Source organism: Pseudophryne corroboree, chromosome 3, assembly GCF_028390025.1.
Source record: "Pseudophryne corroboree isolate aPseCor3 chromosome 3, aPseCor3.hap2, whole genome shotgun sequence".
NCBI lineage: Eukaryota > Metazoa > Chordata > Amphibia > Anura > Myobatrachidae > Pseudophryne > Pseudophryne corroboree.
The window spans coordinates 347,492,918-347,565,006 of record NC_086446.1 but is presented as its reverse complement, the minus strand read 5'-3'; the positions used below and the strand labels follow the sequence as shown (position 1 = coordinate 347,565,006).

General features: G+C 46.7%; 1 long non-coding RNA gene across 1 annotated transcript; it reads left to right on the top strand.

Annotated features, from left to right (window-relative positions):
- The first annotated feature begins 30,705 nt into the window (after positions 1-30,705).
- On the top strand, positions 30,706-44,098 carry LOC135057773 (uncharacterized). The gene is made up of 3 exons (XR_010244358.1): positions 30,706-30,751; positions 40,177-40,300; positions 43,973-44,098. It is a non-coding gene; the product is annotated as an uncharacterized LOC135057773 (long non-coding RNA).
- Positions 44,099-72,089: the final 27,991 nt, after the last annotated feature.

Sequence of the window (72,089 nt, the reverse complement as noted above, 5' to 3'; positions counted from 1 at the left end):
CTCACCCCTCTGTGGAATAACCCTAGCTTCCCGCCAAGCGAGAACCACTCAGCGTTTGATTCTTGGACTAACAACAACATACTGTTCCTATTGGACGTTGCTCCCCTTCATTCGTTCCCAACATTTGGTGATCTACAATCACGCTTATCCCTCCCACACTCAGCTTTTTATCAATTCTTACAGATACGCCATTTTTTCATCTCTATTCCCAGATCACCCTCCATGGGAGATAAATTGAGCTTTGAATCTTTGTGCTACATTTGCCGATCAACCAAGGGATTGCTTTCAGCTATCTACCAGATTTTGCTTGCTCATAACTTACCCCAAAAAGAACCACATGAGCTGGCTTGGGAAAGGGAGGTGGGTGAGACTCTGACTACTGAGGACTGGTCTGTTATCAAGAGGGAGATCTCTACGAGCTCAATCTCAGTTCGAATTAAAGAAAACTCTTACAAACTATACTATCGCTGGTACCTGATACCTACGCGTCTTCATTCAATCTACCCCTCCTGCTCGGATAGGTGTTGGCGGCTATGTGGCCAACGTGGAACCCTGCTGCACATTTGGTGGAGTTGCCCGCGGATCAGGGGATATTGGACTAAAATCCATAAATTAATTTTTAACATTCTTGGTTTATCAGTCCCGGCGTCGCCTTTCTACAACCTGCTTTCTCGTCCACTGCCCCACACTCCCCGCCAACAACAGAAATTAGTTAAACATATTCTGAATACGGCTAAATGTCTAATTGCAGCTAACTGGAAATCTATATCGCCCCCTACTATTCCTGCCAACATGAACGCTCTCTGGCAAACCTATAGGCTAGAACCTATCACAGCGGTGCTTCATGACACTCCTGCCCACTTTATTACGACGTGGACGACGTTTGTTGGTGCTGAACCACCGTTAGCTACCATATAATATACTATGTCCTGTGTTCATGCGTATGGGATCTGTTACCCCGTACTCGTGATCAATCAGTATTACCCCGATGCATAGCTACGGCGCTTTGGACCAACCGGCTATCCCTCCCCCCTCTGTCTCTCCTTCTCTCCTTCTCTATTTTTCTCTCTTTTACCTTGACTCTCTTTTCTATCTTGTATCTTATGTCGTTGTTTCAATGAGAGGTATTCCTCTGCCCTTCGATGGTCTACTTTTTTACCCATGGCCACTTTATCGTGGTTCCACCCGCTCAGGCATACCTCCTTGATTGATCTGTTTCACCATCTCTATCATCTTCGTGCAGATACACTGTTGTTGCTGTATTGTAATTAAGCACGGTCTATGCCGTTATTTGTCGAATGTATCTACTGTCTCTTGCAAATATCTTGTTACATGCTAAAAATGAATAAAAATTTTTTTCTCAAAAACCATCTAATTTTTCAGAACTAGAAATGTGTGCCCAAATCTCGGGTTTCGGGTTCTTGTTTTGGATCTGTATTTGTTTTGCCAAAACCTCCATTGCGAGTTTTGGATCTGTATTTGTTTTGGATCTGTATTTTTTTTTTAAATCATAAAAACAGCTAAAATCAATTTGGGGTGTTTTTGTTCTTACAGTATTATTCAGGGGCGGATCCAGAAGAAAATGATAGGGGGGGCACCATGGAAGGGGCAAGTACATTTGCGTGCGGCTTCAGTGCATGTGAGGTGGCGCTTCTTATACAATGCCCACAGTTGTAGCCCTCATTATGCAATGTCCACTGTACTGGTAGTGCCCCTTATATAGACCCCATAGTAGTGGTGCCCCTTATGCAGTGCCCGTATTGCCCCCAGTAGTAATGTTGCCTGTAGTAATGCCCCCAGTCATTATGCCCCCAGTGGTAATTCCCCTGCAGTCATGACCCCAGTAGTTTACCCCCCCCCCTTTAGTTTAGCCCCCAAGTAGTAATGCCCCTGTAGTTAAGCCGCCAGTAGTAATGCCCCTGTAGTTACACCGCCAGTAGTTAGCACCTTTGTAGTTGGCCCCCAGTAATAGTCCCCCAGTAGTTTGCCCCCAGTAGATGCCCCCCCAGTAATAATGTCCCCCAGCAGTTTGCCCCCAGTAGATGCCCCCTAGTAATAATGTCCTCCAGTAGTTTGCCCCCAGTAGTAATGCCCCTTAGGAGTTTGCCCCCAATAGACGACCCGCCAGTAGTAATGCCCCCAGTAGATGCCCCCCAGTAATAATGCCCCCAGTAGCTGCCCCCAATAGATGACCCCCCCAGTAGTAATGCCCCCAGTAGATACCCCCCAGTAATAATGCCCCAGTAGCTGCCCCTAATAGATGACCCCCCCAGTAGTAATGCCCCCAGTAGATGCCCCCCAGTAATAATGCCCCAGTAGCTGCCCCCAATAGATGACCCCCCAGTAATAATGCCCCCCTACGAGTTTGCCCCAATAGATGACCCCCCTGTAGTAATGCCCCCAGTAGATGGCCCCCAGTAAATATGGCCCCCAGTAGCTGCCCCCCAATAGATGACCCCTCAGTAGTGATGCCCCAGTTATAATGCCCCCAGTAGTTTGACCCCCCCAGTAGTAATGCCCCTTGTTGATGCCCCCCAGTAGTAATGTCCCCCATAGTTAGCCCCCAGTAGATGCATTAAGGAAGAAAAATACATACTTACCGAGCCCCGTTCCCGCGCCGCTGCAGTCCTCCTCCTCCTGGCGTCCGCTCCTCAGTCACTCAGCACTATGAGAGAGACGTCATGACTGACGTCTCTCCCATAGCGCACAGTGACAGCGCCGGAAGCCGGAGCTCAGTACTGAGCTCCTGCCTCCGGCTGCCGCTGTGCAGGGAGACGGGCGCCCGCTGGTAACACAATACCAGCGGGCGCCCGTCATCTCCCTATGCGGCGGCGGCACCACCGGGGGGGGGGGGGGTGTCACAAATGACAGGGGGGGCACGGGCCCGAGTGCCCCCCCCCCCTAAATCCGCCACTGGTATTATTAACCTCAATAACATTCATTTCCACTCATCTCCAGTCAGTTTTGACCACCTCACAATATTGTTTTCATCCAGTTTAGGCCAAAAGCTGGATGACTGAGCTAAGCGACAGCAGCTGGCAGCAAACAAGTGGCAGTTATCAATATATTTTTAAATGCGGTTACATCTGTTAAAACTATTTTCTTATTAGGATCATCTGCTCCTCAAAGATAATAATAATAATAATAATAATAATAATAATAATAATAATAATAATAATTTTATTTATATAGCGCTCTTTCTCCAATAGGACTCGAGGCTTTTAACAGATACATAGCATAATATAGTACAGAAAATAATGAAGTACAGAAGAGCTTTTCATTAAATACAGAAGCATGGAGATACTAAAGGGACAATTATGGGAGTGCTTAAGTAAAAAGGAAAGTCTTGAGTCTACTTTTGAAGGATTCTATAGTTGGGGCCTCTCGCACTGTGCAGGGAAGTGAGTTCCATAGAGTCGGAGCCGCATGACTAAAAGCTTGACCCCCAGATGAATTAGGGGAGATTCAAGGTACTGCTAAAAGTCCTTCATCTACAGATCGCAGTAATCTAGTGGGGCAGTATGGGGTCAGTAGCTGCTTCAGGTACCTTGGGACCTGGTCATGTAGTGCTTTGAAGCTCAGTAAGCCAATCTTGAAGATGATTCGCCATCTTACAGGCAGCCAGTGAAGGGAGTAAAGTATGGGTGTTATGTGGCTAGAACGGGGCTGGTCGGTTAACAGCCTGGCAGCTGTGTTTTGCACCAGCTGTAAGCGGTGCAATTCTTTTGCTGGGAGACCAAGGTAGAGGGCATTACAGTAGTCTAATCGAGATGATACAAATGCATGGATGACTTTTGGCAGATCATCTGAGGGAATTAAGTGCTTGATTCTGGCTATGTTCCTCAGGTGAAAGAATGAGGATTTGATTGTGGCTGATATATGATGTTTAAGTGTCAAGCCACCATCCAGGACAACGCCAAGATTCTGACTCAGATCCAGACTTGGATTGCAAAATTCAGGTGGGTCCGGTTCTCAGAGAACCGGACCCGCTCATCTCTAGTCAGAACCACACCTTGTTTTTCTTTTTTTCACTAATAAGCAGTAGTTTGAAATGTGATTGGACAAACCACAGCCTAAGACCTTGCCCAATCTGTTTGCTTCCTATTTGAAGAAATCGCAGTTTCTGGACTGGTTGCAGGGCTGGATTAAAGTAGGGGTGACAGGGGGCGGTCTTTCTGGGGGCCCCATACATTAGGGACACCCCACACTCTGTCCCCCCGAATTGAACCCCGGCGGCGACCTTATTAAAATCGGAGTACAGCATTTAGCTGTGTTTCCATTACCCCCTATTCAGGTGCCAAAGAGTCACAGTGGTGCTGCACAGTGAGTCTTGCGGAACTCAAATCCCGTGAGACACTCACTTTCACAGAGCTGCCTGAGGCCCGCTTGGATAACTGACGGAGCAGCTTCCATGGTAAGGGGTGGCGGCTTGGACAAGTTCCCCCCTGCACATACAGCCACCCTGCTACTCCTCCCAGGGATGTGCGGTGAGCTAAATGGCTCATAAGGCACTGGCTAGTACCAGAGCCAAATTTACCCACAATATATGAGCCAAAGGGTACATGTGGCCCGGGAATTATGCAAAGGTGCAGCAGTATAAACTCCTGGAAATTTGGTGAGTTTTGATCAGAGATGTGCAGAAAAGATAGGCAGGTGAGGCACTGCCTCGCCTGTCATAGGCTTTTTACTCCACAGTTTTGTCTATAAAAATGATTAGAATAATAGAAAGAAAATATTTCCAGCATATTCTTTGTATTTTTCAGATACTTTATAAAGTCAAAACTCTGGTCCAAAAGTTAGTTACCTGCCTCATCCCACCACATGTTAATGACTCCCCCACTGCTCACATGCTTGGGGTTTAGATAGGTGCCCCCACAGGTTTATTGCCCAGGGGCTCCCGCAGACCTTAATCTGGCCCTGACTAGTGGTTTATACAGTATATGTGCTTTAATTAGAGATGAGCGGGTTCGGTTCTCAGAGAACCGTACCGTACCGAACTTCACCATTCGAGTCCGGATCTGAGCCAGGCTCGGTTTTCCCACCTGACTCGGAAACCAGAACGAGGCAAAACGTCATCATACCGTTGTCGGATTCTTGCAGGGTTTAGATTCCATATAAGGAGCCACGCGTCCCTGCCATTTTCACTCCGGCATTGGAGAGTGTAGAGAGAGGACGTGTCTCCATTCTCTCAGTGTCCGTGTCTTGTGCTGAATCTGTCCAGTCACAGTGCTTGTGTCCTCTGCTGCCATATGTCCAGTGCTGTCCAGTGGTGCTGTGTTGTGCTGCATCAGTTCAGTGGTGGTATGTTGTGCTGCATCAGTCACAGTGGTGGTGTCCTCTGCTGCCATATGTCCAGTGCTGCTGTATAATAAGTCCCTTACAGTGTTGCTGTGTTGTCCTGCATCAGACCAGTGGTAGTGTCCTGGGCATCAGTTAGTCCAGTGACCAGTCACAATGGTGGTGTCATCTGCTGTCATATGCCCAGTGCTGCTATATAATTATCTGTGTTGTCCTGCATCGGACCAGTGCTAGTGTTTTGTGCATCAGTCAGTCCAGTGACCATTCACAGTGGTGGAGTTATCTGCTGCCATATGCCCAGTGCTGCTGTATAATTAGCTGTGTTGTCCTGCATCAGACCAGTGCTAGTGTCCTGGGCATCAGTCAGTCCAGTGATCAGTCACAGTTGTGGTGTCCTCTGCTGCCATATGTCCAGTGATGCTGTATAATAAGTCCCTGACAGTGTTGCTGTGTTGTCCTGCATCAGACCAGTGGTAGTGTCCTGGGCATCAGTCAGTCCAGTGACCATTCACAGTGGTGGTGTCATCTGCTGCCATATGCCCAGTGCTGCTGTATAATTAATTATCTGTGTTGTCCTGCATCAGTCCAGTGATAGTGTCCTGTGGATCAGTCAGTCCAGTGACCATTCACAGTGGCGGTGGCATCTGCTGCCATATGCCCAGTGCTGCTATATAATTAGCTGTGTTGTCCTGCATCAGACCAGTGCTAGTGTCCTGGGCATCAGTCAGTCCAGTGACCATTCACAGTGGTGGTGTCATCTGCTGCCATATGCCCAGTGCTGCTGTATAATTAATTATCTGTGTTGTCCTGCATCAGTCCAGTGCTAGTGTCCTGTGGATCAGTCAGTCCAGTGACCATTCACAGTGGTGGTGGCATCTGCTGCCATATGCCCAGTGCTGCTATATAATTAGCTGTGTTGTCCTGCATCAGACCAGTGCTAGTGTCCTGGGCATCAGTCAGTCCAGTGACCATTCACAGTGGTGGTGTCATCTGCTGCCATATGCCCAGTGCTGCTGTATAATTAATTATCTGTGTTGTCCTGCATCAGTCCAGTGCTAGTGTCCTGTGGATCAGTCAGTCCAGTGACCATTCACAGTGGTGGTGGCATCTGCTGCCATATGCCCAGTGCTGCTATATAATTAGCTGTGTTGTCCTGCATCAGACCAGTGCTAGTGTCCTGTGGATCAGTCAGTCCAGTGACCATTCACAGTGGTGGTGTCCTCTGCTGCCATATGTCCAGTGCTGCTGTATAATAAGCCCCTTACAGTGTTGCTGTGTTGTCCTGCATTAGACCAGTGCTAGTGTCCTGGACATCAGTCAGTCCAGTGATCATTCACAGTGGTGTCATCTGCTGCCTTATGCCCAGTGCTGCTGTATAATTAATTATTGTCCTGCATCAGACCAGTGCTAGTGTCCTGTGCAGCTGTCAGTCCAGTGACCATTCACAGTGGTGGTGGCATCTGCTGCCATATGTCCAGTGCTGCTGTATAATAAGTCCCTTACAGTGTTGCTGTGTTGTCCTGCATCAGACCAGTGCTAGTGTCCTGTGCATCAGTCAGTCCAGTGACCATTCACAGTGGTGGTGTCCGCTGCTGCCATATGTCCAGTGCTGCTTTATAATAAGTCCCTTACAGTGTTGCTGTGTTGTCCTGCATCAGACCAGTGCTAGTGTCCTGGACATCAGCCATCAGTCATTCCTGTGCCGCATATTGGGGGTAATTCCGAGTTGATCGCAGCAGCAAATTTGTTAGCAGTTGGGCAAAACCATGTGCACTGCAGGGGGTGGGGGGGGGGGAGGGGGGATCCAGATATAACATTTGCAGAGAGAATTAGATTTGGGTGGGTTATTGTGTTTCTGTGCAGGGTAAATACTGGCTGCTTTATTTTTACACTGCAATTTAGATTTCAGTTTGAACACACCCCACCCAAATCTAACTCTCTCTGCACATGTTATATCTGCCACACCTGCAGTGCAAATGGTTTTGCCCAACTGCTAACAAATTTGCTGCTGCGATCAACTCGGAATTACCCCCATTGTGTTATATACCTCCAGAATAATGGAGAACAAAAATTTGGAGGATAAAATAGGGAAAGATCAAGAACCACTTCCTCCTAGTGCTGAAGCTGCTGCCACTAGCCATGACATAGATGATGAAATGCCATCGTCGTCTGCCAAGGCCGATGCCCAATGTGATAGTAGAGGGCATGTAAAATCCAAAAAGCCAAAGTTCAGTCAAAAGACCCAAAAAAAGAAATTGAAATGGTCTGAGGAGAAACGTAAACTTGCCAATATGCCATTTACGACACTGAGTGGCAAGGAACGACTGAGGCCCTGGCCTATGTTTATGACTAGTGGTTCAGCTTCACATGACGATGGAAGCCCTCATCCTCCCGCTAGAAAAACTAAAAGAGTTAAGCTGGAAAAAGCACAGACAAGAACTGTGCGTTCTGAGATGGTATCACAGATCCCCAAGGAGAGTCCAAGTGTGTCAGCGGTTGCGATGCCTGACCTTCCCAACACTGGATGGGAAGAGGTGGCTCCTTCCACCATTTGCACGCCCCCCCTGCAAGTGCTGGAAGGAGCACCCACAGTCCAGTTCCTGATATTGAAATTGAAGATGTCACTGTTGAAGTACACCAGGATGAGGATATGGGTGTTGCTGGTGCTGAGGAGGAAGTTGATGATGAGGATTCTTATGGTGATGTGGTTTGTTTAAGTCAGGCACTGGGGGAGACACCTGTTGTCCATGGGATGAAGAAGCCCATTGTGATTTCTTCGGTGTGGAATTATTTCTCCACAAATCCAGACAACAGGTGTTAAGCCGTGTGTTGCCTCTGTCAATCTGTAATAAATAGGGGTAAGGATGTTAACCATCTAGGAACATCCTCCCTTATACGTCACCTGCAGCACATTCATCATAAGTCAGTGTCAAGTTGTGAAACTTTGGGTAAGAGCGTAAGCAGTCCACTGACACCTAAATCCCTTTTTCCTCCTGTACCCAAGCTCCTGCAAGCCACACCACCAACTCCCTCAACGTCAACTTCCTCCTCAGCCAGGAACATCAGTAGTCCTGCAGACCATGTCACTGTCAAGACTGAGGAGTCCTCTCCTAACCGGGATTCCTCCGGAGGATCCTTGAGTGGTACGCCTACTGTTGCTGCTGCTGTTGTTGCTGCTGGGAGTCAATCGTCATCCCAGAGGGGAAGTCGGAAGACCACTTGTACTATTTCCAGTAAGCAATTGCCTGTCCAACAGTGCTTTGTGAGGAAGATGAAATATGACAGCAGTCATCCTGTTGCAAAGCGGATAACTGAGGCCTTGACACTTATGTTGGTGTTAGACGTGCGTCCGGTATCCGCCATTAGTGCAGTGGGATTTAGACAATTGATGGAAGTATTGTGTCCCCGGTACCAAATCCCATCTAGGTTCCACTTCACTAGGCAGGCGATACCGAGAATGTACAAAGCCGTCAGAAAAAGAGTCACCAGTGTCCTACAAAATGCGGTTGTATACAGTGTCAACTTAACCACGGACATGTGGACAAGTGGAACAGGGCAGACTAAGGACTATATGACTGTGACAGCCCACTGGGTAGATGTATGGCCTCCCGAAGCAACAACAGCAGCGGCACCAGTAGCAGCATTTCGCAAACGCCAACTCGTTCCTAGGCAGGCTACGCTATGTATCACAGCTTTTCGTAAGAGTCACACAGCTGACAACCTCTTATGGAAACTGAGGGACATCATCGCAGAATGGCTTACCCCAATTAGAGTCCCCTGGGGATTTGTGATATCGGACAATGCCACCAATATTGTGCGTGCCTTACATCTGGGCAAATTCCAGCACGTCCCATGTTTTGCACATACAATTAATTTGGTGGTGCAGAATTTTTTTAAAAATGACAGGGGAGTACAGGAGATGCTGTCGGTGGCCCGAAAAGTTGCAGGCCATTTTAAACATTCTGCCACCACTGTTAGGCGCAGCGGTCTTCGGCCGTGCCCTGACTGAGCAGCGGTCACGGGCGCCGCGCCTCTCTCCTTCCCTGTCCCCCGCACGGCGCCTAGCAACGCCAGGACGCCGTGCGCATGATAGCCGTCGGGTTCCTGGCAACGCAGGACGCCGTGCGTACAGGGCCGCCGGGTGCATAGCAAGGGGGACGCCACAGGTGGACCGCGTTCCCCGTTGCTAAGAATAGTTAATTAGGTTGCTCGTGCAGCAGGGCAGCTGCACGGCAACTAGTAATTAGGGTCTGGGGGCTGGTCCTGCTGGCACTCCTGTTATTGGCCGGCAGGGCCTTTTTATGTGAGCCAGCACACTGCAGCCCCGCCGGTGATAGCTTCTTGTATGCTGTTCCTGCCTTGCAGAACTCTGTTCCTGTCAGCCGTGTTTGGTGGATCTTGCTCCCTGCCCTTTGGTACTTTGGAGGTCCGAAGCCGGTCCTGGGAATCCTTCTAGTCCTTGCGAACCTGTTTGTCATCTGGGGTTCTCGCCCGGTTTCGTGAGTAGCGGCTTCTGCCGCGTGTTGCGGCCTATGCCGCTTAGTGTTTACTTTACTGTGAATTGGTGCATTTGCGGAGGTTTCCGCTTTCACTGTCCTCCCCGGAACTCGGCGGTGCCGTGTAGGGGAGTGGACAGTGGTTTCTTTGTAGTTCTTTTCCTTTGGCAGCGTGCTGCACATACGTTTAGTTTTTAGGTAGTTTATAGCCCCTAGCGTGGTTGTTTCAGTTAGAGGTCCCCTTGTTATTACCCTGTCTCAGTTCACGCCTTGTCTCTCTTTAAGACCTGAGGGGGCATCGGAGTTGGGCAGACCTAATCCGCCCTTCAAACGCAGCTGCCATGGGCCCAAGAAACCATAGTCGTTCAGGCGTGAATTGATAACACGGGTAAGACAACGGAGGTAGGGTGCTAGGGGCTATTTCCTTCCCATTTCCCAATCCCAGCATTCCGTCTTGGTGCTCAGGACTCACTACATAAGATCTCCCCTGTCCTGAGCAATAGGATCGTAACATTATCACCGGCCCACATAAAAAAAAAAGGGGGTTTAATTTTTTCCGTTGTATTGGTGGGCCTAGAAATTCGGCCTCATGAATCCGGCAGGTTTAGGGCCAAACCCCAGTCAGCTTTTGGTTAACCAAATACAGGAATTAACTCAGATGGTTCAGGACCTTACTCTTCGGGTGAGATCGCAGGAAGATCTTTTACGAGCCTCCCCGAGTATGGTTCCAGAACCAAAGATGCATTTACCTGACCGTTTTTCGGGTAACCGAAAGGATTTTTTTAATTTTAAGGAAGCTTGTAAGCTTTATTTTCGTTTAAGGCCCCGTTCCTCTGGTACTGAGTCTCAGTGGGTCGGGATTGTGATGTCTCTACTTCAGGGTGATCCACAGACCTGGGCGTTTGGGCTAAGAGCGGATGATGCTGCTTTGTTATCAGTAGACGCCTTTTTTAAATCCTTAGGCCTCTTATATGACGACCCAGATAGAGAAGCATCAGCTGAGAGTCACCTGCGTGCCCTTAAGCAAGGCAAAAATCCAGCAGAGGTGCATTGTACCGAATTTCGCCGTTGGTCGAACGACTGTGGCTGGAATGACCCGGCCCTGCGCAGTCAGTTTCGCCTCGGTCTGTCGGAAGTGATTAAAGACAGTCTCCTTCAGTACCCCGCTCCTGAGACTCTAGACAAACTCATGGAGCTCGCTATTAAAATTGATCGTCGTCTCCGAGAGCGGAGGACTGAAAGAGGAACAACTTTTAGGCCTAATCCATGTGTATATACTTTTCCTGAGGACGTCGAGGAGCCCATGCAAATGGGTCTCTCCCGGCTGTCCCCAGAGGAAAGAACCAGAAGGTTAAGTTCTGGTCTTTGTTTGTATTGTGGTGGTAAGGGACATATCGCACGTAACTGCGCGAACAAGCCGGGAAACGCTCTGACCAAGTGAATTGTGAGGGGGTTCACTTGGGTCTGCAGTTAATCTCCTCTAATAATTCTCTATTAGTTCCGGTAAAGATTTCCTTTGGCAGCCTCAGTTCGTTGGTGTCGGCCTTCGTCGACAGTGGAGCTGCAGGAAATTTTATGGATTTAGCTTGGGCTAAGGCTTTAGGCGTTCCACTGATACCCTTAGATAGACGTATCACCATGCACGGCTTGGATGGGGGTCTGCTTTCCAATGGGGTTATTACTCACTGCACACCTCCAGTATTGCTGACAGTGGGGGCCCTACAGTCAGAAGAAATAGAATTTTACCTTACACATTGTCCGGCAGTTCCAGTAGTTTTGGGTCACCCCTGGCTTGCCTTTCATAATCCCACCATAGATTGGCGGTCTGGGGAGATTTCCCAATGGGGTCCTTTTTGTGTTAAGGAGTGTATTTCCCATCCTGTCCGGGTTGCGGCAGTTACCCCAGAACTTATTCCTCTGGAATATCAGGATTTTGCTGATGTGTTCTCCAAGGGTAATGCGGACGTTCTGCCTCCCCATCGGTCCTATGACTGCGCTATAGATTTAGTTCCCGGGGCCACTTTACCTAAGGGGAGATTATATGCCCTCTCCGGGCCAGAAACCACGGCTATGGATAATTATATTCAGGAAAGCCTGAAAAAAGGCTTCATTAGGCCTTCGAAATCTCCTTTGAGTGCAGGATTCTTTTTTGTTGAGAAAAAAGATGGGTCGCTCAGACCATGTATTGATTTTCGGGCTCTGAATAAAATTTCTGTTAAAAACACCTACCCTTTGCCTTTGATTTCAGTACTTTTTGATCAGTTACGCTCTGCCGTTATCTTCTCAAAAATTGATCTTAGAGGAGCTTACAATCTCATCCGAATAAGATCTGGGGATGAGTGGAAGACGGCTTTCAGCACACAGTCGGGTCATTATGAATACCTGGTGATGCCCTTTGGGCTGTCAAATGCTCCTGCGGTATTTCAAGACCTCATCAATGATGTTCTTCGTGACTTTCTTAGAAAGTTCGTTGTCGTTTATTTAGACGACATTTTGATTTATTCTGAGTCTATGGAACAACATATTACCCATGTGCGTCTGGTTCTTCAAAAACTACGGGAGAATCATTTATACGCAAAACTAGAGAAATGTGATTTTCACATCACGGAAGTGTCCTTCTTGGGGTATATTATTTCTCCCCAGGGATTTTTCATGGAACCGAAAAAACTCCAGGCCATCCTTAATTGGGCGCAACCCACAAATTTAAAAGCAATTCAGCGCTTTTTAGGGTTTGCAAACTATTATAGGCGGTTCATTCATACCTTTTCTGATTTGGTCGCTCCTATAGTAGCATTGACTAAAAAAGGAGCGGACCCTTCCAATTGGTCGCCTGCAGCCGAGTCTGCCTTTCGGGCCTTAAAGCAGGCCTTTGTCTCGGCTCCTGTTCTCAGGCACCCTAACCCGGAGCACCCCTTTATAGTCGAGGTAGATGCCTCAGAGGTTGGAGTGGGGGCTATCCTATCTCAGGAAGATCTGGAGTCTCAGGAATTACACCCTTGTGCCTTCATGTCCAGGAAATTCTCCTCCGCAGAATCCAACTATGACGTTGGTAATCGAGAATTGCTGGCAGTTAAATGGGCTTTCGAGGAGTGGAGGCATTGGCTGGAGGGAGCTAGGCATACTATTACAGTGTTTACTGACCATAAGAACCTGCAGTATATTGAGTCAGCTAAACGGCTTAATGCTCGGCAGGCACGTTGGGCATTGTTTTTTACTCGTTTCAGGTTTATTATCACCTTCAGGCCCGGTTCCAAAAATACTAAAGCTGATGCCCTGTCATGTTGTTTTCTTCCGGTTCACAATAACCATCCTGCTACTACCCCCATAGTTCCATCATCTGTCATCCGGGCAGGCCTCACACAGGATTTATTTACTCAGTTAGTCCAGCTTCAACAGCAGGCTCCTAAACCGACTCCTGCTGATCATCTCTTTGTCCTTGAATTTCTGAGAGGCACTGTTTTAGCTGAGTTTCATGACAACAAAGTCTCTGGTCATCCAGGTATCACTAAGACCTTGGAGTTAGTCTCTCCCTCGGTGTGGTGGCCTAGTCTTTCTAAAGATGTAAGGGAATTTGTCCATTCCTGTCAGGTTTGTGCACGGCATAAGGTTCCTCGTTCATTGCCGATCGGGCAACTCGTACCTTTAGCCGTTCCTCTCAGGCCATGGTCACATATATCCATGGATTTCGTGGTGGACCTTCCTCTTTCAGCCGGATTTCGAGTCATTTGGGTGGTAGTAGATCGTTTTAGTAAGATGGCTCATTTCATTGCTCTTCCCCGATTACCCTCTGCTCAAGGGTTGGCAGTCTTGTTTCTCCGTCATGTGTTCAGGCTCCATGGGTTGCCCAGGGATATTGTCTCTGATCGGGGTCCGCAATTCATTGCTCGTTTCTGGAAACGTTTTTGTGCCTCATTAAATATGAAACTCTCTTTAACATCTGGGTACCATCCACAATCTAAGGGACAAACCGAACGAGTTAACCAGTCATTAAAACAGTATTTAAGGTTGTATTCGGCCAAACTCCAGAATGATTGGTCTGAATTTCTTCCGTTAGCCGAATTTGCTTATAATAACTCTTGTCATTCTTCCACCAAGGAGTCCCCATTCTTTTCAGTCTTTGGCTTTCATCCTTGAGCCAACTCTTTTTTTCCTCATTCTCCAGTTTCCTCGTTGACCTTAACCTCCCCAGAACAATTTGGAGAAAGGTGCACCTTGCCTTGAGAAAAGCTGCCTTCCGAGAAAATAAATTTTCTGATAGGCTCCGACATCCTTGCACTTTTAAGGTGGGAGATAAGGTATGGTTGTCAACTCGCAACATCAAGCTCCGACAACCTTCGGCTAGATTGGGACCCAAATTTAATGGACCATTCCTTATCATTAAGAAGGTCAACCCAGTTGCTTTTCGGCTACGCTTGCCGAGATCTCTCAAAATTGACAATACTTTTCACTGTTCTCTTTTGAAACAGTATTTTTCTTCCAGGAGATTTCCTCGGAGGACTTCCCAGGGTAGATCTCCGGTGGATGTTCAGGGGCAACAAGAGTTCTTGGTGGAGAAGGTTTTAGATTCTAAGCTTTCTCGGGGTCGGCTCTATTTTTTGGTCCACTGGAAAGGTTATGGCCCTGAAGAAAGATCTTGGGTGTTGGATAAAGATTTACATGCTCCCAAGCTGAAGAGGATTTTCCTTCAGGAGTTTCCTCAGAAACCTGGCTCTAGGGGTTCTTTAACCCCTCCTCAAGGGAGGGGGGGGGGTACTGTTAGGCGCAGCGGTCTTCGGACGTGCCCTGACTGAGCAGCGGTCATGGCCGCCGCGCCTCTCTCCTTCCCTGTCCCCCGCACGGTGCCTAGCAACGCCAGGATGCCGTGCGCACGATAGCCGCCGGGTCCCTGGCAACGCAGGACGCCGTGCGTGCAGGGCCGCCGGGTGCATAGCAACGGGGACACCACAGGTGGACCGCGTTCCCCGTTGCTAAGAATAGTTAATTAGGTTGCTCGTGCAGCAGGGCAGCTGCACGGCAACTAGTAATTAGGGTCTGGGGGCTGGTCCTGCTGTTGTTTCAGTTAGAGGTCCCCTTGTTATTACCCTGTCTCAGTTCATGCCTTGTCTCTCTTTAAGACCTGAGGGGGCATCGGAGTTGGGCAGACCTAATCCGCCCTACAAACGCGGCTGCCATGGGCCCAAGAAACCATAGTCGTTCAGGCGTGAATTGATAACAGAACAAAAAACTGCAACAAACAAGCGCCTAATCATCAAATAACAATGAAAACCAATACGTGTTTCGTGGGATCAAATGATCACAATTTTATGTTCCTGATAGTCTGCGCTTGCCGGAATACTATGTGTAGTATTGTGGTGATGGCATAGAAAAAGAACAAGTGGCTGCGCTGAATATCAGGAACGGAACACAATGTACAGAGAGCCAATGTAAAAAATAACAATGTTTATTTGTAAAACATATAAAAAGATTAATTATCATATGACCGGTGAATAATATATATAAGAACATTCACTAGACGTGAACTGGTGGTCTGTTGTAATAGCTCAGCTTTTTGGGGTGAGAAGTTCCGTGTTCAACTAGTTAAAACATTGATAAGTACCAGGTGTACTTGTGGAATCCTAATAAATTCAAAGTCCCTCAGTTGAATTTGAGATTCAATACCTTTCCAGATGGGCTGGTGAAAGCCGAGCGTCCTCGGCTTCAATGTCCTGCAATGCCCATATACGCTGTGCAGCGGAAAGGAGGAGACCGTCTCTCTCACAACCCGGTCGTGGCGGCGTGCGTGCTGAAGCCGCTGATGTCGGATGCTGTAGACGGAGGGTGCAGCGGGGACCAAGGAGCACCTGGAGGATTTCACCTGAGCGGAGTACGGATAGGGGCGGGTCCTGACGCGTTTCGTCACGTTCACGTGACTTTCTCGAAGGTGAATTGAATTGAATTGATAATACGGGTAAGACAACAGAGGTAGGGTGCTAGGGGCTATTTCCTTCCCATTTCCCAATCCCAGCATTCCGTCTTGGTGCTCAGGACTCACTACATAAGATCTCCCCTGTCCTGAACATCAGGATCGTAACAACCACGTGCCGAAGACTGGAGCGACAGCAAACACTCCTGAACCTGCCCTGCCATCAACTGAAGCAAGAGGTGGTAACAAGGTGGAATTCAACCCTCTATATGCTTCAGAGGATGGAGGAGCAGCAAAAGGCCATTAAAGCCTTTACATCCACCTACGATATAGGCAAAGGAGGGGGAATGCACCTGACTCAAGCGCAGTGGAGAATGATTTCTGTCTTGTGCAAGGTTCTGCAACCCTTCAAACTTGCCACACATGAAGTCAATTCAGACACTGCCAGCTTGAGTCAGGTCATTCCCCTCATCAGGCTTTTGCAGAAGCAGCTGGAGAAATTGAAGGAGGAGCTAAAATGGAGTGATTCCGCAAAGTATGTGAGACTTGTGGATGGAGCCCTTCATTTGCATTGCCAGGATTCAAGGGTGGTCAATATGTTGAAATCAGAGCACTACATTTTGGCCACCGTGCTCGATCCTAGGTTTAAAGCCTACGCTGTATCTCTCTGGCAGACACAAGTCTGCAGAGGTGCAAAGACCTGCATGTGAGTAAATTGTCAACTCAAGCAGAACGTGACCCGTCAACAGCTCCTCCTTCAATTTCTCTCGCCACTGGGGCTGCAAGGAAAAGGATAAGATTTCCTAGCCCACCCGCTAGCGGTGATGCAGGGCAGTCAGGATCGAGTCCTGACATCTGGTCCGGACTGAAGGACCTGCCAACGATTACTGACATGTCTACTGTCACTGCATATGATTCTGTCACCATTGAAAGGATGGTGGAGGATTATATGAGTGACAGCATCCAAGTAGGCATGTCAGACAGTTCGTATGTATACTGGCAGGAAAAAGAGGCAATTTGGATGCCCTTGCACAAACTGGCTTTTTTTTTAACCTAAGTTGCCCCCCCCCTCCAGTGTGTACTCTGAGAGAGTGTTTAGTGCAGCCGGTAACCTTGTCAGCGATCGGCGTAGGAGGTTACTTCAACAAAATGTGGAGAAGATGATGGTCATCAAAATGAATTATAAATTCCTCTGGGAAGACCTTGACAATGCTAAATTCCTTGTCGTATAAACAACCCTTATGAAGCTAAGAACACTGTACGCTGTTTATTTAAGAAATACCGTAATGATACGCTATTTGCGTAACGATCGCTCAGCCGTAGGCGAGACGCTCAAGCGTCACGTTCGCTCACGGCCCAGTGATCACAGGACACGTTATTGGTTATGTCTAGGGGAAAGATTCGCTGTAACGTAGCGTACGCTAGAGACCACGAGGAGGTCACCAGCGATGCAGACGCTCACAACACTATACCTTTATGTTAAACCTTATACCGATGAAATACACTGAATACCTTAATGTGAGTACAGGGTGTAAGTGCAACCTTGTGGAACCTGACTATCTACAAAGCTGCATGAGCGTCACCGACGCTCAAATGAACACTTATCACTATAGGAAATACACAGATACTGGTTTAGGTTTCCAAGGCCTATTAACTGTATTATGTCTAATATACTTGTAAAAGGGGATAACAGTACATATGATACACTACAATATAACAGAGACTTCCTAACCACAGAACTAAACAATAAATACAAAAAGACAATACTACACTGACCTAAATGCAATACGATACAATACTATAATACTATAAGGTATTTAAGAGAAAAAGAGGAGAGAGGGAGATAGAGAGAGAGAGAGAGAGAGAGAGAGAGAGAGAGAGAGAGAGAGAGATTGGCTCGCAGAAAGACAATGATTATGGAGAGAACTTACGCACAAAGGGTATGATCGCCAGCGCCTCGATATCCAGCTCCCGATTATCAGCAGATAACCGTTGATGAGAGAGTGAGAGCTGGATGTGGTCGGCCTGCCTATTTATGCTCCACACACAATGCAATCTCCTGGTCCTACAATCCCATTGTCCATTGGCCGAAGGAATTCGGCCCTGCATCATAACAAAAGGTCATAGGGTGATTCATACAGGTGGGCTGTGACGATTTCCAACAGCTCAGGTGGGTGGGAAACTGGGTTTCCCGCCGCATACCTGAGTATGTGCAAATCATAGAAATGGACATAAACTTCTTATGTCCATAACTATTCGCACGAGCGATTAATACGCTCCAAACCAACACCGGAATATTGCTAATCAAATACTCTTCCGATGGGTACCAAACACTGCTGTATGATTCCTGTTAAACCCTTCGTACGATGCAAAGAGGGATTCCTCAGCTCTGGGACATTATACTTTAACCAAACTTACAGAAACTATCAAAGGGATCATGATCTATAAACTACATTAATTGTGAACATTTGTAACTAATGAGTCGCACGCTACGATCACATAAACTCTACCGTAAATGCGCATACTGCGCGTGCGAGTGCACGCTATTGCGGGTATGCGCTTCCACGGGAGAGCGTACGCATGCGCAGCACGGACCAGTGTGCGGTGCAAATATGGCAACGTGCATTGAGACATTTTTCTGACTTTGACAGTCCACCCTTTGGCAGTCAATAATAACTGCCACAAAATATTTAAGGAGAAAAATGTAAGTCAGGGGTTAATTGATTTCCATGGTGGGGAAAGGAAGAAGAATGGAGTAGGTGTGAAGAGGGTATGACCTAGTGAGAAAGTAGAAGCATGTGTGTATGAGTCCATGTTTGGAGGGTCATGTATCATCGTGCCGTACGTGTGGTAAATCAAGCTTCGAGGTATTGCGAAGTATACATTTGAATTCCTTCTTATCCTGTGGTACAGGTCTGTGGATGGGCTGTCAAACTCTACCGAGCTCATTTCGGCTGTGGTTGTAACACAATGGGGATGCACATTTTAGTTGATGATACATGAATTGGGGGGGGTATGTGGTTGCTGCTATCTGTGCCTGTATTCCCTATCGACTATGTGTGTTATTACCTGAGGGTTGCAGAGATGAAGATAAAGAACACTTACGAAAAATGCAATGATATTCTATGTCAGGTTAATGTACGTTCGTCGATTGGGGTCTTGATTGGTGTCGGTTGATTGGAGTCTTCTTCTTTGTGCTTTTGCTCATAAATCGTGAGTAAAGCATACAACGTCCATGGATTTACAAAAAATGTTGGGCTAGCGTGATTTTAAAGTTCCTAGGGAAACTGGGGTACCCATGGCATTGTCCATCAAAATCTTGTTTATCAGGTCGTCTGCTCTTCTTCTTTCCATCTTTCCGTTGTCGGCCCCTTGGCTCATCAAATCCTTCGTCTACGTGGGTCTTTGTACCTCGGAGGAAAACATAGAAATGGGTGAAAGACGGACCGTATACTCATTACATCATTACGTCATGGTTTCTAGTATTGGGTCATAAATCAAATCCAGGTTAATTACAGTTTCCTCACTCCTCAAGCTCATCACTTTTGTACTTTGTTTGCACCTTATTAAAGCCTGCCCGCATCTAAATATCAATCCAAACGATATAACGACACCCAAAATACATAGGAGAAACTTTCCAACATCCATTATGACTCCTTGAGCCCAGTCTCCTAAACCGGAGAACCAATTTCGCGGGTTCAACCATGACACCCAACCAGTCAGCTCATTACCTACAGCAGCAAGGGTGAGATTGTGTTTTCGACGAAATTCCCACTTTAATTGCAGAATATCGTCCATCTTTTGGTCTATGACCTCTATCGGATCCTCGGTGCTATTTGTGATATACGTGCAACACTTTATGCCGTACTGTGTTGCCAATGTAACACAATATCCGCCTGTTACTGCTGTAAGATAATTAAGAACCATCCTATGCTGAACTAGTTCTGTTTTGTAAGCTTGAAGTTCTCTTCCAGTGTATCTAAACGTGTCATCATACATTTCAGTGATATTATCTAACAAATTGGCGAGTGCGGAAATGTATCTATAATTCATCACACCTCGAGCGGTGCGAGTGAAATCTAACGCTACCAGAACCTGAATCCCGGTGGATTCATGGATAAGATCAGAGGCCGGATGCTCTAACCTTTCTGACAATTGTCTTTTAACAAGGTGCTCGTAGTGAGTGTGAGTATAAGGAGTTTGGGCACCACGGTGTATGTCCTTCATTTTGTCATGTGTAACAGTCATTACTTCAGGCAATACTTTTCCAATATAACACAATCCTTCAGAGTTTGGGGCAAGCCACTTGTACGCCTTTCTCCCACATATGAAATATGCATCATCGGGGAGAACATAGGGGACGGAGAAGGACATGACCATGTTACAAACCTTCCAGGTGAAATCTCCTGACCCTAATTCTTCCATCTGCCTAATGCACGTATCGGTTTGTACGATATGTGCACAGTATCCTGGTGATACCTCTCCAACTTTAGTAATCCTATTTCCTAAGGTATATCGATACCGGAAAGATTTTCCTCTACTGGCTATGTGGCGTACGAGCTCTGTATCTGTAGGCATTCTATCTGCTCTGTGTGAAAAGGTCATGGTAAGGTTGCTCCATGACACTTCCCAATTTCCCGGTTTTCTGGGATTGGAGATGTTAAAACATATGAGGGACCTATCCACATGGTATTGGTGGAGCTTCAAACTAGGAGGGCTGGAGATGTTAAACCTCCGGTCCACCGGTCTCCCACCACTTAGCTCAAGTACCTCCCCTAACGTTAAAGGAAATGGTACTAGCCCTGATTTACTGTGACCCTGAGGTACTTGAGAGCATACCCAACAATCTGTTTGGTTTAACACGTTACCCACTAAGGAGTGATAGTCACTCAATGGATGCCGGTCCATATGGATATTAAAACTAGATTGGCATTTCTTTATGCATCCATCTTCAACCAGATTATCACAGAGCCTACAGATACAATTTTCCTCAGCTAACAATCCATCACAATTTCTTCTATCGGATCGTTTTCTGATACTCGCCTTTGCTTGTTGGCTTGGTTGATCTTGGAAAACTACGCCTCCATCATCATAATCGGAACCCATTCCAGAACCTCTTTCGACCTCTATGGTACTCTCGCCGGAACAGACTGCTCTGGTCAACATCATGGTTAACATCAAAATCCGGATCACAGTCTCTTGGGGCAAGTCCATCTTTGAGGAGGAAATAGAGAAGAATGAGAAGGGGGAAAAAGAAATTTTAAAGGAGAGGGGATGGGAAGTGGAGAAAACAATAAAAGGGAGAGGGGAGTCGACAGCTGCTTTCGGTCTTCAAGGCTCAGGTGCCGCCTCAGTCCTCCTGGAACAGACACTCTAGTGATACAACCTCTACCGTCTGTTCCTTATCACGGGACTTCTCTGGATCAGCAACCTTCTTGCAGTGGGATGAATGGACCCAAGTCTCTCTCTCAGCAACCTTCAATGCTGTGGTGCTAGTCAATAAGACCTGGTATGGTCCTTCCCATCTATCAATAAGACAACCTGAGCGTAGAAAATTTCGTATCATTACATAATCCCCAGGTTCAATGTCATGACAATTACTATCTGGTAAATCAGGAATCACCAACTTCAGATTATCATTTTGATTCCTCAACTGCTTACTCATATTAATTAAGTACTTTACAGTTACTTCATTGTTACATTTCAAATCATCCTGAGGGTTAATTATGACATGCGGTTGTCGACCAAACAGAATTTCAAAAGGAGACAGATTAAGAGGGGACCTGGGAGTGGTTCTGATACTATACAAAACAATGGGTAAAGCTTCTGGCCACGTCAATCCTGTCTCTGCCATTACTTTACTCAATTTATTTTTAATAGTGCTGTTCACTCTTTCGACCTTCGCACTCGCCTGTGGACGGTACGGAGTGTGCAGCTTACTATCAATTCCCATCAACTTACACATTCCTTGAAAGACATCACCTGTAAAATGGGTACCCCTATCACTTTCAATGATTCTAGGGATACCATATCTACATACAAATTCCTGCACAATTTTCTTAGCTGTAAACATAGCGGTATTTGTAGCTGCTGGAAAAGCCTCGACCCAATTCGAGAAAACATCTATGCAAACAAGTACATATTTCAAATTTCTACATGGGGGTAATTGAATGAAGTCAATTTGTATTACTTGGAAAGGGCCGCCGGCAGGTGGGATATGGGAGGGTTCTGTAGGTATTGCCTTTCCAATATTCTTTCTCAGACAGGTAAGGCATGACATTGCTCTTTTACTAGCATGAGAGGAGAATCCTGGGGCGCACCAGTATGCTCTTACCAATTTGCACATCCCCTCCTTGCCTAGATGAGTCAGCCCGTGAGCTGCTTCAGCCAGACACGGAAGGTATGCCCTGGGGGCCACTGGTTTACCATGTCCATCCGTCCAGAGCCCTGAGGACTCCTGGCCATATCCCTTTGCCTTCCAGACTGCCTTCTCCTGAGTGGAACACAAATTCTGCATTTCACACAACTTTTGTGTGTTGATGGTATTAAATACCATCAGTTGTGTGGTGTCTGTCCGTATGGGGGTAGCAGCTGCAAGCTTTGCAGCTTCGTCTGCTCGGCTGTTACCAAGGGATACTGGGTCTTGACTATATGTATGTGCTTTACATTTGATAACAGCCACTCTGTCGGGTTCCTGTATCGCTGTTAGAAGCCTTTTTATGTGAGCTGCATGCGCTATCGGTGTACCAGCTGCCGTCATGAAATTTCTGAGACGCCATAGCGCTCCGAAATCATGGACTACCCCGAACGCGTATCTAGAATCGGTGTAGATATTGGCAGACTTACCCTTAGCCAATTCACATGCTCTGGTTAGGGCGACCAGTTCAGCAACCTGGGCTGAGTGAGGTGGGCCTAGCGGTTCCGCTTCTATGGTGTCTTGGTCATCTACGACTGCGTATCCAGTACACAAGTCTCCCGAGTCTGACTGTCTGTGACAACTACCGTCCGTGTAGAACGTGAGTTCTGCATCTTCTAGTGGATTGTCACTGATGTCAGGCCTTGCGGAAAAATTTTGGGTCAAATATTCCATACAATCATGTGTATCTTCCTTTGCATTAAATCCTCCTTCCCCATCACTCTCACCTCCCACCCTTTGTGCCTGTCCAGGCACACCTGGGAGAAATGTTGCAGGGTTTAATGCGCTGCATCTCCTTATGGTGATGTTTACTGGGGCCATTAATGCCAATTCCCATCTCGTAAACCTTGCTGATGAGACATGTCTGGTTTGGGCAGAATTCAATAAGGCCGATACCGCATGTGGTGTATGGATTGTGAGGTTGTGGCCTAGCACGACATCTTCGCTTTTCGTCACTAGCAATGCTATCGCTGCAACGCTACGCAAGCATGTGGGGAGGGATCGCGCTACCGTGTCTAGCTGCGCGCTGTAGTATGCAATTGGCCTGCTGGCATCACCGTGTTTTTGTGTTAGTACCCCTGCTGCGCACCCAGCACTTTCTGTTCCGTATAGTTCAAAGGGTTTCCCATAGTCTGGCATACCTAGTGCTGGTGCCTGCGTTAGGCACTGTTTGAGTCTCTCAAATGCTGTTTCAGATTCGTCTGTATGCGAAATCCGATCAGGTTTGTTTGAAGAGACCATTTCCTGCAAAGGTAGCGCCAATATGGAAAACCCTGGGATCCAATTACGGCAATACCCACACATTCCTAAAAACGTCCTGATCTGTTGCTGGGTTTGTGGCAGTGTCATGTCTCTAATGGCTTGGATTCTATCAGCGGTCAGGTGTCTCAGTCCTTGTGTTAGACAGTGTCCCAAGTATTTTACCTTAGCTTGGCATAATTGCAACTTGTCTTTGGAGACCTTGTGACCTGTGTCTGAAAGATGAAACAGGAGCTGTTTCGTATCCTTCAGGGATGCCTCCAATGAATCAGAACACAGCAGTAGATCATCCACGTACTGTATCAACACTGATCCACTTTCCGGTTGGAAAGACTGTAAACAATCATGCAAAGCCTGAGAAAATATACTTGGACTATCTATGAAACCTTGGGGTAACCGAGTCCACGTATATTGGACTCCTCTGTATGTGAATGCAAACAAATATTGGCTGTCAGGGTGCAGAGGTACCGAAAAGAAAGCGGAGCAGAGGTCAATAACAGTGAAAAATTTGGCAGTGGGAGGAATTTGCATTAGGATGACAGCTGGATTAGGCACTACGGGGAACTGACTCTCAACTATTTTGTTAATCCCCCTTAGATCCCGCACTAGCCTGTAACCCCTCCCCCCACTCTTTTTAACAGGGAAGATGGGACTATTTGCTGTGCTGGACGTTCTTACTAGAATGCCCTGTTGTAGCAAGCGCTCTATTACCGGGAAAACTCCTAACTCCACCTCTGGCTTCAGAGGATACTGTGGGATTTTTGGAGCTATCCTACCATCTTTTACTTGTACAACTACTGGAGCTACATTTGCCATTAATCCAGTGTCCTGTCCATCTTTTGTCCAAAGCGACTCTGGTATCTGAGATGTCATCTCTTCTACTTGGGATGGATTCCTATTTGTCATAATGGAATGTGACATTAATTTTGATGGGGAGTCTAACATGTCTCGTACTTCCTGAGCGTGATTCTCAGGGATGTCCAAGAATACACCTTCAGGAGTACAATAAATGACGCAACCCATTTTACATAGTAAGTCTCTTCCCAGGAGATTGGTCGGTGCCGATGCAGCCAGCAAAAAGGAATGCTTGGTATGCAAAGGCCCTATTGTAATCTCGGCTGGTTTGCTAACAGGGTAGTGCTGGACTACTCCTGTTACTCCTATGGCTGGAACTGTCCTACCAGTGGTTCTCATGCCCACTGTCGAATTGATCACTGACTTGGCCGCCCCTGTGTCTACAAGAAAGTTTAAAGTTTTACCGGCTACATTGATTGCAATCTCTGGTTCGCTTCCAAGACTGGCAATCAATTTAACTGGTTGCAGATTACAGGTATGGCCACACCCCTATTGGGTATGCTGACCTCCCTGAATCCCGCTGGCAGCAACTACTTGTGAGGGAGTTAGCTGGGAACTACCAGAGGCATGCCAGTCTCTGTTTGGGGGATATCTTTTTGTTTCCCCTGTATGTGGCTCAAAACTCCGCCTCTGTGGACCCTGCTCCCAATGTCGTGTGTGGTGTTGTTGTCTAGGGGGTTGAAAAGATCTTTGTACATTTCTTACTCTACAGTCTCGTGCATAGTGTCCCGGTCTGTTACAAGAAAAACATGTTATTACACTTGCCTTACCCACAGGATTCGGTGGTACATACGCAGGCTGCCTTGTGGTCAGCGCCTGTATACTTACGGACATCAACTTATCACTTTGCGACTCCCTGTGCCTAGTGATATTTCTGTCGTGATCAATAGCAGCCTCTCTCAAGGTGGACACTGACAGACCTCGCCAACATGGCTGCGTGGTCTGTACCCTAGCTTTTAATGTTTCTTTCAAACCATCCATCAGTACAGATACTGCTACTTCTCGATGGTTTGGGTTGGTCTTTATGTCTTCTATACCAGTGTACTTTGCCATTTCTAATAGTGCCCGGTGAAAATATTCTATTGCCGTTTCGGACTCCTTTTGCTTAATGGAAAATATTTTATTCCATTTAACAACGGCTGGGAAATACTCTTTTAGCTGTAAATTTATCCTTTTTACATTATCCTTGTTGTACACGTCTGTAAGCGGTACATCTTTATCCAATGCACAATCAGCTAAAAACTGAGTTGCATCAACATTGGAAGGTAAACAAGCTCTTAGCAGTATCTGCCAATCCTTGTTGTTGGGTTCTACCGTGTTACCTAAATCCCTGATGTATTTTTGGCTAGCAACTAAATCCTTCCTGGGGTCAGGAAATTCGGACACTATTGTTCTTAATTCCATTCTGGAAAATGGAGTGTACATGGCAATGTTCCTTATGGGAGTGGCTCCAGACACATCTGTTTTTCCATTGGGAACTGCTATTACCCTTACAGGAGCAATTCTAACAGCCTCTTCCTGTGTAGATTCTACAGCTTGTTGTGGTACAATTGTTTCAGTGTAGTGCATGGTGCCGTACTTACCCGTTGACACGACCTCACCTATCCCTCCGCTAGGGGCTTTCACTAATCTCGTGGGTGTCGCTGTGCCTACTGTGGTCTCTGCTATGGTGGCTGCAAGAGAGAGAGCTGAAATTGTTGCTGAATCGTCTTCTTGATCACACTCCTGAGGAAGGTTCAAAACAGGGTACATCTTGCACGGGTTAATACTTGCATGAGTTATTTGGTTAACATCATTAACATTTACAGTGTTACTAAGAGTTTGTGTTTTACAACCCAGTGCGTTTCTCTCCGCAATCAACTTCTCTCCTGCAATGTATGGTGGGGGAGGAGCTGTGGCAATCAACTTCCTGACTGCCCCAGATCCCGCCGCCAGAGCCAAACCTCTCTGTATCTCACCTTCCTGGTGCCATAACTGTAAATAATCATGATGCTGAATTCGTCTCTTTGCTGATTTTACGAGACATATCCTCCTCCTTAAATTTTGTAACACCTCTGGACTGAAGCTACCTATTCTTGGGAACTTGTCCCTGTCTTGTACAGTCATTCTCTCCCATTCATCACATAAAGATTCGGTGTGAATTCCATATTTTTCACACATTACATATCGTGCCGACCCAACTGGTCGGTTCACAGAATCAACCTGAACCAGGGTTGATCGCCCCCTACCTGAGCAACTGGCCCCCATAGTCTGTAGGTGTTGCTTAATCCTCCTTGGATTTTCTGTATCAAGGTTTTCAGCAAGCCTTTTCAGACAACCAAATTACTCCACAGTAGGCCGGCGGTGGCGGTTTACCGAGTACCCCACTCACTCGCCCACCTCGACCAATACGACCTGTAAACACCGTTATGATGCCAGCGTACTCGATACAGGGCCCCTATGGAACCTTCAGTTTACTGGAACATATGAGGGTTACCCGCAGGACACTTACTCTTTCCAGTAAAGTTGGGGTTGTTAGATAGTTCCTGAGTGACCAGCGAACTTCCCTTCCAAAAATAAAAAATTACACAAATCACGTCAGAATGTACAAATAGCGTTTGTGACCACTTTACTCTAATGGTATTTAGGTCAGATTACTAACTACTGCACACAATTACGTGTGGTCCAATCGTTCAGTACCCGAGCACTATTTGTCATGTACTGAAAGACCTAATGGAATCGATGTTTCCGGCCGCGATTCCTTCAGCAAGAGCTTATGGCCTATATGGGTTCTGCACCAACACCCCAGGCGTTGTGCCACTGGACTTTTATAGCGGACCTTTTACCTTACGACCTCCTGGTCTTGTTCCTTATGACCTCCTGGTCTTGTTACCTTATGGTCCGCTATACTCTAATGCTCAAATATTATTTAACCAGGGATGCCTCCCTGGCCACCGTATATGTCACTTACACGTATGTTCCTTGACGAGTACCCGACTTTCCTTTTGGTTCCACCTTAAAGTTATATAAACTTTTGTATACAAAACACACTCACTCAACACATGTACACTTTGTTTCTATATCTATTTCTGCGCAGAAATTGTCTTCAGGCCAAAAGTGTTACCAATTAGGAGCAGGATCTGTTAAACTAAATTTCAGATTTTCCAAAAAATAGATTTGCGTTATTTACCGCTGTGCGTTACTTATCGCTTTTGCGCTAATTATCGCTTTGCGCTAATTCAACTTTTCGTGACTTGGGCTACGTGGGCGTAACCAGACGCTACGTTGCGTAGTGAACGCTGCGTGCGTCTGCCTTTTGGATTGCGTACGCTAGTCTTTGTTAGCGACACGTGTACGCAATGCAAAGGATCCACCGTAACACAATATATTTATTTATCAATGTAGGTGATCCCTGATCATCTACCGCAATCCACACTGCCTGCCTTGTATCTCAGACAAACCGTGTGTTTGTTCTATACTTTAACTATTACCTCTAAAATAACAGCAAATCTCTTTTTTAGCACTTTCTATCAACTATAAAAAATTGGCAAACAGGAATAGTGATATACGAAAATGAAACAGAAATGCAGATAAATGTATGCGTACGCAAGACAAAAGAAAAATAAACAGTTTTAAAAGACACAAGCGTTTTGTTCTTACTTCCGGTTACCGGATTCCTTCAGCACTCTTTACCTAAGCGAAGCAGACGCTTATCCCGTCAGCAACTGCGAGACAACCTCCCACCCTTTTGCTGGGGGATAACGTCTGCTGATCTACCTAGTGCAGATGTGAAAAGGACCGGACGAGCCCGCAATTGACAATGCTAAATTCCTTGTCGTATAAACAACCCTTATGAAGCTAAGAACACTGTACGCTGTTTATTTAAGAAATACCGTAATGATACGCTATTTGCGTAACGATCGCTCAGCCGTAGGCGAGACGCTCAAGCGTCACGTTCGCTCACGGCCCAGTGATCACAGGACACGTTATTGGTTATGTCTAGGGGAAAGATTCGCTGTAACGTAGCGTACGCTAGAGACCACGAGGAGGTCACCAGCGATGCAGACGCTCACAACACTATACCTTTATGTTAAACCTTATACCGATGAAATACACTGAATACCTTAATGTGAGTACAGGGTGTAAGTGCAACCTTGTGGAACCTGACTATCTACAAAGCTGCATGAGCGTCACCGACGCTCAAATGAACACTTATCACTATAGGAAATACACAGATACTGGTTTAGGTTTCCAAGGCCTATTAACTGTATTATGTCTAATATACTTGTAAAAGGGGATAACAGTACATATGATACACTACAATATAACAGAGACTTCCTAACCACAGAACTAAACAATAAATACAAAAAGACAATACTACACTGACCTAAATGCAATACGATACAATACTATAATACTATAAGGTATTTAAGAGAAAAAGAGGAGAGAGGGAGATAGAGAGAGAGAGAGAGAGAGAGAGAGAGAGAGAGAGAGAGATTGGCTCGCAGAAAGACAATGATTATGGAGAGAACTTACGCACAAAGGGTATGATCGCCAGCGCCTCGATATCCAGCTCCCGATTATCAGCAGATAACCGTTGATGAGAGAGTGAGAGCTGGATGTGGTCGGCCTGCCTATTTATGCTCCACACACAATGCAATCTCCTGGTCCTACAATCCCATTGTCCATTGGCCGAAGGAATTCGGCCCTGCATCATAACAAAAGGTCATAGGGTGATTCATACAGGTGGGCTGTGACGATTTCCAACAGCTCAGGTGGGTGGGAAACTGGGTTTCCCGCCGCATACCTGAGTATGTGCAAATCATAGAAATGGACATAAACTTCTTATGTCCATAACTATTCGCACGAGCGATTAATACGCTCCAAACCAACACCGGAATATTGCTAATCAAATACTCTTCCGATGGGTACCAAACACTGCTGTATGATTCCTGTTAAACCCTTCGTACGATGCAAAGAGGGATTCCTCAGCTCTGGGACATTATACTTTAACCAAACTTACAGAAACTATCAAAGGGATCATGATCTATAAACTACATTAATTGTGAACATTTGTAACTAATGAGTCGCACGCTACGATCACATAAACTCTACCGTAAATGCGCATACTGCGCGTGCGAGTGCACGCTATTGCGGGTATGCGCTTCCACGGGAGAGCGTACGCATGCGCAGCACGGACCAGTGTGCGGTGCAAATATGGCAACGTGCATTGAGACATTTTTCTGACTTTGACAACCTTTACCAGCAATTGCCTCCAGAAAGTACACAGGGACCTGTGATGGTGGGTTCCAGTGGGGACGAATGAATACTCTGTGAGGAGGCGGATGTACACAGTGAAAGGGGTGAGGAATCGGAGGATGAGGATGAGGTCGACATCTTGCCTCTGTAGAGCCAGTTTGTGCAAGGAGAGATTGATTGCTTCTTTTTTTGGTGGGGGCCCAAACAAACCAGTCACTTCAGCCACAATCGTGTGGCAGACCCTGACGCTGAAATTATTGGTTTGTTAAAGTGTGCATGTCCTGTTTATACAAAATAAGGGTGGGTGGAAGGGCCCAAGGACAATTCCATCTTGCACCTTTTTTTCTTCTTATCATCATGTGCTGTTTGGGGACTATTTTTTTAAAGTGCCATCCTGTCTGACACTTCCGTATATGTCCAGTGGTACTGCCATTTCATTCCAGTGATTTGGACGTATAATTCCAGTGATTTGGATGTATAATACCAGTGGGAATTGTTTGTGTCGCTTGGCTTAGTCATACAGCTACCTCATTGCACCTCTTCGACATCTTTGTATGAGGTGCTGTTTGGGGCCTAGTTTTTGAAAAGTGCCATCCTGTCTGACACTGCCGTATGAGTCCAGGGGTACTGCTGTATTAGTCCTGGGGTACTGCCGTATAAGTCCACCAATTGCAGAATTTTAAAAAAATGACAAGGGCGTGCTGGAGATGCTGTCAGTGGACCGAACAATTGCGGCCCACTCTCGACATTCAGCCACTGCGTGACACTACTAGCAACCTCGGTGCACCTTTTTTTCTTCTCCGCATCATGTGCTGTTTGGGGCCTATTTTTGATATCTGTCCTCCTGTCTGCCACTGCAGTGCCACTCCTAAATGGGCCAATTGTTTGTGTCGCTGGGCTTAGTCATATAGCTACCTCATTGCACCTCTTCTACATCTTTGCATGAGGTGCTGTTTGGGGCCTAGTTTTTGAAAAGTGCCATCCTGTCTGACACTGCAGTGCCACTCCTAGATGGGCCAGGTGTTTGTGCCGCACACTTGTGTCGCTTAGTGTAGCCCTCCCCTAATCTATGGGACAGTGAGTGATGGGTTTACTATAGTACCTCCTAAGGCGTGCCTCCACCCAAGCACTAAGTATAAGCGGGGCTTGCTTGGGAAAGCTGGTAAAGGTATAACAAGTATACTTTAAGAAATAATAATCAAACTACTACGTTTAATACCGTTTGTTCTTCTTTGTCTTCCAGCACTTCTCTGGATGCCGTCAACCGGATCCAATTCTCACAGCCTGGTAAGTATTTGTACACAATAAAGCAATACCCTTTCATGAAATTATAATTCAATACGTATATTAGGAACACACATCTACAAGAATAACAATTTAAACCTTGGCCTATACAATTGCCTGTGCATGCATTACAAAAAATTTATATTTATACCTTGGTACCAATAAAAAATGATGAGCTCAGTGTTTACTCGGAATATTTGACACTGACTACCCGGGGTTTGAATGGTCGCTGTCAACAACAAGGGGTTAACTTTAAAGTATCAACTCGTCTTTCTCCTGCATCCAAGTAACTCCAGGATATGTCCTGCTCCACCAGTAATCATCTGTAAACCTCCCTCTTTCCTGGGTCCAAAGTGGAAGGAGGATGTGGGTATTCCTTAAGATATAGCTGGCGGGGGGAAAGACCGCTACTATGTGTCCACCGTTCTACAAGTGGCTAACGTGCACTGGCCAGCTCCCTATGCAGTACTCAGGTTAGTCCTGGTCACCTCCGAGATGCCCAGCTATCTGCGGCTTGTGCAATTATAGTGTCATATCAAGGGCAGTCCCTATTGGGCCCCACCAACCTCCAATAGTACAAGTAGAGAAGGATGGTGATTCCAGTTCTTGGCGTGCTAAGCAGATGTAGGTAATCCGGTCATCTCCACTATCGTCTCCAGATACTCTTCCGATGTCTATAAATTTATGTATAGATATATTGTGGTATACTGCAGGATAAGGCTAGCAGTCAGAAGGACCCACTGGCAACTCTACAGTCTCTGTAATGACGGCTAGACTGATTATACTACAAACTTTGGTACAGCTCCCATCCAGGGTACCCCGGTTGCAGTCTCTATTGTGCAAATGGCTTAGTGTGGGTACTAGCCCCCCTCCTGAATGTCCTCTGGGCGCTGCTCAACACTGCCGCAATATATATGACCTGGCACCGGCCCCAGGCTCTCAATGTGCTGCAACGATTGTACTCTCCCCCAGCCCATTAGTTGCACAGCTGTCATAGATATCCCTGGGAACTAAGGATATTAGAGCTTATCAAGGAGCTAGACTGGTATACTAGTTAAGCAGGGGGTCACAACGGGACTCTAAGTTGGATATACTCTCCGGGTAATAACTCTAGCCGTGGGAAGTCCCCCGTTGACTCAGTACAGTTGAATAGGGGTGGGCCCCGTTTCTATAATGGACGGCCTCCGGTACCCAGCTCCACCTCGACCCACCTCCTCCTCCTGACTGCTCCTCTAGCTGACTCACTGGGACGGCTGTGCTTTCCTTCTCCCCAGTTGCTTTGGGCTCGGGTAAGCGGTGCTTGTTCGACCTCTGCCCCTAAGTAGCCGGGACCTGCTGGGGTCTCACTCCTGCTACCTAGCTCTCAGCACGGTGCCCCCCTCTCTGTCTTCCGAATCGCCTCACAACAGCTCACCCGCAGGACGGCTCTTGTCAGCGCTGCGGTAGCTCGTCTCTGGACTCTATCCTCCATTAGGGTTGCGGGAGCCCTCTTGTTCAGCTTAGTCCTCCCGACCTCACGCTGCCTCCGCTCCGCTGTACGGGATGAGGGTCAGACACTCGGGGAGATCAAGTCGCGGTTAGTCTTTCTCCCCTCTGCCACGTACTCTCCAGTCCGTCTCTGCTCCTATTGTGCTGCGTCACCAGTCGTTCTTCCCTCTCTCAATGGTCGACTCTCGTTACTCAACCGTTCCCCTCTTCAGGGCCTCGCGGCTTCCCCTCTATCTTTATCCCCGTGGGCATTGTGTATGGGTCCCTAGAACTCTCTACCTGGAGTTGAGATTTCTCCTTGCCACCTATTCTATGGCAAGTTACTTATTTCACTAAAGGGGGTTACATTGTCTAGTTTAGTCATACAACAACCTCGGTGCACCTTTTTTTCTTCTTTGCATCATGTGCTGTTTGGGGCATTTTTTTTTTATATCTGCCCTCCTTTCTGCCACTGCAGTGCCACTCCTAGATGGGTCAATTGTTTGTGTCGCTTGGCTTAGTCATACAGCTACCTCATTGCACCTCTTCTACATCTTTGCATGAGGTGCTGTTTGGGGCCTAGTTTTGAAAAGTGCCATCCTGTCTGACACTGCAGTGCCACTCCTAGATGGGCCAGGTGCTTGTGCCGCACACTTGTGTCGCTTAGCTTGGCCATCCAGCTACCTAACTGCACCTCTTTTTCTTCTTTGCATCATGTGCTGTTTGGGGACTAGCTTTTGAATAGTGCCATCTTGTCTGCAACTGCAGTGCCACTCCTAGATGGGCCAGGTGTTTGTGCCGCACACTTGTGTCGCTTAGCTTAATCATACAGCCACCTCGTGCAACTTTTAGGCCTAAAAACAATATTGTGAGGTGTGAGGTGTCCAGAATAGACTGGAAATGAGTGGAAATGAATGTTATTGAGGTTAATAATACCGTAGGAGCAAAATTACCCACAAATTCTGTGATTTTAGCTATTTTTATGTTTTTTTCCAAAAATTATCCAGATCCAAAACCAAAACATGAAAGGGTGGTTTTGGCAAAACCAAGCCAAAACCAAAACACGAAAGTGGAATTAGAACCAAAACCAAAACACAAAACACGAAAAGTGCCAGCCGCACATCTCTAGCTTTAATGTGCAGTTTGTCCTTTGGTATATCATGCAGTTTACAAACCCCATATCAGAGTGCATGAAAACATGCTTTTTGGAAAAACTTTGCGTTAGTAAATAATTCCTTAAAAGGTACGATTAATGCACAAATTGAAAGCGCTGTAGATGGTAGACCTAAGAGAGTTAGTCAAGACAGCAAAATGAAATTGAACACTGCTTTCAGTCTTTCTGGTTTATATAAGAAAAATACATTTGAACTTAGATATCCATTAGCATCATCTCTCTTGTATGATTGCATTACTCTCAGACCTCAGCTCATGCCATTCTTTTTTCCTCCCCCAGCTATCACCAATTATACACAGGCTGTGCAGCTTGGGACATTTTACGATAGAGACAGAGCTGTTATCAAAAGTTCAAGAGTCTAGACAGACAGCCCAAGTACAGGAGCACTTCACATGGCATGGGAGGTCATATTTTGAGAATTACATTTGTGACCAAAATTCAATCCAATATCAGCTTCCAAGTAATGCTTTAAATAGTTTCCCGCTTACACTACAGTCCCACCCGAAACAACATGAAGACCATAAACAGGTCATCCACTACATGGCCAAAAGTATGGGAATACTAGGGATAGCTTTCAACCATAGATGCTTATAACCCAGCAAAGGCCATCCCTTGTGAATGCCCCTTCTAATTAGTGTGTTTAGCTGTTTTAGCCATAAACATTGCTAACAGGTACATACAATAAAGTCTTACAGCCATCCTATTTACTTAAGGCCCATATAGACGGGAGAGATGTCTGCTGAGCGAACCGCTCAGCACACATCTCTCCCACCGCTCAGATGCGCGATGTGTGCTGAGTGATGCGGGGGAGGACAGGGGCCGCTCACTTCACCCAGCGGGTGAAATGAGCGACGTGCTAGATTGGCCTGCATGCAGGCCAATCTAGCACCGGTGATAGCGATGTGCGGGGCCGCGCATCGCTATCGCTGAGGGGGGTACACACGAGTGATCTGTGCATAAAATCTAAGCAATGTAGTCAGATTGCTTAGATTTTAAGCTTGGATCTCTCCGTGAGTACCCCCCTTAAGTTAAACTTTAACTGGGCATACACTATACAATTATCTGCCAGATTATCTGTCCAATCTGGCTGGTTGGAATGACAATCTGGTAATTGATGGGAGCAAATGACAATTGACGCTTTGTTCCAACACACTGGAAAATGGACAAAACGGCAGTGGATTAGCAGTGCCGCTGTGTTTCACTGACCTGCCACAGCCCGGGACACAGCGCTTAGCTTGTCTATCTTCTCTAAACCAATCCACAGACTCCTGTGAAACTAGCCAATAGAAGTCTGGGGGTGGGCTTATAGAGGAAAGACATGCTGAGTGCTGTGTTCGTGTTGTGGCAGATCAGTGAAACACAGGGGTGCTGATGATCCCTGGGTAAGCCAGACAGCACATACAGTATATTACATACAGCTTTACATGTATGCTTTATATGTGCTGACTGGCTTCTCTCTGCAATGTTTTCCTTCACTGCATCCAAGGGCAGCAGCCACCACTGATGTAATGCATAAAAATGATCAGTCCTTGGTTGCTATACTTATTATCAAGTTCCGTACTGTCTCGGAAGCAACATCAGCATAAGAAGTGTTTATTGGGAGCATCATGGATTGGCTTTTCATGACCAAACAGCCATGCTCAAGGCTCAGATCACCGTGAGCAATGCCAGATGTTTGGTTGCAGTTGAGTAAAACACGCTGCCATTGGCCTCTGAAATCTTGGAAATGCATTCTCTGGAGTAACTAATCGACTTAGCCATCTGTCCGACTGAGGGATGAATCTGGGTTTGGCAGATGCCGGGAGCATTACTTCCTGCTCAAATGCATACTGCCAACTGTAAAGTTTGATGGAGCAGGAATAATGACTTAGTATGATTTTTCATAGGTTGGCCTGGTCTTGTTATTTCCAATAAAGGGAAAACATACAGCACAGAATGATATTATAGAGAATTGTGTACTTCCAACTTTTTGGCTACAGATTGAGGGTAGGCCCTTTCTATAGTTTAGTTTGTCATGGAAGAACTTGACTGACCTGCAGAGAGCCATGATCTCAACTTCAGCAAATACCTTTGTGGTGCAAGTCAGACCTTATTGTGAGGTGAGACCTCACTAATGCGTTTGGCTGAATTAATGGGAATAACTGCAGCCATGTTTAAAAATATGGTAGAAAAGCATCCTAGAAGACTGGAGGCTCTTTATAGCAGCAAACGGGTAAAACAACTTCATATTGATGCCCATGGTTCTGGAACTTGGAACGAGATATTCAACAAGCACATATGGATGTGATGTTGAGGTGTCTTTGTAGTGTATATGGAACACGAATATCATAACGTAACATTTGAGAATAAAGGGCCTAATTCAGACCTGATCGCTCCTATGCGAATTTGCAGAGGTTTGCTATCGGATAGTTGCCGCCCAGACAGAGTATACGCCAGGCGAAAAGCTTTGCAAACACCGGCCAGCTACAAATCTTTTCGCAACTCACTCACCATAAAATAATTTTTCCAGTCTGTGCAGTCTGTACATAGCCCAGGACTTACTTCTACAGTGCGAAAGAAACAGGCAGATCAGGCCAGAGCGGACATCACACACCCTTCCTGAAAACGCTTGGGAACGCCTGCATTTTTCCTGACACTCCCAGAAAACGCCCAGTTACCACCGCCAAATGTCCACTTCCTGTCAATCAACCTGTGTTCACCTACTAATAAAAAAAAAACACGCTGATTTCTTTTGCAGTTTGTGCAATCCATACGCATACGCAGTCAAACGATAAACGGTCGCCTTGCGATTTTGGACAACAGCGATCAGGTCTGAATTAGGCCCAAAGTTTGAATTCTAATGAGAAACATTAATCTGTTAAGCATGCTTGAATCATAACCAGAGTCATGCTGTGAATCACATAAAACATGTTCAGAATCATAATCGAGATCATGCTAATCTGATCACAAACCTGCCTCTGAAATTGTAAGATCTAAATTATGTATAAGGAAACATTTGTACATGATCAGTATTGACCATCAGAAAATAAGTCAAATTAAGCTTTAATGCACTGAAATATCACAAGTGAAATCAGGCACTTGACCCAATTCAATCAAAATCAGTAGATGACTGTTATGGGCCAGTGTTAATCTACTGACTGCTGCAGGCCATGTGGACCAAAAGTGATCAAGCCAACCAGCCCAAGTGCTGAATTGCTAGATGATGATGTCTGTGAGGGCAATGACCCACTTCTTCATCAAACCAAGCCATCTGTCATCCTAACCCTCTGTTATATGCTCACTTCTACCCATTGGCGTTTCTATAATGGGTGCGGTGCACACAGGCCCCTGGGTCCAGGGAGGGCCCACACCGCACTCATTGCACCCATTTTAAAACGTGCCTTTCCGGGGTCCAGCGCCAGGAGCTGTGATCACGCCAGAAATCGCAACCAAAATGGCCACCGTGCATCTGTGTTACCCCTGTCTACCCCTCCCCTTCAGAATGTAAGTTCTCACAAGCAGGGCCCTCTCCTCTCATGTGCTTTTTCCTCTTTTTGACTATCTTCTACTCCAATGGCATATGGCACCTAACCCTTGGTTTCTGACACCCTGATGATTAGTTAAGTGTCTTGTCCCCTGATGCAGAAATGTTAATATACCATGGGGGTCATTCCGAGTTGTTCGCTCGGTAAATTTCTTCGCATCGCAGCGTTTTTCCGCTTAGTGCACATGCGCAATGTTCGCACTGCGACTGCGCCAAGTAAATTTGCTATGCAGTTAGGAATTTTACTCACGGCTTTTTCATCGTTCTGGTGATCGTAATGTGATTGACAGGAAGTGGGTGTTTCTGGGCGGAAACTGGACGTTTTATGGGAGTGTGTGAAAAAACGCTACCGTTTCTGGGAAAAACGCGGGAGTGGCTGGAGAAACGGAGGAGTGTCTGGGTGAACGCTGGGTGTGTTTGTGACGTCAAACCAGGAACGACAAGCACTGAACTGATCGCAGATGCCGAGTAAGTCTCGAGTTACTCAGAAACTGCACAGAGAAGTCTTATCGCAATATTGCAAATCTTTCGTTCGCAATTTTAAGATGCTAAGATTCACTCCCAGTAGGCGGCGGCTTAGCGTGTGCAAAGCTGCTAAAAGCAGCTTGCGAGCGAACAACTCGGAATGAGGGCCCATGTATTTGTCCTACATTGTATTGTACTGTAAGTCACTGTTTTCTTGTTTTGCTCATTTGTTTATGTACTTTGTTAGGCGCTGTGGAACCCTTGTGATGCCATATGAATAAATAAATAAATAAAATAATAATAATAATAATAATAATAATACAACATTAGATAGTGATCCTGATCCTTGGTGCATAGGTGTGATAGCAGGATTGGCTCATGTGCAGTCAGCATTAGACCCCAGATTGCTTTAGATCCATTGACACATACGAGGGGGTATCCAAAAGAATCGGGAATTCATGAATTATTAATTATTTAATTAATTATTTAATTAATTAATTGTACATTTTGAAACTTTAGTCCCCCTCAAAGTAATCTCCACTTGAATCAATAAATTTGTCAAAACATTTTTCCATTGCTCAAAACATTTTTTAAACTCATCTTCGTTGATGCCTTTTAGTACTTTACCACTTTTTGTTTCTCCTCATCAATATCAGCAAAACGTTTTCCCTTTAAGGTCTGTTTTCATCCGAGAAAATAAAAAAAGTTTGCAGGGGCAAGATCGGGTGAATATGGTGGGTGAAGCAAAGGTGTCATGTAAATTTTGGATAAAAATTGCTTAACACTCAGCGCTGTGCGGGTAGGTGCGTTGTCATGATGGAAGAACCAATCACCTGTTCACCACAAATAGAGATGTTTTTTCCTCAAATAATGATGCAACCTTTTTAAAAGTTCCAAACCAAAACTTTGGTTGACAGTTTAAAATTGGTGTACAAATTCTGAGAGCACAATATCTCTCACATCAAAGAAACAAATGAGCATTGTTTTCACATTTTACTTCGCTAAAAATAGGCGAAAGAGTGAATAACTCGGGGGGGGAAAAAATCACTGCTGTCAAACGCTACCTTCCCCCGCAACGTCAGTGTGGATACTGGCTCACAAGGGTTCGCAAACATTTACCTAGTGGCGGAAGTCTGTACTAAAAGCTTCCCGCCTTCTAGAACACAATTCCTGTTTCTTTTGGGTACCCCTTCATATATAGTGGATGGTAAGACCCAAAAGGACCCAAAAGGGCACTACACATTTAAAGATCCGTCGCCGAGCTGCCCGACGGCGGATACGGCTGACGGGGGACCCGGCGGCAGGGGGGGCAGTGACGGGGGGAGTGAAGTTTCTTCACTCCTCCCGTCACACGGCTCCATAGGAGTGCAGGCAAATATGGATGAGATCGTGCATGCACAGCCGACGGAGCACCAGCGATGAACGAGCGCAGGGCCGCGCATCGTTTATCGCTGGAGCCTCCACACTGCACGAAATGAACGGTATTTCGTTCATTAATGAATGAGATCGTTCATGTCTTGCAGTCAGATCGCCCAGTGGGCCTAATTCTGAGTTGATCGCAGCAGCAAGTTTGTTAGCAATTGGGCAAAACCATGTGCACTGCAGGGGAGGCAGATATAACATGTGCAGAAAGAGTTAGATTTGGGTGGGTTATTTTATTTCTGTGCAGGGTAAATACTGGCTGCTTTATTTTTACACTGCAAATTAGATTGCAGATTGAACACACCCCACCCAAATCTAAGGGGCCCTACTCACTGGCCGACCCGCCGCTGAGCTGCCCGACGGCGGATACGGCCGACGAGCAACCCGGCGACGGGGGGGCAGTGACGGGGGGAGTGAAGTTTCTTCACTCCCCCCGTCACGCGGCTGCATTGAAGTGCAGGCAAATATGGACGAGATCGTCCATATTGGCCTGCATGCACAGCCGACGGGAGACCAGCGATGAACGAGCGCGGGGCCGCGCATCGTTCATCGCAGGAGTCTCCACACTGAAAGATATGAACGAGTTCTCGTTCATTTATGAACGAGATCGTTCATATCTTTCAGAATATCGGCATGTGTGTAGGGCCTATAACTCTTTCTGCACATGTTATATCTGCCTCCCCTGCAGTGCACATGGTTTTGCCCAATTGCTATCAAAAATCCTGCTGCGATCAACTTGGAATTACCCCCAGTGTGTAGGGCCTAAAAGCTATCTTACAAACTCTAATTGTATCTGGATCCAGATAGAAAGTGAGATCGAAAAGAGCAATTTGGAATACTCAAGGGTGATCTAGATTAAGGCAAGTGATCAAGCATTAAATCCACAGTAGAATATTATAGGAGTGAAATCTTGCTAGCAGCTGCTGCAGGCAACCATCCTCTAGCTCTCTGCTTTCCCTTTCCTACATTTGTAGTAGCATCTGAAAATAAATCCTCTATATTTGGTGCTAGAGTATACCAGATTTGTCTGCATATATGTGAGTGTGTTTAGTGTGTACTGTGCATGGGTTTGTTGTACATATACTATAGCTGTATGTTGGTGGAGGTGTTTACATGTGTATATGCTCATGCAGGCATATAAATATCCTTGCAGCTGTGTTTAATGGGCTAAACACAGGCTATTTATAAAACTGTCAGACCCACACATGGATTAATTGAGCCACAGAGGGAAAAACAAAAATCTGATCTTTTAAATAGCTTGTTAATGCATATACACTCTACTGTATATGTACTTATACTGCATATTGTACCAGCTATAGTCCACAGCTTATATTATTGTTTACAAAATACATTATTGAACATGTTAATATTTTGCAGATTCCTGAGTTTTGAGCTGTACTGATGTTAACAATGATTCTGTGAAGGAAAGGAAAAGCTCTGCAAGTACTAAACTATGTAACACTGCATAATGAACATATCGTGAAGCCATTAAAATTGCATGGTGAGTGACAAGAGTGTATTTTCATTAATGACATTACAACTCTTAAAGTACTGCTGGATAATTAGAAACGATAGTGTAGTGTTTGATTGAAATAGGTGTTAATGGAAAGAATCTCTTTAGTTTAATACGTTTCACAATATGGTGCCACACTGTTGACATCATTAGAGAACCTGCTGGGACTGACTTGTGAGCATCTTTTCCCCTTGCCAGCAGTATAAATGAAGATGCAACAAAGTTACTGCTAGACATGATTGCAATGCTCAATTATACTATTCATACAGTACTCAGGGCCTCTATGAAAGAAGATGTGATTGTGTCTTACCTCTCCTCTTCCTCTTCTCATGACATGCCATTGGACATGATAATCAGGTCACTGTATTGTATTGTGAATGGTTCCCTTTAGTAAAATGAAAGTAGGAATTTACATTTTTATATTGAATTTAAACAACTCCCCTCACTTCCCCTTTTGGTGTACTTATATGGTCTTGGAACTGACACCCACCAGGGTTGTGCAGAAAAGCAGTGGTGGAGCTGAATGAAGTCTTGGGAAGCGAGGGGAAGGGGAAGGGGGGGGGGGGGGGGGGTTCGGGCATTCATATGAGAGAGTTGGTAGCAAGCAGTGGCAAACGCAGGATTTGCATGGGGGGGTTTCCAGAACTGGGTGGAGCCAATCACAGGGGTGGGGACTGAGGTGACCCAGTATATGCTGGGTCCATAAAACTAGTGTGTGTGTGTGTGTGTGTGTGTGTGTGTGTATGTATGTATGTATATATATATATATATATATATATATATATATATATATACACATACACATACCGTGTATATATATATATACATATAAATATATATACACACACACATACATATACACATATACATAGCATATTAAACATGCGTACACACACACACACACATATATATATATATACACACATACAGTGCACGTATATATACACATGTATACAGAGGCGGATTGGCCATAGGCTTCACAGGGAAGATTTACGGTGGGCCGACGCACCCATGGGGCCTGTTTTGTTTGAGGACATGTTGTCCTTTTTATAGACAAAATGAATAAGATGCAAAATAATTTGCATATATGAAAATTACTTTGCCACTGAGCCTGTGATTGCAGATGATCTAGCGTATGCTCTGTCTGCCTGCTTGGCTGACATATAAGATTGAGTGAATAGTGATTGGGATACGGTTGGTGTAATAAGCAAGAAAATATATCTTTCTAAAGAATGATATAGTTTCCTAAATTCTGAAGGTGTATCATATAATGTGCTCATAATATTTAATTTTATTTCTTTTTAACTTCCCCCTTGATGCTGGACATGCCCACTATCTGGAAAGTCTTGGGGGGAGGGTGCTGCTGCCATGGCCCATGGCTAGACCTTACACCTCTGGTGCTGCCCATGTGGGGCCACTAGTACAAATTTTTCCAGGGCCGCTTTCTGTTCCCAATCCGCCCCTGCATGTATATATATCATATGTATGAGTGAGTGTGTGTGTGTGTGTGTGTGTGTGTGTGTGTGTGTGTTTATATGTATGTATGTATGTATGTATGTATGTATGTATATACATGTGTATATATGTAGGCACATGGATATATATAAAATAAGAAAAATTACAGCGCTAATACAACTGTTGCTAATAATATGTAGATTTATTCATTAAAACAGACTGATAAATCAAATGTGAATAAAATTCACAATAAAATATAAATGCTCATAGACCAATTCATGGGCATATAATAAGCTCCTCAGCAAAAAACCTTGTTAAGGCAAAGGTCCATATGATAATATTTGGACACAGAGTCTATTTTTCACCAAGACCAGTGTGATTAATTACCCATCAAGTGTTCCAATGCACGGATCCGGATCCAGGTCTTTACCTGTGGAATGGATTCTGGTTCACAGTCCGTTTGAATTGACACCTTAATGTCCAGCACACTGTGTTCCGTTTTTAGATGAATCCTGGGAAGTTCCTTCCTTATAAGACCAAGCTGGAATCGGGATCCTGGTTCACCTATAGCATAAAGATGGGTTGTCCTGGGTTTGGAGCCAGATGGAGCTGTCTTAAATAACGTCCAATGGTCAGTAGCAGTGTTCGCTTACGCGTTTCGCCGCTCCAGGCAGCTTTTTCAAAGGGTAATGTGATGTTCAGATTATACCCCTTTTTATAGGGGAAATTATGTCATCAGTCAATTAGCATACACAATCAATTAAGATCAAACATCAAAATTTTGAATATTAAAGAATGCAGAAACAGCAGAGACTACTAAATAAAACCACTCATATACTAATATCTATAAAACTAGTCATGGATCCCTTGAAAAAACCTAATTTATTAATATTCCAGTAATCAGTCATGTTGATCGTCTTACCGATCACATGACGCTACTCGCAGCCACTTCCTGTAAGGCTGTTCGTTCATAGGGACACTAAAAGTAAGGTTTATGGAGCACAGGAGGAACGTAATCAATAAAATTACCAACCACAGTGTACCTAGGCATTTCAATAAACATCATGAGGGTAACCCAGCATCCCTAAAAATTATTGGACTAGAATACATACCAATAACAAAAAGAGGAGGGGACAGATTCGCTAGGCTCTGTAAGCAAGAGATTTATTGAACTTTCCAATTAAACACACTACATCCACAAGGTCTGAACGAGGCTTTAGAACTTAATACAATACTTGATTGAGTCCATCAGCTTCTGATTCTGTTATTTCATCTCTTATGATAATTGATGAAATTGACATCCATTAACAATAAGTTTCACTTATTTCCAATCCAGTGTTTTTCTAAATTCTAAATTTATTTTTGGGAATAGATTTATGTGTTCTGTATGCAGTCCTCCTTATTTTGACTATAGTTTGGAATTAATAGTCAATGTTTCATATTTGAGTAATTACAGATATGTTTTCCCCTTCATCTGTATGATAGTAATAATATATACCGGGATAAGATGGTCGTGTTGCTATAGAAACCGTCACTTCCGGTTATTACATTTATAACTGATAAATATCCCCTTACTCCTAGTAAGGTTCTCCTCAAGTCCTCTGATATGTTGTGAAAACCAGTAGTAAGTTAGAGCGTGAAGTGACGTTCCGTTGTTAGAGAAAATGGGTCACTTCCGACATGAGAGATAAGCTGTCATTAGCAAAGCGCATTAGGACGTGCCGGGCCTGTTGCCATAGGAACAGGTCACTTCCAGTAAACGTGCGTGTCGCCGAAAAATCTCCTCCGATGTTCCTGTTTACGTTTTTGTTACTTAGCAACAAGAAAAACTAATCTCTCAGGAAGTGACGGCCCCGTAGCCATGGGAGTGGTACACTTCCTGTGCTGCATACCCATGCGATCTGTAAGTGGGGCGGGACATGTGGAGTGACAGATAGCTGTCCCTATGAACGAACAGCCTTACAGGAAGTGGCTGCGAGTAGCGTCATGTGATCGGTAAGACGATCACATGACTGATTACTGGAATATTAATAAATTAGGTTTTTTCAAGGGATCCATGACTAGTTTTATAGATATTAGTACATGAGTGGTTTTATTTAGTAGTCTCTGCTGTTTCTGCATTCTTTAATATTCGAAATTTTGATGTTTGATCATAATTGATTGTGTATGCTAATTGACTGATGACATCATTTCCCCTATAAAAAGGGGTATAATCTGAACATCACATTACCCTTTGAAAAAGCTGCCTGGAGCGGCGAAACGCGTAAGGAAACACTGCTCCTGACCATTGGACATTATTTAAGACAGCTCCATCTGGCTCCAAACCCAGGACAACCCATCTTTATGCTATAGGTGAACCAGGATCCCGATTCCAGCTTGGTCTTATAAGGAAGGAACTTCCCAGGATTCATCTAAAAACGGAACACAGTGTGCTGGACATTAAGGTGTCAATTCAAACGGACTGTGAACCAGAATCCATTCCACAGGTAAAGACCTGGATCCGGATCCGTGCATTGGAACACTTGATGGGTAATTAATCACACTGGTCTTGGTGAAAAATAGACTCTGTGTCCAAATATTATCATATGGACCTTTGCCTTAACAAGGTTTTTTGCTGAGGAGCTTATTATATGCCCATGAATTGGTCTATGAGCATTTATATTTTATTATTAATTTTATTCACATTTGATTACTCAGTCTGTTTTAATGAATAAATCTACATATTATTAGCAACAGTTGTATTAGCGCTGTAATTTTTCTTATTTTCTGTATTCTTTGTTCAGGAGATTGACTTTCTCCATTTTACAGCAGCTAGGAAGAACCACCCATTTCAGCGCCTGTTTATTATATACTTGTTATATAATTTTTGCATCTCCACATAGTCCTACTCGGGCAGCAGAGATGAGTTGTTTTTCCAATTTTGAAAGCAGAAACAGCAGAAGACAAAATTATATGTCTAAATGGGAGATTAATGAACCTGTTGATCCCACTTGTGAAGAAACATCCTTAAGAGAGGATTTTTTTAAACTAGAGGACTTGCTTAAACAAGAAACTAAGAATTGGTTAGACAGTGTCAATCTCCAAAAGTATTTGGATAAAAAGATGATACCAAGGGGACTACGCATCTTTAAACCAAGTATTTTTGGAGAATATGAGGAGTATCAAAAAAACTGGGAGGTGATTTTAGATAAATGTTCTTTTTCATTGATGGAATTGGTAATTAAATTCAGAAGTGATAAGGTCAAGCCGTTAGTAGGTGAGATTGATAAGATTAAAGAAAGAATTGAACCATATAGCCTATCAAAGGAATTTAAAGAACGAGACCAAATAATTACTGATAAAATTATTAAATTTGAACAATCTATAACGGATTTGAAGTGTAAAAAATTCAAAAGGGATTTAGATGACTATATGAAAGGGGAAGTTAGAACTTATAAGAAAAAAATCACAGATAAGTCAGATAGACAGATCTAATTCATCTTATCCAGATACTAGAAAACCTGGATGGAGAAATAAAGAAGATTACCCAAATTCCTCTAGACGTCCACAGATGAGACAGAGAGTTTTTTCAGATAGTAGGAAACAGAAAAATAGAGAATTACTAAAATCTGACTTTTTCCCCATCACCTCGAAGAGTAGCAGCATTGAGTGTTTCTATAGAACAACACTTGAGAATTTCAGAACCTTATGTGACAGATCAAACAAAAAATCCAACCATTGCGGGAACCTAAGTAAAAGAGAGAGGATTGCTTTAAAAAGATTAACAAGCGATACTTCAGTAATAATTAAACAGGCTGATAAGGGGGGGGGGGGGGTTAGTTGTTCAAAATAGGTGCGATTACATAAGAGAGGCCAACAGACAGTTGGAGAATCAGTTGTTTTACCGGAAATTGACTAAAAATCCCTCTGCTGAATTTTCTGTTGAATTAGAACATCTGCTGTCATCGGCCTGTCACGATGGGGTCATATCAAGGGAGGAATTTCGATTTTTATTTCCTTTATTTCCAGTTATTCCCATTTATTATCACCTACCCAAGATTCACAAGTCCATCACTTCACCCCCTGGACGTCCTATAATTTCTGGTGTTAATTCTTTATCTTCCAATCTTTCGGCTTATGAAGATAGTTTCCTTCAGCCCCGTGTCTCTTTGTTGAGGTCTCACATACGCGACACAACACATTTTTTGCAACTCATTCAAAATGTCAAGTGGAAATCGACATATGCTTTCTTGACATTAGATGTGCAAAGCCTTTACACAAATATCCCCCATGCATTGGGACTACAGGCAATTAAAGAAAGACTAAATGCAGATGGTGACCTCACGGAGAGACATAGGAAATTTCTGCTGGATTCTATTTTATTCATTCTTCAGCACAATTTTTTTCTTTTTTCGGACACATTTTATCTACAAGTCATGGGTACGGCCATGGGGACTAGGTTCGCATCGAGTTACGCCAACCTCTACATGGGCAAGGTCGAAGACTGGCTCGTGTGGGGGGGGGGGGGGAGTTCTCGGGGAACCTGGTCCTCTATGGCCGTTACATTGACGATCTGTTTTTTATTTGGGATGGGGACCTTAACACTGCTCTGAGGTTTGTTTCTTATCTCAACACCAACACGTTTAATTTGCAGTTCACTCACACCTATCATTCATCCGAAATTGTCTTCCTTGATGTGACCCTAAAAGTGAATGAAGATTGCATCCAAACCTCCAATTATATTAAGGAGGTAGGAAGTGGGACCTATTTGCACTTTAATAGTTCCCACTATATGCCTTGGAAACTGAACATCCCGAAAGGATGGTTCATGCGTATCAGACGCAACTGTTCGTCGGTCAGTTTATTTGAATTACAAGCGAAGGCTATTTGGGAAACCTTTAGGGCTCGAGGTTATCCCGAATCACTACTAAAGAAATCATATGACGAAGTCCTATTAATGGATCGATGTGAGTTGTTGGGACCAAAACCAAAACAGGAATCTAAAAATAATGAGAGGGATTTATCGTTTATTTCCACTTTTAATAATCAATCGGGGGAGATTAAACGTATTATTAAGAGAAATTATAACGTTTTGAGATATGGCATGGTTTTGAAAGATTGTATTCCCATTGATCCGAAATTTACGTTTAAGAAAAATATATCCCTTAAAACCCTACTTGCCCCCAGTTACATGAAACCTATAAGAGAACAAGAGGTGGAAAATGGATGCCAACCCTGGCTGCCAACCAAACAGAAAGGATTTTTCAAGTGTGGCAAAACGAGATGTACCACATGTCAACACACAATAAATAAAACATTGATCTTGCCCCGAGAATGGGTACAAAAAGATTATACCATCACAAGTTTTATCAATTGTGACTCTAGCTGGGTCATTTATTTACTGATATGTGGTTGCAATTTGAAATATGTGGGGAGGACCACTCGGCCACTAAAAGTAAGGTTTATGGAGCACAGGAGGAACGTAATCAATAAAATTACCAACCACAGTGTACCTAGGCATTTCAATAAACATCATGAGGGTAACCCAGCATCCCTAAAAATTATTGGACTAGAATACATTCCAATAACAAAAAGAGGAGGGGACAGATTCGCTAGGCTCTGTAAGCAAGAGATTTATTGGACTTTCCAATTAAACACACTACATCCACAAGGTCTGAACGAGGCTTTAGAACTTAATACAATACTTGATTGAGTCCATCAGCTTCTGATTCTGTTATTTCATCTCTTATGATAATTGATGAAATTGACATCCATTAACAATAAGTTTCACTTATTTCCAATCCAGTGTTTTTCTAAATTCTAAATTTATTTTTGGGAATAGATTTATGTGTTCTGTATGCAGTCCTCCTTATTTTGACTATAGTTTGGAATTAATAGTCAATGTTTCATATTTGAGTAATTACAGATATGTTTTCCCCTTCATCTGTATGATAGTACTAATATATACCGGGATAAGATGGTCGTGTTGCTATAGAAACCGTCACTTCCGGTTATTACATTTATAACTGATAAATATCCCCTTACTCCTAGTAAGGTTCTCCTCAAGTCCTCTGATATGTTGTGAAAACCAGTAGTAAGTTAGAGCGTGAAGTGACGTTCCGTTGTTAGAGAAAACGGGTCACTTCCGACATGAGAGATAAGCTATCATTAGCAAAGCGCATTAGGACGTGCCGGGCCTGTTGCCATAGGAACAGGTCACTTCCGGTAAACGTGCGTGTCGCCGAAAAATCTCCTCCGATGTTCCTGTTTACGTTTTTGTTACTTAGCAACAAGAAAAACTAATCTCTCAGGAAGTGACGGCCCCGTAGCCATGGGAGCGGTACACTTCCTGTGCTGCATACCCATGCGATCTGTAAGTGGGGCGGGACATGTGGAGTGACAGATAGCTGTCCCTATGAACGAACAGCCTTACAGGAAGTGGCTGCGAGTAGCGTCATGTGATCGGTAAGACGATCACATGACTGATTACTGGAATATTAATAAATTAGGTTTTTTCAAGGGATCCATGACTAGTTTTATAGATATTAGTATATGAGTGGTTTTATTTAGTAGTCTCTGCTGTTTCTGCATTCTTTAATATTCGAAATTTTGATGTTTGATCTTAATTGATTGTGTATGCTAATTGACTGATGACATAATTTCCCCTATAAAAAGGGGTATAATCTGAACATCACATTACCCTTTGAAAAAGCTGCCTGGAGCGGCGAAACGCGTAAGGGAACACTGCTCCTGACCATTGGACGTTATTTAAGACAGCTCCATCTGGCTCCAAACCCAGGACAACCCATCTTTATGCTATAGGTGAACCAGGATCCCGATTCCAGCTTGGTCTTATAAGGAAGGAACTTCCCAGGATTCATCTAAAAATGGAACACAGTGTGCTGGACATTAAGGTGTCAATTCAAACGGACTGTGAACCAGAATCCATTCCACAGGTAAAGACCTGGATCCGGATCCGTGCATTGGAACACTTGATGGGTAATTAATCACACTGGTCTTGGTGAAAAATAGACTCTGTGTCCAAATATTATCATATGGACCTTTGCCTTAACAAGGTTTTTTGCTGAGGAGCTTATTATATGCCCATGAATTGGTCTATGAGCATTTATATTTTATTATGAATTTTATTCACATTTGATTTATCAGTCTGTTTTAATGAATAAATCTACATATTATTAGCAACAGTTGTATTAGCGCTGTAATTTTTCTTATTTTCTGTATTCTTTGTTCAGGAGATTGACTTTCTCCATTTTACAGCAGCTAGGAAGAACCACCCATTTCAGCGCCTGTTTATTATATACTTGTTATATAATTTTTGCATCTCCACATGGATATATATGTACTATAATTAAAATAAAGTAAACTTTTATTGCACTTACAAGTGCCACCAGGAAGACAGCAGGCTGCAGAGGACGCTAGACAGCCATTAATAATACTCATGCAGCTAAAAAAAATATATATATATATATATATATATATATTTTTTTTTTTTAGTGGAGGGGGGTTTCTGGGTGCTCGGAAACCCCCCCTGGGTGCGCCACTGGTAGGTGGTACATATTAAGCGGCTATCAGTTCAAGTCCATCACAACAGAAATAGGGGTCTATTTACTAAGCCTTGGATGGAGATAAAGTCGCTGGAGATAAAGTACCAGCCAATCGGCCCCTAACTGCTATGCCACAAGCTGTGTTTAAAAAATGACAGCTAGGAGCCGATTCGGCTGGTACTTTATCTCCAGCTACTTTATCTCCATCCAAGGCTTAGTAAATAGACCCCACATTTATTTGAGGTATAATTGCAACCGTACAAAAGTAACATATTTAAAGTTACTTTTGTACAATTGTTACAGTGGAACAGATGACATATGACTTGCAAGTCTGTGTGAGAGTGACACAAATGCAGTAAAAGCTGGTTAATGGCCACCAGGAAGGGTTGCCATGCGCCGACAAGAAAATGAGTCAATTCTGATGGCCAGCTGGCAAGATTTAGTCCTTTAAGAAAGTCCATTTAAGATGCCCTATGTGTACCTCCAGAAGGGTGGTCTTCAGTATGCCGGCGGTCGGGCTCCCGGCGACCAGCATACCGGCGCCGGGAGCCCGACAGCCGGCATTACGACACTTATTCTCCCTCGTGGGGGTCCACGACCCCCTGGAGGGAGAATAAAATAGAGAGGCGCGCGTAGCGTGGCGAGCGCAGCGAGCCTGCAAGGGGCTCATTTGCGCTCGCCACACTGTCGGTAAGCCGGCGGCCGGCCTCCCGGCGCCGGTATGCTGGTCGCCGGGAGGCCGGCCGCCGGCAGATCGTAGTGAACCCCTCCAGAATGGTTATGGCCAAGTCACAGAACGGGCATGCCTAGTACTAGACTACACGCCAACTCATTCCCTCTCCATTCTTTCTGGATATGCATACACACACCACCACTAACCAAATATCCCAATATAAATAGTTGTTTGTGTTACATAACTGAAGACCATCAGATGGTCTGGGCCCTGCAATTCAGTCTGGATCAAAAGACAGAGGCTGCATCAGTAGGAGCAGAGCAGGACAGGACAGGTCCCAGTATGCTGTGATGTCTCAAACACACTCTACTCAGCCAGGCAGGAAACAGTCATCCCAAGTTTAATGGAGGTGGTATTAGGGTTGTGTCTATGTTCCCTTCGTGATCAGGACCAGGAAGTGACAGCACAAGAGGGCAGAAGAGAACTTCTACCCTTACAGCACCTTAATGTTATATCCATTCTCTGTTTTAGGTTATTTGTTTTTTTCTATGCATCATTGTATCCTCGCTGACTTGATTTGCTCGCCACGCTTCAGGCTTGGTGTCTCGCTCCGCTTCACTTGCCACAGGTTACTATTCCAAATAGTTGGTGACATGGACCCAGGAGATTATGGGAAAGGTCCTCTAGAGACTACCCTGGTATTAGGTGACACAGCCTAGCCTCTGAGTGTGGAAGTACCTTGTGATTTACAGAGACAGCAATCCACCCCCCTCTCCTCATTCAGCCACCCTATAAACCAGGGCCGGATTAAGGCAGGTTGGGGCCCCGGGCAACTACTGAAATTGCTAGCAAAGAAACCCCCCCGGTGGGTAAACACACATAATGCCATGGAGCAGCCTCAGTCTGGCTGGTGACAACAGCACATGCCAGCGACTCAGTCTGTGTTTCGCGGGATAGTGAAGGTAAATCGCCGAGACACTGCCTGAGCCACCGGCGTCTACTCTATAAGGAGCTCCACGGCGGCCTCGGGAGACGGTTTCAATTTAAAAAGCAGTGGTCTGTGGAGGCTCCGGGACGGCCGCCCATGTCGCCCCTCCCATAATCCGGCCCTGCTATAAACACACATGTGGGCCACTGCCTCTGTAATTAAAACAGTCAGTTTATGCACCTCCATACTAAATTCCTGTCACTCTTCCAGATCACACAGCCCAAAGATCAATTAGGGAGCCTTAATCCAGACCAATTCATGCCCCCCCCCCCCCCCCACCACAAACCCGCCATCATATCATGTCTTCAGTATAGATCATGTGTATCTCAGCTCAATTCATGCACCTCATCCAGATATTTAATATCTGGATTCTTCTCAGATATTAATGAGAAGAATCTCATTGTATATCATGCTGTATATCATTTTAAACAACAGGAGCTGCTTATGTGTCCTATTCACATTGTTTTGCTTCTAAAACATAGCGCTGCGAATAGGACGTACAAGCATACAAAAAGCTATGCTACAGTACAGTGTATTCCAGCCAAACACTGTAACATAAGTAGATACAGTCGCAATTACACACTGAATATAGCCATGCTGGATATCATTTAAATCAGCATAAACTGCTTGTGCATCCTGGAGGACTGGAGATCATATAAAGTGTATATTGCTTTAATCATGAGACTTCTGGGGGACAATGGGTGACTTTCTCTGAAACTGTGGTCCTTCTATACTAAAAGACACATTTCAGTTGGTCCGAAAATATTGAATGTTTTCTAGTCTACATACTGGATCCGATACGCTGACGCCAGGAAAAAGATGCACATCATCACATTGGCCATGTTCTGGGAAATAGATGCACATTTGTAATGCCCGATGTGGAGCGTTAATTTTCCAGGCGGCATTATCAGCTCCCATTACATCCTAGCCATAGAGAGAGAAAAAACTGGGGTCCACAATATAGTGTTTTGCTTTAAGCCCCCCTCCCTTTCACCTAACATACTGGCCAGTTATCACTCTAAGGGTGAGTACACACTAGGATGACTCGCATGCTTCCTGGACAGGGCCAGCAATCCTGGAGCCACTCTGCAATCCGAAGACTCAGGGTAAGCTCATTAGCTGCCATAGCAGGGCCGAAACTAGAATTGTCATCACCCGGGGCAAGGAAGCATTTTGCAGCAGCAGCACATGGGTGGCTGGTCCTGGAGCAGGGACCAGCCACCACATACAGCAGATCACTTGCAGAGGAGGCGGGTGCAGCAGAGATTGGATACACTCACTGATACTCTGCTGTCCCGCCTCTTCTCCTCCAGCCGGACTGTCTGCTAGTAACTGGAGGGAGGAGGCTCGCTGCCGTAGAGCTGGGACAGCGTGCAGGGATAGAGCAGTGTGTCCCTGAGAGTCTTTGGTAGGTGGAGCATCGAGGGTGAGTGGCGGCTGTGAAAGGCGGACTCGGAAGGCGCAGCTTCAACCAGTGCTCCAAGGAGAGCCCAGCTTCTGTGTTACAGCTCCACCCCAGGTCCGCATCTCACAGCTGCACAGCTCCGTGTTCTTCTCCTTCACTGACAGGCACCAAGCGGAGCTGCGCTTGTATCGCAGCTGCTGCCTTGGACTGTACCCGGGTCTCTCTCTCAGCGCCCCTCTAAATCCTGTGCCTGGGTCACATGCCCCGCTAGCCCCCCCTAGTTTCGGCCATGGCCATAGTTTATTCAGGTACCCAGCTCTGAAGGAAATTGTTACTTTGGACCAGTCCCACCTATGTAACACAACCATGTGAATCAGACTCGGCATAAAAGACGGAAAAATAGGATTTTAATTACCTACTGGTAAATCCTTTTCTCGTAGTCCGTAGAGGATGCTGGGGTTCCATTTAGTACTATGGGGTATAGACGGGTCCCTTGGGAGCCATGGGCACTTTAAGAGTTTAATAGTGTGGGCTGGCTCCTCCCTCTATGCCCCTCCTACCAGACTCAGTCTAGAAACTGTGCCAGAGGAGACGGACATACTTCAAGAGAAGGAATACACAGAAAGAGGTGAGAATCACACCAGCTCACACCAAATTGAAAAACCATGCCGGTCATCATGCAATATGGAGAAACCATGCCAACCATCATGCAACATGAAGAAATCATGCTAACCCACATTAAACATGAAGAAACCATGCCAACCAGCATGCAACATGAAGAAACCATGTTAACCAACATGAAACATGAAGAAACCATGTTAACCAGCATGCAACTAACCAGCAGGAACTAGAAGAAACCCTGCTAACCAGCATGAAATAGGAACAGCAACAGCTGAACCAATACTTAACCAAGCAACAATGCAGGAAAACGAAGCACTGGGCGGGTGCCCCGCATCCTCTACAGACTACGAGAAAAGGATTTACTGGTAGGTAATTCAAATCCTATTTTCTCTTACATCCTAGAGGATGCTGGGGTTCCATTTAGTACCATGGGGATGTACCAAAGCTCCCACTACGGGAGGGAGAGTGCTGAGGCACCTGCAGAACAGATTAACCAAATTTTTAGGTCCTCAGAGGCCAAAGTATCTAACTTGTAGAACTTAGCAAATGTGTTTGACTCTGACCAAGTAGCTGCTCGGCAAAGCTGTAAAGCCGAGACACCCCGAGCAGCCGCCCAGGAAGAACCCACTTTTCGAGTAGAGTGGGCCTTAACAGATTTTGGACACGGCAAGCCTGCCGTAGAATAAGCATGCTGGATAGAAAACCTGATCCAGCGAGAAATTGTCTGCTTAGAAGCAGGACAACTAACCTTGTTGGGATCATAAAGGACAAACAGAGCGTACGACTTTCTGTGACGAGAAGTTCTCTTCACATATATTTTCAAAGCCCTCACAACATCCAAGGACTTTGAGTAATCGAGGTGTCAGTAGCTACTGGCACCACAATAGGTCGGTTGATATGAAAAGCCGACACAACCTTTGGAAGAAATCGCTGAAGCATTCTGAGCTCAGCTCTATCCTCATGGAAAATCAAGTAAGGGCTCTTGTGCGACAATGCCCCCTGTGACAGCCTTCCAAGTAAGAAAGTTTACGTCCACCTCCTGCAAAGGTTCGAATCAATCCAATTTCAGGGACTGCAACACCACATTAAGATCCCAAGGTGCCGTAGGAGGCACAAAGGGTGGTTGGATGTGCAGAACTCCTTTCAAGAATGTCCTCAGGGAGAGCAGCCAATTGTTTCTGTAAGAAAATGGACAAGGCCGAAATCTGGAATTTTTATGGAGCCGAAGCGTAGGTTCACATCCACACCTGCTTGCAGAAAGAGGAGAAAATGTCCCAGATAAAACTCCACCGTGGGAAACTTCTTGGATTCACAACAAGACACATACTTTTTACCAAATCCGTTGGTAATGTGGGAATTACCTTTTTCTCAATGACTTTCCGAGCTAAGATCTGGCGTTTAACCTCCATGCCGTCAAACGTAGCCATGGTAAGTCTTAATAAGCGAATGGCCCCTGTTGAAGAAGGTCCTCGTGAAGAGGAAGAGGCCTCGGATCCTCCAAGAGTAATCCCAGAAGATCCGCGTACCAAGCCCTTCTTGGCCAGTCCAGAGCAAAGAGGATCGCCTGAACACTTGTTCTTTTTATTACTTTGAGAATCCTTAGGATGAGTGGAAGTGGAGGGAACACATACTCTGACTGGGACACCCACTGAGTTACCAGGGCGTCCACCGCCACTGCCTGTGGGTTTCTTGACCTGGAACAGTACCTCCAAAGCGTCTTGTTGAGGCAAGAGGCCATCATGTCTACCTGAGGTACACCCCATCAGCTTGTTACCTCAGGGAATACCTCCGGATAGAGGCCCCAATCTCCTGGATGGAGATTGCGTCTGCTGAGGAAGTCTGCTTCCCAGAGGAGGATTCTCGTTACCTCTGACATTGCAGCTCTGCTCTTCGTTCCGCTTTGCCTGTTTATGTAGGACACCGCCCTGACGTTGCCGACTGAACTTGAATGGCTTGATCTTTCAGATGATGTGCCACTTGTAGAAGGCAGTTGTATATGGCCCTTAGTTCCACAAGTTTACCGGAAGGAGAGCTTCCTGACTTGACCACTTTCCTTGGAAGACCTCCCCTTGGATGACCGCTCCCCAACCTCTGACACTTGCATCCATGATTAGAAGAATCCAATTCTGAATCCCGAACCTGCGGCCATCGAGTAGGTGAGAAGTTTGCAGCCAGCAGAGGGGTGAATTTCTGGCTTTCGGCGACAGGCGTATCCGCTGGTGCATGTAAAGATGTGATCCCGACCATTTGTCCAGGAGAGCCAGTTAGAAGAACTGTGCGTGGAATCTTCCGTACTGTAAAGCCTCGTAGGAGGCTACCATCTTCCCCAGAAGGCGAATGCACTGATGAACCGATACCCGGACTGGCTTCAGGACATCCCGACCATTGATTTCATCACCAATGCTTTCTGTCGGCTCCAAATGTGACTTTGGAAGGTTCAGGATCCACCCAAGATCCTGGAGTAGGAGAGTTGAGAGAGCAATACTCTGTAACAGCCTCTCCCTGGAAGATGCTTTTAGCAGCAGATCATCCAGATATGGAATTATCTACACTCCCTGTCTGCAGAGGAGTAGCATCATCTCTGCCATGGAATGCCAGGGAATACCCTCGGTGCTGTGGAGAGGCCAAATGGCAGTGCCTGGAACTGATAGTGACAGTCCAGCAGCTCAAATCTTAGATAAGCCTGGTGAGGTGGCCAGATTGGAATGTGAAGGTACGCACCCTTGATATCCAGGGATACTAGGAATTCCCCCTCCACCAGACCTGAGATCACCACTCTCAGAGACTCCATCTTGAATTTGAATTCCCTCAAGTAGTGTTCAATGTTTTTAGGTCTAATATTGGCCTTACCGAACCGTCCGGTTTTGGTACCACAAACAGGTTTGAGTAATAACCCTTGTGTTGTAGGTGAGGTGGAACTGGAACAATTAAATTTGTTTGGCAAATGTTTGAATAGCTTCCAGCAGTAGTGTACTTCTTGTCCGAGAAGCTAGTAATAATCTGTGACGCGGGAGTACTAGAAACTCAAGTCTGCACCCCTGGGCAACCTAACCGTTTCCAGGGATCTAGGCAGGATATCACTCAGATGTTTAACTGAAATCTCTTTAGTCTCCCTCCCTCCCATCTGCCTGATCCCCAGGCAGTAAGGTCCACCGACAAACCAAAGGGTTTGAGAAGGCAGAATCCGAAATCCGTCCCTGGGAACCGGGCTGTGCAGGTTTTCTGGATTTTCCCCAATGTCCTCTAAAGGAAGTGGAGGAACCCTTGGACTCATGTTTAAACCTTGCGGTTCTAAGGGATTGCAGTGTAGGTGTAGGATATAATTTCCTGGTCTGTGCAGCTGCGGAAGAAAGATACTGTATGTCGACTTACCCACAGTTGGCATGGAGATTCACGTATCCAGTGCGTCCCAACAGGGCCTCACCAGTGAAGGGAGGATCCGCCATACCTTACTTGGATTCTGTATCTGCAGTCCATTGGTGTAGCCACCGTCTCCTGTTTATCTAAACTGCCAGAGTAGTGGCCCCTGCCTCCAGTGGTGGCCTCCAGCCATGAAGCCTGTAAAATCCTGTAAGTGACATAGAAACAAGCAAATGTCACGTCTATACATAGAATCGAAATCATCAAGTAAGGAGCCTGACCATGTAAATATAGCCCCAGAGATCTACGCAAGCGAGGGTCTCTGAGCCACACCTGTAGCAGTGCACAGTATTAGAGAGTAGTCTCAAGCTGCGATCAGTCTAATCCTTTATGGAGGCTGAACCAGGGACAGGTAACACAACCTTCTTTGACAATTTAGACACTCATTAGGGATGTGGATTATATCTCTGGGTGTACTCAGGTTTTCCCAAATAAGGAGTTTAACGCTCTAAATAGTGGGAAGGCATTTATTTTATATATATATATATATATATATATATATATAAAATATTCCTCATCCCTATTAGCCTCAAACTATATGTTGCTCCCCTCACATGTCAGTTGCATTATATGGCAAGTGTACGCTTTTCAGGGTACATAGTTGGAGTGAGAGGCACAGCTGTGGGATTTGATTCCCCAGACATCTCAAAACTGTGGCTTCTTCCCAGCATGGGACATATTTGAAGAAATATATGTGAAAGTACACCTTATGGTGGATCTGCCACCGAAGCCTGAGAATTTGTACAATTTTGAGCATGGTATATGTAATATCCCTATAAGGTGGGTTCGTACCTGAAGCTCGGTCGTCTTCGTGGTCGGCTGTATCCACTCTTCAACGATGTAGAGGCCAGCGACTATTCTTCCCGTCACCTGTGAGGCTGGGGCAGAAGGACCAGGAGAACCCCGGAAGGGCAACCCAAACACAATACGCTCAGAGACCACTACACACAGAGACGGTGACAACCATTTATTGGACTAAAAATATTAGTCACCGTTGTAACTCAATTCTCATTAAACACATTTGCATAGGTTGAACATTACTACAATACCCTGAGTCTTTCCCTGTCTATAACAGTGTTCACAGTTTAAACATCTCTAAGGTATAACTATTACTGAATCAAACAATCAAATATATAACATGCACTACCAATCATTTGGAAGGTAACGTTATCTTAGGGTAAAGAATGTCCTGACAGTAATTCTGATGCACCTCTTAAACTGTCCATAGGATGGCGTTATATGCCGGGCACTAATGTTCAGTTCCTGCGCCCCAGTGGGCGTTTGCGGCCAACGTCCCTCTAACAGACTACTTGCACTCTAACAGAGGACTCCTGGGAAGACGTCAGTGGACGCAAGGTAAGTATTCGTAGGGATGTGCGCAAAACTGACTGTTCGTGATATAACACGGTAGCAGCGGCTAACGTTACTAGCCGTATTTGTATACACAGAAAAGTAAGTCAGAGGAAACGAAGCGACTCTGGATAAGGTATCACTCCAGACATATGGTGACCGTGTAAGCTTGTGAGATTATGAACAATCTGTCTGGTGAGAGGAGGACATGGGGATCAGGTTCATACGTGATGCCACTGTATGCTGGAGGCAAATGGGGCTTTAACCCTGAGTGACCAAGCTTATGGTGGTGGTGTTTTGGGGGTAAGGATGTCCCCCCTTCTCCTTCGGAAGACCCTATCAGTGACAGCCCCACTAAGTATCCGTCAACTGGGGTAGGAGTATGTTGTCTCCTATCAACTGCTAGCTGAGGTGGAGATTTATGAATGTACCTGCATAGCTTGTGACCTGGTGCGGGCTGATTGCGCTCTCCCCGCTCACTGCAGTGCGGTAATGATGCTTCCCCCTCTCTGCAGCGGTTCAGGCACCAGGGACAGCTGCCGGGAGGCTCCGGCTCCTCTGTCCGTAAGCACGGCTGTGATGGGCGGCTGTGCGCTGCCGCCGGCCGCGTCTCTGCTCCTTTCCTCACACGGCCGCTCTCTTCTCCTGCACTCGCCGTGGCTCTCTTCTCAGCGGCTCTGCACAGCCGGTGACTTGGGGCTCTCCCATGGCTTCCTCTCACGCCGCGCTCTGCCACGCTTCTCGGCTGCAGCTGGCAGTGCTCCTCTCCGCGCAGCCATGCGACAGGGCCGTCCGCTCTCCTTTTTCTTCTTTTCCCTCCTCTTCTTTCTTGGCGCCTCTCCTTGTACAATCCCTCGCGCTACAGATTCCCGCACTTGGGAATGGACGGCTTGGCTCCCCTGGGTCCCAGTACCCTCCGCCTTCTATGTGGCTGTTGCTAGGCAACTGGAGAGGGAACTTTTAACGCTGTCAGCGCCTGTCCCGCTGACAAGTCTCCTCTGGCAGCGCTGGCTGCAGTTAGGGCCATGATGGGGGTAGTAGTGGCATCCCAAACGTGGGTACCACATGTGCCCCTGGTGGAAGGATGCGTGTCCTCACGCATGTGTAGAGAGTCAAAGTCTTTAACATGAGTCTCTCAACAATAACATGAAACACGTGCAAACGAATCAGGTATAAGCATACTAAAAAAAAACAGTTAACATTCTACTCTCTATACCTTAAAGGCGGGACGCCTTGTGTGCTACGTTCCGACCTTCTGGCCTCAACTGCAGGAAATTCGCTCTCGCTAGGAGCGGTAACTAGGTTAGGCCGATCCAGGCGTTCCACAGGCGTGTCAAACACCGGGTCTGGAGTTACGGGCGGGGCTGGATGCGGTGGAGGTAGACCACCCATAAACACTAAGAGCTCCATGGGATCGTGTAAGGGTATGCCCCCCAGGGTCTCCTGTCCCTCTGCCACAGGTGGATCTGTGCTCCTCGTCGGTAGCTCTACGGTACAGAACTTGAGTTGGTCTCTCGGTACCACGCTGACTGGACCTTCCAGGCCCTTACGGATCTTGTAGGTGTATCGGTCGCCCTCAGGAACACTGACCACGACGTACGGGTAACTCTCCCACATAGCGTCAAGCTTCCTGGTGCGGTCATTCCGTTTCTTCCAGACAAAGTCTCCAGTCTTCAGTGCCTCAGGTTGGATGTGGGCATTGTAGTTCGCCTCCTGGCGATGCTGGGCATGCTCTACTCTTTTAGTTACAATTTCTCGGGCAGCTTCTATCCTCCGCTGGTGCTCGCGGACCCAGTCGGTCTTTGGGTCGAAGGGAAGGGCCACAGCAGGGGCTAATTCCAGGTCCTGGGGTAATTTGCCTCGTCGGCCAAACATGAGGTAGTATGGCGTGAAGCCGGTGGAGCAATGCTCGGTGTTGTTGTAGAGGTAGGTTAGTTCGGGGAGTATGGTCAGCCACTTGGTGCGATTTTCTACCGCCAGGCTCCGGAGCATCCCGATGAGGGTCTGGTTAGCTCGTTCACACAATCCATTCCCCTGCGGGTGATAGGCTGTTGTCCGAGCTTTTCGACAGCCGTAGTAAGAACACAGTTCGTGAAACAGCTGCAACTCAAAGGCAGGGCCTTGATCGGTCAAGATGCAGTCTGGATACCCATAGGGCCTGGCAAAGTGCTTCAAAAACAGTTCGGCAGTGGTTTTAGCAGTGAGGTCTTTGGCCGGGACGGCTACTAGGAATTTACTGTAATGGTCCGTTATTGTAAGGGCATACAGATATCCATTGGTGCTCGGCTCCAATTTCACATGATCCAGGGAAACGATTTGTAGTGGACGTTGGCTCTTAATGGGATGTAGAGGGTTCTTTTGGGTAGCGTCGGCCTGCCTTTTCCTTGTGCATGGAACACAGTCACGGCACCATCTTTCCACATCTTCTCGCATGCCCATCCAGAAATACCGTGTGCGTAGGATGGCTTCAGTCTTTTGAGTGCCGAAGTGTCCGGATTTGTCATGGTAGGCTGTGAGCAGAAGAATGGCTTGATCTTTGGAGACAACCACCTGAGTAACCGGTTGATGAGTACTCGGATCTATGCTGGTGCGCACTAGGATCCCCTCCTCCAGGTGAATGTGGTCCCTATGCCGTAGTAACTTGATCAATTCCGGGTCAGCTTTGTCCCGTTGCACCCGGGTCAACTGGCGTCGCTGGTGCAACAAGGCCACAAGTTCCCTCAACACTGGACTCTTCCGTTGCTTCTCGCGCCAGTCGACTGTGGGAGCATCCAGTCCGACGTGACCGTTCGTCCCTTTCGAGAGACTTTAAACACTGGGGTTTCGACATCCTCATCCACATCTCTATCTTCCTCCGCAACATCTACAGTGGGTAATCAGGAAAGGGCATCGGCGTTCCCGTTGGACTTCCCTCTTCGGTAGGATACGATGTACCGGAAATTTGCTAGTCGGGATACCCATCTCTGTTCCAGAGCTCCGAGCTTAGCAGTAGACAGATGTGCCAGCGGGTTATTATCCGTCATGAGGACGAACGGCGTGGCGGCCAGATAATGTTTAAATTTCTCGGTGACGGCCAAGATGAGGGCGAGCAACTCCAGCTTAAAGGCGCTGTAATTCTCATAGTTCCGCTCAGTCTTGCGGAGGCCCCGGCTGGCGTATGCAATGACTCTTTCATGCCCGTCCTGCACCTGGGACAGTACGGCTCCTAGCCCCCGGTGACTGGCATCTGTGTACACTTGAAATGGTTGTTCATAATCGGGGTAGGCCAATAATGGGGCTTCGATTAAGGACGTCTTCAACTGGTGAAAGGCCCGCCGCTGTTCTTCTCCCCAACATACCAAGGACGACCCTCTTCGCTCATGACCCAATTGGCCTCGGAGTAATTCATGCAACGGGGCCGCCACTGCAGAAAATTGTTCAATGAAGCGCCTATAGTAGCCTACGAATCCCAAATAACTTCGGACATCTCTGACGGTCTTGGGGACTGGCCAGTCCTGAACGACTCTGATCTTCTCCGGATCAGGCATCACACCCTCGACGCTGACGACATGTCCAAGATACTGGACTTTGGGCTTGAGCAGGTGACATTTGCTCGGTTTAAGCTTCAGGCCGCAGTTGGTCAATTGTTGGAACACTACTTCCAAATGTCGCAGATGGTCCTCGTAGTTTCTTGAGAAGATTATCACATCGTCGAGGTACAACAGGACCATCTCGAAGTTGTGGTGTCCGAGACAGTGCTCCATGACGCGCTGGAAGGTGGCCGGAGCGTTGCAGAGCCCGAATGGCATCCTCATGAATTCAAATAAGCCCATTTGCGTAGTGAAGGCCGTCTTCTCGATGTCTTCAGGGGCCATTTGGACCTGCCAGTAGCTGCTGGTGGGGTCCAGTGTGGAGAAATACGCTGCCGTCTTTAAGGCCGTCAGAGATTCTTCGATTCGGGGTAGCGGATAGGCGTCCTTGTGAGTTGCAGCATTGAGCCTGTGATAATCTATGCAGAAGCGCAGACTACCTTCTTTCTTTTTCACTATCACCAGTGGAGCGGCCCATGGGCTGTGGCTTTCACGGATGACCCCAGCCTCTTTCATCTCCGCAATCATGTTCCTCACTGGCTGGTACATGGCTGGAGGGAGGGGTCGGTGTCGTTCCTTGATAGGAGGGGTTGTCCCCGTGGGATTGTGATGATACTCTTCATCCGCTTGCCCAAAATCAGAAGGGTGTTGGCTGAATGCAGCAGCATTGCGTGGCACAATATGTAATATTCTGTCTCTTTTATCAGTGGGGGTGTCAACATCGCCGATCTGGATCCCGGCCCACCATGGGGGTTCTTCCTCAGCCGCCGACGTTTCTCCATCTGCAGCTCCTGATTGAGCCGCGGTTACACCCTGTCCCACGATGTCTTGGAAGTCGATCCAACTGACCTTCGCTACTGGACAGTACTTGTAGAGTCTGATGGCATACGAGTGTGGGTTCAGAAGATGGACTGGTACCCTCCCGTGTACCACTTTGGCTAGTGTCCTCGCTACAGCGAATGGCTGTTGTCCATCCCAGTCACAGGGTTCCACCAGAGCCTCGTAGTCTCTTCCCCCCGAACCAATTCTCGTTTTGCACCACACCACTTGCTCAGAGTTCGGTCTCAGCAGAACAGGTTGGCGGTCGGTGATTCAGGCTTTTCCAATCTCACCCTGACCGTTAACAAATTTCCTTTGTCCCTCTAGCACTTTGACGGTCTGTTTCAGGGCCTTTCGTTCCTTAGGGGCCGCGGTCTTCATCTCGTGTAGCAGGGCTTTTACTAGTTCCTCGGGACAGTTTCGCAGAATGTTCATGCCCAGGATCACGGGTGGCAAATGCGCGTTGGGCGCGGTGGTGATGAGGTATCCTTGGCGGGTCAAGGCGGCATTTCCTACTTTCACGTCGGCTTCCCAATAGCCTTGGAAGGCGATGGGTTGTCCATTGCTGGCTAGCAGGTGGAGCCATGTAGCGGGTGGGAACACAATGGTGGCTTCGTCAGAGTGTTGAAGGAACTCCGTGAGTCGGATTGTAGAGATTTGTGAGCCCGTATCCAAGAGAGCCGGTATCTCGATCCCATTGATGCGGATGTTCAGGTGGGGGCACTCTCCTACATACTGGGGCCACCAATCCCGTGATGGCGGACCTGTCAGTGGTTCTCCTCCCGAGGGTCGGTCCCTCGCCCTGGGGTCCCCCCGTTTAAAGGGTCAAGCGGGCAGTTCCGTTCGATGTGTCCGCTCTGGTGACATCCCCTACAAATCGGTAGACCCTGTGGATCAAACCGATCGGTAGGCCGTCGGCCTGACTCTCTCGTGGGTGGTTTCTTCCACCGCGTTCTTGACGCCATTCTCTGCGTCGGCTTCCACTTGGTTCTTTGCCGAGTTCTTCTAGCCTCTGGCTCATCTGGGACAGGCTGAGCGTCAGTTCCGACATCTGTCGATTCAGGGCTTCGATAGGGTCTGGCCCTGGTGGGGCCTGTGCCTGCTGAAGGACTGCCCCCGCTCGGGTGGTGGCATCTACATTCTTGTATGGAGGGATGCTCTGGAGGCTTTCTTCGTCCACTTTCCTTGGTGCCTCGTCGTCTTCAGTCCCGTCGCCCTGATTCAATCCTAATATCTGCAGAACATCTTCTTTAAACGCAGAGAAAGAACTGTCTGGCTTTTGGCGTCTCCACATTTCGTAATTGTGACCGAATTGCTTCGCCTTGCGCTCCCTCAATAAATAAATTAATTAGGGTGTCATCGGTCCGTCCGACATCCAGTGGATCCAGTGTTCGTACAGCCCTCAAGGCTTCCTGCAGGCCTAGTGCAAATTCCCGTAAAGATTCACCTGGTCGTTGCTTTCTCGCGTACAGACGGCTCTTTAGTTCTGCTACCGTTTTGCATTCAAATATGCTCCTTAATTTCTGGAGTATACAATCTGCACTCTTCTTCTCCGTATACTCCCATGATTCTACTTCCCTCAGTGCTGGGCTGGTTAATTGTCCCTTCAGGATCTCTACTTTTTGTTCTTCCGTGAGCGTATATAGGCGAAACATGGAGAGCATTTTGTCTTTGAATGCCTTGAAAGTACTTGAGCCAGGGATTTGTTTTCCTGCGTATGTCGGCAACCATGGGGCCCCAAAGTAATATGGCATGGTGATAGGTGATGCCGTTGTCCCTGTCGGGTTTCCGGGTGCCGCTGGTGGTTGTCCCTGTGCCGAGGATGACTCCGGAATGTCTGGGTTTGACATCTTGAAATTATCCTGTTCGCGGACGCCAAGTGTAATATCCCTATAAAGTGGGTTCGTACCTGAAGCTCGGTCGTCTTCGTGGTCGGCTGTATCCACTCTTCAACGATGTTGAGGCCAGCGACTATTCTTCCCGTCACCTATGAGGCTGGGGCAGAAGGACCAGGAGAACCCTGGAAGGGCAACCCAAACACAATACGCTCAGAGACCACTACACACAGAGACGGTGACAACCATTTATTGGACTAAAAATATTAGTCACCGTTGTAACTCAATTCTCATTAAACACATTTGCATAAGTTGAACATTACTACAATACCCTGAGTCTTTCCCTGTCTATAACAGTGTTCACAGTTTAAACATCTCTAAGGTATAACTATGACTGAATCAAACAATCAAATATATAACATGCACTACCAATCATTTGGAAGGTAACGTTATCTTAGGGTAAAGAATGTCCTGACAGTAATTCTGATGCACCTCCTAAACTGTCCATAGGATGGCGTTATACGCCGGGCACTAATGTTCAGTTCCTGCGCCCCAGTGGGCGTTTGCGGCCAACGTCCCTCTAACAGACTACTTGCACTCTAACAGAGGACTCCTGGGAAGACGTCAGTGGACGCAAGGTAAGTATTCGTAGGGATGTGCGCAAAACTGACTGTTCGTGATATAACACGGTAGCAGCGGCTAACGTTACTAGCCGTATTTGTATACACGAAAAAGTAAGTCAGAGGAAACGAAGCGACTCTGGATAAGGTATCACTCCAGACATACGGTGACCGTGTAACCTTGTGAGATTATGAACAATCTGTCTGGTGAGAGGAGGACATGGGGATCAGGTTCATACGTGATGCCACTGTATGCTGGAGGCAAATGGGGCTTTAACCCTGAGTGACCAAGCTTATGGTGGGGGTGTTTTGGGGCTAAGGATGTCCCCCCCTCTCCTTCGGAAGACCCTATCAGTGACAGCCCCACTAAGTATCCGTCAACTGGGGTAGGAGTATGTTGTCTCCTATCAACTGCTAGCTGAGGTGGAGATTTATGAATGTACCTGCATAGCTTGTGACCTGGTGCGGGCTGATTGCGCTCTCCCCGTTCACTGCAGTGCGGTAATGATGCTTCCCCCTCTCTGCGGTGGTTCAGGCACCGGGGACAGCTGCCGTGAGGCTCCGGCTCCTCTGTCCGTAAGCACGGCTGTGATGGGCGGCTGTGCGCTGCCGCCGGCCGCGTCTCTGCTCCTTCCCTCACACGGCCGCTCTCTTCTCCTGCACTCGCCGTGGCTCTCCTCTCAGCGGCTCTGTACAGCCGGTGACTTGGGGCTCTCCCACGGCTTCCTCTCACGCCGCGCTCTGCCACACTTCTCGGCGGCGGCTGGCAGTCCTCCTCTCCGCGCAGCCATGCGACAGGGCCGTCCGCTCTCCTTTTTCTTCTATTCCCTCTTCTTTTTTGGCGCCTCTCCTTGTCCAATCCCTGGCGCTACAGATTCCCGCGCTTGGGAATGGACGGCTTGGCTCCCCTGGGTCCCAGTACCCTCTGCCTTCAACGTGGCTGTTGCTAGGCAACTGGAGGGGGAACTTTTAACGCTGTCAGCGCCTGTCCCGCTGACAAGTCTCCTCTGGCAGCGCTGGCTGCAGTTAGGGCCATGATGGGGGTAGTAGTGGCATCCCAAACGTGGGTACCACATATATACTCCATAGGAGAAGATATACATTCTGCATTACAGGACAAAGTCCCCCAAATATGGTACAGTGGGTTACACACACACAGGAAAATGTCAGTACAATTTCCCTCCCCCAGAATACCTTCAGAGAGTCACAGAGTACAAGGAGTCAGCCACACCGCACCCTTATAGGCTTTTATTATAATAAAAAAAAACCTCTGACTAGCTGAACCTTAACAGTGTAGCTAGTATCGAATTACACTCGCCCAGTATCTATAACACAGTGTTACTTATGGGGAGGGCTGCGCTCCCGTCTCTGCTGAAGAACTGCAAGGAGAAAATGGCACTGGTGAGTGCTGGATCCGCTCTGAGTCCCGCCCCCTGTAATGGTGCGTCTTCCCGCACTTATTGTATTATACTGGCCTGAGTTTTTAGCCCCTGTTAGCAGTGTTGACCGCCATTCCCGTCGGCGACCCGCTCTCCGGGTAGCCGGCGCTGTACTCACCACTTTCTTCTGGCTCTGTTAGGGGGTGGCGGCCATGCTGCGGGAGTGAGCGGTTGACTTGTGTGCTTGCGATCAGCACCCTCAGGAGCTCAGTGTCCTGTCAGCGGAGATAGAGAATCATTAACTTCTAGAGTTGGTTCCTACTCTCCCCATAAGTACCACGAAGCAGGTAGGCTGTTGCCAGCAGCCTGCCTGTACCTAACTAAACTCAGAAAATCATAAAACTAGAAAAACTCCTAAGAGCTCCCCTAGCTGTGACCAGCTCCTCCGGGCACATTTTCTAAACTGAGTCTGGTAGGAGGGGCATAGAGGGAGGAGCCAGCCCACACTTTTAAACTCTTAAAGTGCCCATGGCTCCCAAGGGACCCGTCTATACCCCTTCCCAGCATCCTCTAGGACGTAAGAGAAACAGCCATTTGGTTGGGATTTTGCAGGGACGTGCAGTCAGGGGAGGCAGGGGAGGCAGTGCCTCCCCTGTCATTAATGAGTAAAATAATACAAAGAAGATACTTATGACACATAAGTATCTTCTTTATTATTTTACTCATGATTAAATCAGTTTGGGAGGCACCGATCGTGGTGCCTCCCGTACCGACTGATAAAAGATATGGGAGCAGGGGGCGGGTGCGGGTGGGGCCTAACAATGGGCAGGAAAAGCCCATTGAAATTGTATGGGAAAGCGGCACCATTAGAGGTGCCGCTTTCCTACAGGGACGTGCTTTCAACCTATGAAAGCACGTCCCTTGTCAGTGAGGCCACAGTGATTGGCCAGCGGATCCGTCACTGGATCCGCTGTCAATCACTGTGTGGGCCTCGGTGGCGGCGGAGGTGCGGGATGCGGCGGAGGTACTGGCGGCGGTGATGCGGACGACGGTAGCGGCGGCGGGACGCGGCATTACCTACAGTTCAGCAGAGTTTGGCAGCGGAAGCGGTACCCATTGGTGGGTTTAGTTGCAGTGCCTCCCCAGCCCCTGAACTCACCGCACGACACCCATTTTGGGAACCGGTGGTCTAAGTCATTCCAAACAGAGGTGCTTATTGTCCTACGCTAGCCATAAGGCTGTTAATCGTGGACCAGCTAGGCAGTATTGGCAAAAAGAACTACACATAAAGCGGTGTCCTACTATTACAGGAGATGAAACATGGGGTGCGATAAATGTTTATCACATTTATTCCCGATGCTTCACCGATATATTTTTACAGGCTATCCAATAGGGATCACCCGTTAAAAAAAGCAGCTTTCCTCCAGAAAACACACAGGTTCAGTGAAACCTATGTGTTTTCGTGACCAAAACAAAATCCCTGATAAGCCGCACCGCTCTTCCCATGACCCCGATGGTGGTCGGGTGGTATTCATGTGACCGCCGGTCAGCTGACCGACAGTCACATGACCTCCTCCGTGAGCCCGACGGCTCACTATCCCGATGGTCGGCATGCCGACCAACAGGGACTATTTCCACTCGTGGGTGTCCACGACACCCATAGAGTGGGAATAGAACCCGTGGCGACCGCAGGTCGCCACCGAGCCCGCAGCGTGGCGAGCGCAGCGAGCCCCCAAGGGGCTTGCTGCACTCTCCCCTCCCCGCCGGGATCCCGGCGTCGGTATGCTGCCGGGATCCCGGCATCGGTAAGGTGACCGGCGGTCAGGAGACCGCCGGTCACCAGTACTACACCCATGGTGGTCACATGACGGGGTAGTAGTTATGTGACCGGGGAGCCAGAGGTCGCTGCACCGGGAACAGGAGCAAAAACTGGAGCAGGAGCAGTAACAAATACACCAATAAGCCACAGCTCGTGCCGGTTTATTAGGGCTAATAGGATAGCCCCAGGCGATAATATCCACGGATAATTGGATATCCCCCATAATCGTGATATATGAGCTTCACAAAAAACCTGCCACACAGGAACTGGGTAACACATATAACCAGGAATATCAGTGCCATAATGTTCTGTGAAATCATCACAAGGAGATAAACATACGAACAGGTGAATGCAATTGTTTTAGGACGGCAAGTAATGGGCTCTCCAGGGCCAGATTATGCATTTGGGGAGCCCGGGTCACTTAAGACAGGGGGGCCCACCACCTCTTGTCACCACTGAATGTCTGGCTGTGCCGGCTATATGTGTACCTCCCCACCCTGCACGTCCTGAGTACCCAAAACCCCTCCCCTGATAAACCACATTTTTTTTTCCAGAGACGGAGACAGCCTTGTAAGTGATGTGTGTGCATAAGGTACACTGGGGTAAATGTACGATATCGCACATATCGTGCCACTATCACACTTCCCGCTTCACCTCTTTACGAAGGCGAAGCGGGAAGCACTACGCCAAGATGTATTAACATCTTGGCTGCCAGAGAGGGGAGTGAAAACTCCCCCCTCTGGCGATGCCTGTTGGTGGCCACTGCGCATCAGCCTAGTGCTGATGCATTGTGTTTATCCCTTCCAGCCGGCTCAATGGGCATGTGCAAGATCTCGTAAGACATCACATGCAGCTGAGTGCAAGCACCCGCCACAGCAAGGGAGAGCTCTGTCCATGCTGTGGAGTTAGGGCATCGCCACCTGCAGCTATTGAAATTGATAGTGCCACTGACCGTTCATACATTGCCCTGCACATCGGCGTGCTATCTTTTAGATAGCAGTGCCGATATGGACAGGGGAGTATAGTGCCCCTGTCGCTGGGCACACTGCAGCTATAATACATGGTGAAAAAGCGGTATCATAACCTGAACTGATACCACTGCCCCAGCATACCATATCATACATCTAACCCGCTGTCAGTCGGCAAGATCAGTCAGTCGGCAAGCAGATGAGCCCCTCCCATGATGAGGCTGCTGCAGATCTCCTGGCATCTACCTGATGCTCAGCGTGTACTGTAGCTGCTTGTGCCCATTAGTCATTGAGGCTCCGGCAGCCAGGTGAAGCTACAGCACTACACAACTCCCATGTGCCGTGTAGAAACTTTAAAAAAACAAAACGCATCAAACTAAATGCTGACCACGGGGGGCCCCAAGACAGATGGGGCCCGGGATTACTTACCCCCTCTGGGCCCCCCTTAATCCGGCTCTGGGGCTCTCGATGGGAGCTATTCAACTGCTTTGCTAATGGGCGCAAATGCAGCGGACGCCCATTATTTCTGCTCTCGGCCTCCTGAGGTCAGAGACGTAACTTCATCCCAGGTGCCCGAAGGCAAAGTAGATGTTGGTTCCCCTCCCCCCCGCCCCACTGGGGCCTGGACATGGATACAAACACACTAGGGGCCTGAGGGGACATGGATTCATTGATATTGGGGACCGGAGGGGACATGGTGACATTCATGCATGTGTCAAGAGGACATGGTGACACACAGTGCGATCATGGGGGATATGGGGCAAGATGCAGCAAGGTGAAAAAAAATGCAGCCAAACCTACGAAAATGCTGTTTCTGGAGGTTTGGCAGTGTTACACATATACACCAAGCCCTGAAATGCTATAGATTCCGGGGCTTGGATGCAGTGGGCTATGGGCTTCTATCGCACCTAACCTGGGACCTGGTGGGACATAGAGACATACACACTGACTCCTTGGGGGTTAGGGTGACACACACTGAGGCCTCGGGGGACAACATGGTGACACACACTGTGACCTGGGGGTGGGGGTAACAGACTGACATTCATACTGGGGCCTGAAGGCACATGGGGACAACATACTGTATACTGAGACGTGGGGAACACTAACCCCTGGGAAAGGAGGGGGCAGGGTGACACACATTGAGGCCGGGGTGTGTGGGGGGGGGTGACATGGTGTCACACGTTGGGGTCTGGGGTGGGGGGGTGAATTGGAGATATTCATACTGGGGCTTTGGGGATCATAGTGACACTTAAGTTATACTGTACTTGGATGGGGGGGGCATAGTGACACAGACACTGGGGAGGGGGGCACAGAGATATATATACACAAGTTTTCTTGTTTTTTGGGGGGCGGGCTGACATGTAGACATACATACTGGAGCAGCAGACAGAGAGCAGATGGTAGAGGATGAGCTCAGCACAGGGGGTGCAGACTATGCACAAGAAGAGCTGCGCCTATGGAAACAGAGATGAATGTGGTCACCTGTGAGTTCTGAGTGCATATGCCACTGTTTGCTCTCCCCGTCATCCTGATAACCAGCATTTGGTTGGGGAGAAGAATGACGGGCTACCAGGGACATTAATCACTGCCGACACCCGCCCTCACTCCCCATCGGCTCTCGCGGCTCCAGCTCCGCCCATTATACTCCCTGGCATGTTGCACCAATCACCACCACCATGTCAGCATACTTCACTGGGTGATTGCCACTCCTGCAGCAGCACGCCTCCAGCTCGCACCCGCTCACCAGGTCACTCTACAAACTGCAGCAGCGGGGGCATAGTAGTGCACTTAGGGGGATGGTGGAAGCCTGGACAATGGAGTAGAAGTGCACCCTTCAGGGATAGAGCCCGGCGGCAATCATCTCCATTGTCTCCAGTACCACTGCCTGAGGTGGCGAGCAGAAACATGCAAAAAGGTTGGGCTTCTGGGAGCCCAAACTGTCGTTTCGCCAGCGCGCCCAATACTGTGCATGGGTTTAGTTACTTTACACGACTAACCCAGTGCATTTTGGGGGACAAGCGCAATGAGTAATGGGCTCCCGCAGCACTTGCAAACAACTGAACATCACGCCCAGTACTTAGACCATAGTTCATCAACCTGCGCTCCTCCAGTTGCTGTGAAACTACACATTCCAGCATGCCCTGCCCCAGTTTTAGCATGCCTTAACAGCAAAACTGTGGCAAGGCATGCTAAGATGTGTAGATCCACAGCAGCTGGAGGGCCACAGGTTGAAGACCCATGATTAGACCCACCCAAAAACAACTGAATTCCGCCCAAAGAGGATGTATCTGTAAGAGCTGTGTAAAGTTAATGGAAAAAGACTTTACCCCAGAGGATGTTTGAAAGTCATTAATTGACAGTTAGTGGAGTAAGCACAGAAGCAACCTCACAGCTTAGAGGAGGATGATTCTAGTAATGAGGATAACAAATTTCACCGCTGTGGTAATCTATGAAGAAATCTGGCAGAAGTGGAGGCTCCAGTGTGTCAGAGACTCTCCTGTCAGTACTGCCAGCTTCACTGTGGTCGAAACGGACACTGGACAAAAAGGACTGATCCATGCAGTCACTCTTGAAGATGCTGGTCTATATCCATTCATAGATTTGGGTCACCACCTAAAGTGATTTAGGATAGGATTGGGCCCAGGTTTGGATTACAGGAATATCTCTGGAGACAATGGATAGAGACATGCAACTGCAAGAGGTGATGATGGTATTAAGACCAGCAGCTTGAGGGTGGGATGGGGACTGTTGGCTTTCTTTACAGTCATTTAGTCACCTCGGAAACATAACAGATCAATTCTCAGATGCTGGCCCAGAGTGGGAGGCAGTCCCACAATGAGTATGTTGTATAACTACAGACCTCTTGCTCCTGATGGCTGGTGGAGGATTAGGCTACCACCCTGGGGGGTCTGAGAGACTTAATTGTGCTGGAGTAGCTATTGTTTACTGGCCCCTGAAATCCAAGACTGTGGTGAATAGCAGCCCACCACCACTGTGCAGTCTACCAAGCTTGCTGATTAATTTAATGCCAACAAAAGTGCAAAAAGCTGGTGTTTTATATAAGGTCACAAAATGCCAACCTTGGGAAATGCCTGTACATCATTTCCTCAGTGCACACTAGCTGTAACTAGCAACCCAAAGCGATGAAGACCACTAAAATTCCCTAAGCCTCATCACTGTTACTGCTGTGATTGATCAGACCATATGGAACCTATCTGGCGATTCATGGGTGAACATACTAAGCCACGATAGGTGACTTGCTGACTGGAGATGCTTAATTTATCACAATGACAAGCTACGCCTTTTTGGTGA